At 43.0% G+C, this 72,089-nt stretch overlaps 1 pseudogene; it reads right to left on the reverse strand.

Annotated features, from left to right (window-relative positions):
* Positions 1-5,907: 5,907 nt before the first annotated feature.
* On the reverse strand, positions 5,908-53,771 carry LOC100343490 (tubulin alpha-1B chain pseudogene; annotated as a pseudogene).
* Positions 53,772-72,089: the final 18,318 nt, after the last annotated feature.

Genomic DNA, 72,089 nt, shown 5'->3' on the forward strand with positions numbered 1-72,089 from the left:
TCATTTTTAATTAACTTAATATGCAGAAGACCAACTCTATACTAAAGATTTCAACAGTTTGCACCTACACACACATACAATGTAAAAAGTACTGTCTGAGAGGGGCCAGCGCTGTGGCGCAATGGGTTAACTCCCTGGCCTGGGGTGCTGGCATCCCATGTGGGTGCAGGTTCGAGACCCAGTTGCTCCAGTTCTGATCCACCTTTCTGCTATGGCCTGGGAAGGCAGTAGAAGATGGTCTGAGTCCTTGGGCCCCTGTACCCATGTGGGAGACCTGGAAGAGGCTCCTGGCTCCTGGTTTCAGATCGACACAGCTCTAGCCATTGCGGCCATCTGGGGAGCGAACCAGAGGATGGAAGACCTCTCTTTCTCTCTCTCTGCCTCACCTTCTCTCTCTGTGTGGCTCTTTTTTTTTTTTTTAAAGATTTTATTTATTTATTTGAGAGGTAGAGTTACAGACAGGGAGAGGGAGAGACAGAGAGAAAGGTCTTCCGTCTGTTGGTTCACGCCCCAGGTGGCCACAATGGCCAGAGCTGCACGGATCCGAAGCCAGGAGCCAGGCACCTCCCTCCCGATCTCCCATGTGGGTGCAGGGGTCCAAGGACGTGAGCCATCTTGTACTGCCTTCCCAGGCTACAGCAGAGAGCCTGACCAGAAAAGGAGCAGCTGGCACTAGAACTGATGGGACGCTGGCACCACAGGTGGAAGATTAACCTACTGTACCATGATGCTAGCCCCAGCTCTGACTTTCAAGTAAAATAAATAAAATCTTAAAAAAAATACTGTTTTAGAATAAGTTTTGCAGTTAATTCTCATAGTACAACTCATTAAGGATGGAGGTCCTACATGGTGAGTAAGTGCACAGTGATTTCTGTTGTTCATTTAACAATTAACACTCTTATATATGACATCAGTGATGACCTGAGGCTCTTGTCATGAGTTGCCAAGGTTATGGAAGCCTTTTGTGACTACAAACTCCATCAATATTTAGACAAGGCCATAAGCAAATTGTAAGTTCTCTCCTCACTTCAGGGAATAGTACACCCTTCTTTGAAGGCTTCTTCTTTCCACTGGGGTCTCACTCACAGAGATCCTTCATGTAGGATATTTTTTTGTCTTTGTTGGTAAAGTGTGTTTCTTGTAGGCAGCAGAGGGATTTTTTTTTAATCCATTCAGCCAGTCTGTGTCTTTTAACTGGGCAGTTGAGATCATTTACATTTAGTATGACCATTGTTAAATGCTGTCGGCTGGGGCCGCAGCTCAATAGGCTAATCCTATGCCTGTGGCGCCGGCACCATGGGTTCTAACCCTGGTCGGGGTGCTGGATTTTGTCCCAGTTGCCCCTCTTCCAGTCCAGCTCTCTGCTGTGGCCCGGGAGTGCAGTGGAGGATGGCCCAGGTCCTTGGGCCCTGCACCCGCATGGGAGACCAGGAGAAGCACCTGGCTCCTGCTTTCGGATCGGCGCAGCGTGCTGGCCACAGCAGCCATTGGGGGGGTGAACCAATGGAAAAGGAAGACCTTTCTCTCTGTTTCTCTCTCTTACTGTCCACTCTGCCTGTCAAAAAAAAAAAAATACTATCTTTTCGCTGCCATGTTTCCTTAAATAGTCCTGTTTATGTATTTTGGATTTCATTTGTACTTTTGCTGGGTCATTTTCTACGTTCATTTTTTTTTTGTAGTGATTTTCCTGTTTCTGTTTCTGTATGTAGCACATCCTTGAACATCTGTTGTAGGGCTGGGTAAGAAGTTACAAATTCTTTCAATTTCTGTTTGTTGTGGAAGATCCTTATTTCTCTGTCATTCATAAATGAGAGTTTTGCAGGGTATGTCTACAGCCATACCACCCTGAACGTACCCTATCTCGTCTGATCTCGGAAGCTAAGCAGGGTTGGGCCTGGTTAGTACTTGGATGGGAGAGTTTTGCAGGGTACAGTATTCTGCGACGACAGCTTTTTTTTCTTAGTACTTGGAACATGTCTTGCCATTATCTCTTTGCCTGTAGGGTTTGCAATGAGAAGTCTGGGGTGAGTCTAACTGGGTCTCCTCTGAATGTGATTTGTCGTTCCTCTCATGCACATTTGAAGATCTGTTCTTTGTGTTTCACAGAGCTGAGTTTTGCCCACAATGTGTTGTGGTGAAGTTCTTTTCTGGTTGTGTCTGTTGTGTATTTCTTGTTCTTGGATGTCTCTTTCTATCTCCAGATTGTGGAAGTTCTCTTTTAATTTCATTAAAAAGGTCTTCTAATCCCTTCTTCTAATCCCTCCAGAATTCCTAGGATCCATAAGTTGGATCATTTGAAAGAATCTTGTAACTCTCTTACCATGATTTTTAATTTTCTAATTTCTTCTTGTATTTGGTCTGACTATATTATTACCAGAAGTTTGTCTTCTCATTCTGATATTCTTTCATCTCATCTATTCTATTTCTGAGAGATTCTATTGCATTTGTTCTATTGAATTCTTCATTTCTAGTATTTCATTCTGGCTTCTTTTTAAAATCTCAATTTCTTGGGAGCATTTTTCGTTTAGATCTTGAATTTGTTTTTGATTGCTTCTAAGTAATCTAATTATTAATTTTCTGAATTCCTTTTCTGGCATATCCTTGATTTCTTTTTTAGCTTCCATTATTGAAGAATTTGGATTGCTCCATTGGCAAGTTTATAAATTCATCCTTATTCTTATTCAGAATTTTTCCTTTGTTCTTCAGCATTTCTGGTTGGTTTCTGGTTGATTTCATTTTTAAATTGAGTTCCCTCTGCTATGAGCTGCTATGTGGTTGTGCATTGAAAGAGGAAGCACACAGCCCTGCCTTCTGGAGCCATTTTTAATTCTAGATTGTGATGGAGGTGGGTACCAGGGTTTTGGTGCACTAGGGCCTGCCTGCTGGGGCTGGGTGCGCTTCTCATTGGCACATGAAATGAACTCAGGTTTTTGCTGTTTAGGACTACTCCTTGTTGTATAGCTTGCGTGGTGGGGAAGAAATCACTCTGAAATGTTGTGATCCTTGTTCCCAGGCTGGACTTGTTGTGAGGTGGCCCCTGCAAGTGATGGGTATGTGCGCGGGAGGCAGATGTGGCGGCCCCCTGTTTACACTCAAATGTCAACAATCAATATGGCTTCTCTCTGTTGGCTGTAGGTCTGGTTGGGGGTGGGGAGAGACACAGAAGGACCATGGTGTGCCCAACCTCACCGTGCATTCCCCTACAGTTTCTCCTTCTTCCTGCTTGGAGCTTCAGATGCAGTTTGCCCACCACTGTCTGTAGCTCTGTGGACTCATGACCTCTCACCTGGTTTGTTGGGGGCAGCGGTGCCAATCTCCTCACTTGGTCCCTGTGCTGCTCCTTCTCTGCACATCTGTCACCTCTCCCTCCTCTATGCTCCCCCACTGTGGACCTGAGCAGTCTCTGGTGGACTCCTGGGCCACTCTCTGTGGACTTCTCACAATTCTGCTGTAGGCTTGTATCCCCTCTGTTCTCATAGTACCCGTTTTTTCCCACACAACTCAGAATGTGTCGCTGTTGTACTGCCATCTTGGTCCCACCTCCAGGGTTCTCCACTTCTGATCCAGCTTCCTGCTAATGTGCCTGGGAAAGTACTTGGGCCCATGCTACTGGTATGCGATACTTGAATAGATTTTCAGACTCCTGCCTGGTCTGGTTCAGACATGACTGTTGTGGCCATTTGGGGAGTGAACCAATGAATGGAAGATCTCTCTATGTAACTCAGTCTTTCAAATAAATAAAGATTAAAAAAAAAAAAGTAAAGTTTAAGAGATGTTTTTCGTGATGATAGAATCTTAATCCACCTATCATTTATTTTTTCTGGAAACAATTTTTTTCCTATCATGCAAATATTGAAAATAGGGGGCCGGCGCTATGGCACAGTGGGTTAACGCCCTGGCCTGAAGCACTAGCATCCCATTTGGGCGCAGGTTCTAGTCCCGGCTGCTCCTCTTCCAATCCAGCTCTCTGCTATGGCCTGGGAAAGCAGTGGAAGATGGCTCAAGTCCTTGGGCCCCTGCACCCACATGGGAGACCTGGAGGAAGCTCCTGGCTCCTGGCTTTAGATCGGCATAGCTCTGGCCATTGCGGCCATCTGGGGAGTGAACCATTGGACGGAAGACCTCTCTCTCTCTCTGCCTCTCCTCTCTCTGTGTAACTCTGACTTTCAAATAAAATAAATAAATCCTTTAAAAAATATTGAAAATATATCTGAGGTTTGGGTATGTGAGCAAATCATGTAACAGTCCTTATTTTTTTTTAAACATTTATTTATTTGGAGGGGGGAGAGAGAGAGAGAAAGAGAGAGAGAGAGAATGAATGAATATTCCATTCACTGGCTCACTTCCCAAATGCCTGTACAATCTGGGGTTGGTTCAGGCCTAAACCAATATCCAGCAACTCTACCCAGATCTTCCATGTGCGTGGAAGAAACTCAAGTACTGGAGCCATCATCTGCTGCTTCCCAGGTGCATTATCAATAAGCTGAATCTGCAGCTGTACTGTAGGTTCCAGCAGCTATACTATACAATTGGAGTAGCTGGACTCAGATTGGCACTCTGACCTGAGTTGCACGTGTCTCACGTGGTGGCTTAGTCTGTGGTGCCACAATGCCTGACCCAGTCAACAGTCCTGTTTGGGCCATTTCTTGGCTTGGGCCTTCATTGGGTATGTGATTTTGGAAAGATTTCTTACTTTGCTGAACCTTCTAAGCCTACTCCCTGCCTTAGCTTGTTTCTGATATCTTGTTTACTTCCTGTTATTTTCCAACATTCACCTTTTCACACCCATCAAGTTGACATCTAACTTGCTCCATGAACTTCTACCTTCATAGCTTTAGCCAAGTGTATATATGTGTGTGTATATATGATATAGATATATATGTATGAATATGCATGTAATATGTATACTAATGGAAAACAGGGATTACTGTAAAGAATTTGTTTATTTGGGTTCATTGAAGTCCCAATTACGAATCTTGGGCAAGCAAGTCTGTTTTTCAGCCTTAGTATGGGAAGACGTCCCTCTGAGAAGAATCTTTTAGGCTTACTGCATGTAGGAAATGGCAGGCCAAATGATCCTTTCCGTAGTGATAACTCCTCAAATGATTTCAACTTGAAATAGTCAATATGCCAATTCACCATGTTTTGAGATCGCATATCTTTAATTCCTTCATTATTAACTCAAAAGGTTAACATAGTTGATTTTTTTTTTTTGGTTACTTAGTTTGACATACCTAAGGTTTGTTTTTAGCAGTAAGGAAGTGAAATGAAATTATTACATCTGTCGGACTTCTTGTTTCCATTTTTTGGGAGCTTTTTCATTTAAATACTGAAGGAGAAAATCATAGAATGAAATCTTGGAAGTAAGTTTGGAAAGCATATAATACTAAAGCTGATTTATAGAATGTTTCCTATTAAACCTTCCAATATGATTATTTCATAATTATGAAACAATATAACTGTTTCATAAATAGCCACATAGCTGTGATTTTTGTCCTTAAGAAATTTTATATTTTCATTAGTAGATCCCCTGAACATTGTCTTAATTATTCTCCATATAATGATCTTTGAGTATTATCACACTGAAAATAACACAAATTCTAAAATTACATTATCCCTATAGATTATTTTTCATAGGCATTTTATATTAAAAAATAAAATATTACCAATAAAATGATCTTTATTATATAGATAATTATAATAAACTCAGAAAATCATTCATATATGAGTTGCAAAATCAGGTTTGGAAAAAAATTTTTTTCTTAAAGCCTTTACTTTCAGACATGATGGAAATCTCTTACAGGTACACGTGGAAAAGGCAGACATGATCACAGTTGAATGAAGACCATGTAACCAGAAAAGTCTAAAGGCTGTCAGCTGACGTTGAAGCTGAAGTTCAGTGAGTATGACATGCTGCAGGGTTATAGGAATGGAAAATTTGTATTCTTCTCCGTCCTCCTCACTATTCTCAACAGAATCCACACCGGCCTTCTCATAATCCCTCCCTAGGGCAGCTATGTCCTATGAGCTTCAGAAGACTCTCCCTCCTCATCCCCTCACCCACACACCAGTGAACAAAGGCACACTTGGCATACATTAGGTCAGATTTGTGATCCAGGCAAGCCCAGGTCTCAGCAATGGCTGTGATGTTGCTCAGCATGTGCATAGCTCACTGTACCTTGGCCAAGTCTCCACCAGGTACCACAGAAGGAGGCTGGTAATTAATGTCCACCTTGAAGCCAGTAGGGTACCAGTCCATGAACTGGATGCTGTGCTTGGTCTTGCTGGTGGTGATGGCAACATTGACATCTTTGTGAACCACAACGCCACAGTATAGCAGGCAGCAAGCCATGTATTTACCATGGTGAGGGTCACATTTCACTAGCCGGTTGGCCAACTCAAAGCAAGCCTTGATGATCTCTGCTACAGAAAGCTGTTCATGGTAGGTTTTCTCAGTAGAGATGAAGGGAGTGTATGTGGCCAGAGGGTAGTGGATGTGGGGATAGGCTACCAAGCTGGTCTGGAATTCTGTCAGATCAACATTCAGAGCTCTGTCAAAGTGGAGGGAAGCTGTGATGGAGGACGTAGTTAGGCTAAAAGGGTGGTTCAGCTTAGTGTAGATTGGGTGCTCGATATTGAGATTTCTACAACAGATGTCATAGATGGCCTCACTGTTTACACTGAAGACACAGCCATAGTGCTCCAGGGTGGTAAAGGAGGTGTGGGTAGTGAGGATGGAGTTGTAAGGCTCCACCATACTTGTGGAAACCTGAGAGGCTGGGTAGATGACGATCTCCAGCTTGGGCTTCTTGACATAATTGACAGAGATGTTCTATCAATAGGGAGGTGAAGCCAGAACCAAGCTGTGGAAAACCAAGAAGCGCTGCAGGCCTGTGTGCTGGTCAGTCAGCTTCTGGGTTCAGTCCAATATGAGGTCAGTGAGCTTGCCAATGGTGCATGCTTGTGGGCAGAGTATTGGCAGCATCTTGCTTGGTGTGGAAGAGCTGGCAGTAAGTGCCAGTGTGAACTTCATCAATGACTGTGGGCTCCAGGTCTGCAAACGTTGCCATGGGCACCTGCTTGGCAGCACATGTATCACTGGAGAAAGTGTTGAGGGAGGCATCTCCTTCCTCAGTGGTCTTGTCACTTGATATCTGGCCATTGGGCTGGATTCCATGTTCCAAGCAGTAGAACTCCCAACAGGCATTGCTGATTTGGACACCAGCCTGGCTGATGTGGGTGGAGACGCACTCATACCTGGTGGCTACAGGTTAGGAGTTGAAGGCGAAAGTGACAGGAACAGGCAGTGGGTCCTTGTTATTGTCCCAGGTAAACTTAGAATTGAGGTAAGTAATTCACTCAATAATTTTAATTTAGTATTATAGTTGCACCACACTCCAGCAAATGTGGAGCATTTTGATTGGAAGTTAGGTGAAATAACATACATTTCTGTGTGTATTTTTGAGTGATTTAAAAGTTATAAAAAGCTGTTAAAATAACTTTTCTATTTTATGTAATTTGTTGAATAAATTCTTCTTAAGAAACTTATTAGAATGAGTCGTGCAAAATTATAGTCAAATCAAATTACTAATGTGACTTTAACAATAGAGTAAATGAATATATTTTCCCTCCTGTAGCATTTCACTCTTTAAATCCTGTTTATATTCGTATGCTATTTCAAAATCTCCAGATGGCAAAGAGAATTTCTTTTTTGATTTTAAAAGGATATAATCTTTCTCTTTTGGAAAGAAATAATCCCACAAACTTTTCATGTGGTTCTTGAAATTGTTCACATTATCAGTTTGTAACATTGCCAGTAAACCAGTCATAAATGTATTTTTTAATTAGTTTTGAGAAGGTGGTCATTGTGTGTAACATTTTAAAAACTATTTTTTTAAAAAAATTTATTTGACAGATAGAGTTAGACAGTGAGAGAGAGAGAGAGACAGACAGAGAGAAAGAGAGAAAGGTCTTCCTTTTCCATTGGTTCACCCCCCAAATGGCCGCTATGGCGGGAACTGTGCCGATCTGAAGCCAGTAGCCAGGTGCTTCCTCCTGGTCTCCCATGCAGGTGCAGGAGCCCAAGCACTTGGGCCATCCTCCACTGCCTTCCCGGGCCACAGCAGAAAGCTGGACTGGAAAAGGAGCAACCATGACTAGAACCTGGTGCCCATATGGGATGCTGGCGCCACAGGCAGAGGATTAATCAAGTGAGCCACAGCGCTGGCCCCTAATTTTTGTTCTTGAATAACTATACACAATAGAAAGGATATGTGAAGAGATACAAGGAGAAACCAATGTCCTCCAGCTGGCAGAAAATCGTCTACTAGCAAACCCGATTCTCTGTCTCATCAGTTGTGATCAGTTTCTCATGTGTCCCTCCTGAGACAGTCTATGCTTAAAGTTCTATAAATAAATACATATATTTATTTTTTCACTTTTTTTTATTGAGGTGGAATTTGCTTGCCATAACATTAGGAAAGTGATTACTTGGCCACACACCTACTTCTTTTTGATAGGCTAAGGGGTGGTATCAGTGGAAATGGATCCTCTTGAACGCACTACTGTAGGGGGCTAAGCTCCCTCAGTGCACTGCTCCAAAGTTTTATCTGGAATTGTGACTAATCACAAACTCCTAAATCAATTTTACAGCTAAATATTTTCCAGGACTCTTCTTCAGAGATAATCTGAGAGCAAATGACCCTAACCCCCCTGCCTTCCTCCATTCACATTGTTGAACAGCTATTACCTTTAACTAGTTTCAAAACATCATCCCAGATGAAAATTCTGTGCCCATTAAGTCTTCAATTCCTATTCTCTCACCTTCCCCTAGCTCCTGGGGGATTGATCTGCTTTTTGTCTCCTCATATGGATTTACCTATTCTGGATATTTCATATAAACAAAATCACACAGTATGTAACCTTTTGTGTCTTACAGGGAGAATAATGTTTATGAGGTTCACTATGCTAAAGCATGTATCAGGACTTTATTCTTTTTATGGCTGAGTATTATTCCATTGTGTGTATACTGCAGTTTATTTATCCATTCATCCATTGATGGACAGTTGTGGTGTTCATATTTTTTAGCCGTTTTAATAATGCTGCTATGGACATTTTGGTACAAATGTTTGAATAACTATTTTCAAAACTTTGGGGTATTTACCTTTGCTGGATTTTTTTTAGCTCTGTTTATTTTTTGGGGGGAACCATCACACTTTTGTCCTCAGTGGCTAGACTGTTTTACTTTCCTACCAGAAATGAATAAGGTGCAATTTCTCTGCATTCTTGACAACATTTCTTATTTTCTGATATAGCCATCCTTGCAGGTATCAGTCCTATATCACTGTGCTCATGATGTACATTTTTTTTTTTTGACAGGCAGAGTGGATAGTGAGAGAGAGAGACAGAGAGAAAGGTCTTCCTTTTGCCATTGGTTCACCCTCCAATGGTCACCACTGCTGGCGCATTGCAGCCGGCACACCGCGCGGATCCGAAGGCAGGAGTCAGGTGCTTCTCCTGGTCTCCCATGGGGTGCAGGGCCCAAGCACCTGGGCCATCCTCCACTGCACTCCCTGGCCACAGCAGAGAGCTGGCCTGGAAGAGGGGCAACCGGGAATGATGTACATTTTCATAATGGCTAAGGACACGAGTTTTTCATGTGGTTTTTGGCCATTTGTGTGTCTTCTTACCAGGAGGAAGCACCTGGCATTTGGCTTCGGATTGGCGTAGCATGCCGGCTGCAGCGCGCCAGCCGTAGCTCAAGTCTTTTGTCTGTTTTGAAGTGGGGTTGTTTGTCTTGTTGAGTTATAAGAGTCCTTTAAATATTTTGGGTACTGGGTCCTTATCAAATATATTATTTGCAAATATATTCTTTCATTCTGTAGGTAGTCTTCTTATTTTCTACATATTGTGCTTTGATAGTCAAATATTTCTAATTTTGATGAAGTCCAATTATCTGTTGTTTTTTTTTTTTCTTTCATTGCTGATGCTTTGATGTCATAGCTAACGATCTCTAGCAAAAGCCCAGGTTATGAATGTTTTTCCTTATGCTTTCTTTCTTTCTTTCTTTCTTTCTTTCTTTCTTTCTTTCTTTCTTTCTTTCTTTCTTTCTTTCTTTCTTTCTTTCTTTCTTTCTTTATTTTTGACAGGCAGAGACAGAGAGAGAGAAAGAAAGGTCTTCCTTCCGTTGGTTCACTCCCCAAATGGCCGCTATGACCAGCACTCTGTGCTGATCTGAAGCCAGGAGCCAGGTGCTTCCTCCTGGTCTCCCATGTGGTTGCAGGGCTCAAGCACTTGGGCCATCCTCCACTGCCTTTCTGGGCCACAGCAGAGAGCTGGGCTGGAAGAAGAGCAACCAGGACAGAATCCGGCACCCTGACCGGGACTAGAACCCGGGGTACCGGCGCTGCAGGTGGAGGATTAGCCTAGCGAGCCTTGGCGCCAGCCCCTTATGCTCTATTTTAAGATTTCAGGTTTTAAGATTTATAGTTTCCAATAACCTTTTACCATGGGTCTCTGCCCAACCCAAGTCTCCATATTGATTAAATTACACAGCCCCTGGAATCCATGAGTTACAGTGCTTGGGGACTGGTATTCAGAATGGAATCAAAGCAGATCATTTCTTGCTACTAATGGCCATAGTACTCTTTTCAGTTTTCATTTTAGAAGCTTAGTTATTAAGGAAAAATTAAGGAAAATTAAGAAGAGCCAGAAGAAAGGCCCATATAAAATTAAGAAGAGCAGGAAGAAAAGGAAATCAGTGAATCATTCTGCAGTGCTGTATAGTTTCTTTGAGTGTGGTACAGAAATTAAATCATAAAGCGAAAGGCAGAATGTTCTTTTTGCCTTAATTGTTCCAACTTGACAGAATGGCATACGTTCAATTCAGCTAAAAGCTTCCACCAGTTGTCCTGGTAGGCTGATCAGAGCCTTGTCTGGAACAAACGAGCAGCACAGTAGCCAGGGTCTTAACTGGGTCTTTCAGTGACTCACTCTCTGTTTCACACTTTTCAAATGACCAGTTTATTTCTTATGGGCAAATCTTTGCTTCGATTTCTTTTTTTTAAAATTTCTTTCTCTTTTTTTTTTTAAAGATTTATTTATTTTACCTGAAAGAGTCACACACAGATAGAAGGAGAGGCAGAGAGAGAGAGAGAGAGAGAGAGAGAGAGAGAGAATCCTCCATCCGCTGGCCCACCGCCCTACTGGCCGCAATGGCTGGAGCTGTGCCGATCTGAAGGTAGGAGTCAGGAGCCTCTTCTGGGTCACCCACACGGGTACAGGGGCCCAAGGACTCAGGCCATCCTCCACTGCTTTCCCAGGCCCCAGCAGAGAGCTGGATAGGAAGTGGAGCAGCCAGGACATGAACCAGCGCCCATATGGGATGCTGGCACCGCAGGCGGAGGCTTCACCCACTACACCCAGTGCTGGCCCCTAAAAATTTCTTTTTCATAGGATGACAAATCTAACAGCAACACAGCTCACAGCAGCCTTGTGTGGCTAATGAGCTGACCTAAATTACAGTCAAGGCTTTGAGATGGACAATTCCTCTAGGAACTGGGAGCCTGCTGAATGAAGGAAGAGAAAGGAGCTAGGGTCTTTGGCTCTCAGAACATTATCTTTGCACCAGGTGTATTTTGAGAAAATATTTAGCTGGAAAAGTGATTTAGGAGTTTGCGATTAGCCACAATTCCAGATAAAACCTTGGTGCAGTAAACTGAGAGAGCTTAGCTCTTACCGTAGTGTGTTCAAGCTGATCCATTTCTACTGATACTAATCCCTTAGCCCATCACAAAGAAGTAGGAATATGGCTGGATGATTGCTGCCTTTTCTTTTTTTCCTTATTGCCTCTGATTTTAGAAGTTGTGCACACTCATTGTATTATATTCTGAAATTGCAGAAATGTATGAAGAGTAAAACACACTTAGCAATAATGCCTCCCTCGGGGTGGGCCTTGTGGCTCAGTAAGTTAAGCCAGGGCTTGGGATGCCTGTATCTCATATCAGAGTTCCTGGGGTCTAGCTTCCTGCCTGTGCACACCTTGGGAGGGAGCAGATGATGGCTTCAGTTCTTGGGTTCCTGCCACCCATATGGGAGAGTTGGATGAAATTCCTGGCTCCTGGCTTTGGTTTGGTCCAGCCTTGGCTATTGCAGGCATTTGGAGAGTAGACTACAAGATTTCTCTCTCCCTCTTGCTTTCACTCTTATCTTTGTTCTCATTGTCTCTCACACCCTCTGTGTCACTGTGCCTTTCAAATAAATAAAATTAAATATTTAAAAATCCCACCCCACTCATTCATTTTCATGTATAATTTTCTTCAAAAATGTTTAGTGTTTTAGGAATAATCTATTTTTCATATATATTAATGCACTGCTCTTTTTCACATATACAAAAGTGTGATTGTTTCAAGATTCAAATGCTGACATCCTTTGCCAAGAGGAGAATTTAGGTTGTCTCAGCAGAAAGGCAAAGACACATTGGACTTCCAGTCTAGGATCTCGAGGAAGTCTGTGAAGAGACAGTGTTGAAAGCCAGCTATTGCCGGCGCCATGGCTCACTAGGCTAATCCTCCACCTTGCGGCGCTGGCACACCGGGTTCTAGTCCCGGTCGGAGCACTGGATTCTGTCCCAGTTGCCCCTCTTCCAGGCCAGCTCTCTGCTGTGGCCAGGGAGTGCAGTGGAGGATGGCCCAAGTACTTGGGCCCTGCACCTGCATGGGAGACCAGGAGAAGCACCTGGCTCCTGGCTTCGGATCAGCGCGATGCGCCGGCCGCAGCGGCCATTGGAGGTGAACCAACGGCAAAGGAAGACCTTTCTCTCTGTCTCTCTGTCTCTCTCACTGTCCACTCTGCCTATCAAAAAAAAAAAAAAAAAAAAAAAGCCAGCTTTTGTGGAGGGAGAGAAGAACTGTCAAAACTGAACCACTTTCCTTTTCCATGTCAAAAGTAAAGTCAGCATCCCATCACAGCATTTTGCTATAAGTCATACAGAGGGAGAGAAATCAGAATGTAAAATATGGAAAGCTCCTGCTCAGATGGGGATCTCGAGGAAAGCTGGAGGGAGGAGCCAGGAGGCAGGGGAAAAAGGATGGGGAGAGGGTGGCTCTGCTGGACTTCTGAGTTTTCTCTGTCTCCTCTTCCCTGTTTCCTCTCAATCCCAGTCTTCAGTCCAAGTGTCGTGATCCACTGAGATCTGAGAAGGAGAAAGAAGTTCTGAGAGAAGCCGCAGAGAGCTTGAGGGGATCTCTCTTCCCCGCTGTGCTGAGCATGGTGCAGGCTCAGGAGGGGAAGGAGGGCTGACGTTTCCATGGCAGGTGGTTTAGGATGCTGGTGGACACACCTATTATGGGGTCACTGTAGTGAGGGGCTGACTACTGCCCAAGCTGGGGTGGAGGGCAATTTCCTGCCAGAGTTCAAAGATCCAAGTCCTCATTTATTTCTTTAGACTTCTAAAAGTGGAATTTTTAGGTCAAAATATGAATATTTTAAGAGCATTTGACGCATATTGTTAAGTTGTTTCTCAGAAAACCTAAGAGTGTTTGAGATAATAGTGCACTTCATCTTTGCTAGTGCTGAGCATAGTCTTTTGAAATCTTTACTGATTTGGTAAGTATTGTTTTTTAAATTTATATAAGGTGAACAAATTTTGTGTATTTTCTATAGACAGATTTGGAGCACAGTGATTCTTCCCACCCTGCCTCCCTCTTGCCTGTGCTCCCCTCCTCCCTCCTTTTTGTTTCTTTTAATTTTTACAAAGACATACTTTCAGTTTATTTTATAACCATAAGCTTAACCCTGCCCCCACTCAGTAAAGAAGTCAACTAATACTTAAGATGAAAAAAACCCACTGCTTCTCAATAGAATAGACAAGAGCACTAAACAATAAGCAAATCTCAAAATGTCAATTTTGCTCATATACATTATATTTTTGGTACTCTGCTGGTTACCATAGATCAGGCCTGGCTTATATCATCAAGCATAATGGGTTTTTGAAAGGGAGAGAGGGAGAGAGGGGAGAGGGAGAGAGGGAGAGAGGGAGAGAGGGGGAGAGGGAGAGAGAAACACACACACACATACACACACACACATGCACAGAGCTCCTCTTTGCTGCTTAGCTCCCCAAGTGCTGCAATAGGTCCTGGGTGAGACTGAACTTGGGAGCCAGAAACTTAATCCAGGTCTCCATGTGGGTGGTAGAAACCCACTCACTTGTGCCATAACCATTGTGCCCTGGAGCCTGCTTGGTGGAAGCTGGAGCCAGGAGTTAGAGCTGAGAATTGAATTTAGGCACCCTGATGTGGGACACAGGCATCTTAATGCTAGGCTAAATGCCTACCCTAATAGGTATTATTTTAATTTGCAATTTTATATAATTAACAAAGTTGAATAGGTATTGTTTCCCTAAATATTGTCTTTCCTCTTTCATGAAGTTCTTCTTAGTCACTGCTCAGTCATTTTTCATGGAAGAATTTATGTTTTTCCCATTAAGCTATACAATTTTTAGTCTGTATATAAATTAATGCTTTGCCTACAATACTCACCACAAATCATTTTGTACTCTTTTTCTTTATTCTTTACATTTTTATGGGCCTTTGGATGCATAGAATTTGTATATTTTCATGTTTTTTTTGAGAAATTTCTGATTTCTTTTACTTAATCAGAAATTGTTTCCTCTTCTGAGATTATCCAAATGTCTCAACATTTTTCTAGTTATTAAATTAAAAAATTTTGTAATAGTCTTTTAAAAATATTTATTTATGTATTTAAAAAGCAGAATTACAGAGAGATAGAGACAGAGAGAGTGATTTTCCATTCACTGGTTTACTGCCCAAATGGCTGTGACAGTGGAGAGAGGTCAGACCACTTCCCACTGGGTGCAGGTGCTCAAGTACTTGGGTCATCGTCTTCTGCTTTCCCAGACACATTGGTAAGGATCTGGATTGGAAGTGGAACATTCAGGACTCAAACTGGTGACTAAATTTAATGCTGGCATTGTAGGTGGCGGCTTTACCGCTATAGCACAACACGGAAAAAAATCAGTCTTACTGAAAGGTAGCAAGAGTAGTACAAGGAATTCTCTATACATTTATCAAATCCCTAAATGTTAATATTTCACACATTTGTTTTTTTTCCTATTATCACTCTCTAATAAACACATACATATATACATACATACCATTTGCCCAAACACACATGTATATAAATTTGTACATTTCCAGACTAGTGGAAAGTACATTGAAAGTATTTCCTAAAAGAAGCCAATGTTGTCTAGGCTGATTGTCATTGATCACCCACAACTGAACATGATTCAGAGGGTCAGTGTTTGTCTTGAATATCTGATCTGGAAATATACATATAATTATAGATATAACAATAGTATAATTATAAAAATTAGCATACTAATCTTCATAGAGTAATATTATTAATACATGGATGTATTAAAAGTCAACTAGTATGGGGCTAGCGCTATGGCACAGCACTTAAAGCTACCGCCTGCAATGCTGGCATCCTATATGGGCACCATTTCCAAATCCTGGCTGCTCCACTTCTGATCCAGCTCTCTGCTACGGTCTGGGAAAGCAGTAGAGGATGGCCTACGTCCTTGGGCCCCTGAATCTGAGTGGGAGACCTGGAAGCTGCCTCTGGCTCCTGGCTTTGGATTGGCACAGCTCCGGCCTTTGCGGCCATCTGGGAGTAAACTAGCGGATGGAAGACTGACCTCTCTCTCTTCCTCTGCTTCTCTGCAAATCTGTCTTTCAAATAAATAAATAAATCTTTTTTTTTTTTTTTAAAGTCAACCAGTTGTCTTAAATAGCAGCATAGGTTTTCCTTAGTGTAGGACCCAGTCAAGGATCCTGTGCTGCATTTAGTTGTCCTCTAACTTACTAGGGGACTTGGAGGAGTTTGTGGGAAATCATATTAAAAGATAAGGTTAAGGGTGGGTATTTAGCCTGGTGGTTAAGACTCTAAGACACTCATGTCCCACATTTTAGTACCTGGGTTCTATGCCCGGCTCTGTCTCCTGACTGCAGCTTCCTACCAGTGCAGATCCCAGGAGGCAGTGGTGATGACTCAGTGGATTCCTGCCATACCAGTATTGTGTTCCCAGCTGCCAGCTTTGGACCCAGCCCAGTCCTTGATGTTGTGGGCATGTGGGGAGTGATATAGCTGATGGGAGCTTTCCACCTCTGTTCATTTTTATGTCTTTCTGCTTCTCAAAAAAGAAAAAAAGCTAATTCTGGCACAAAAGAATTTTCAAAATCCACATAGAGGAGTCTTCAAAAAGTTCATGAAAAATGCGTGTTATGGAAAAACTATACATGGATTTTGAAATTTTTTTGCACCACAATAAACTTATCTTTTAATTCCACTTTCCATGGACTTTTTGAAGTACCCTTGTATTTTGTATTTGTAGGCAGTGTTCAAACTTCGTTATGTTCTAAATCTTCAGTCCACTGAGTTACCTGCTGAGTAGTCTGTTATTGGAAGGCAGTTTTACAGGAGTCTCACATTTCTCTACATTCTTGCAAGAAGACACTGTTCCAGACTAGCTTTTCAAGGATGCTTGCATCAAGAACCAACTTGGATGATACAGGGAGTGTTTTCCTCTGGAGCAAAGGGCTGGTGGCCTATATGTCCAGGACAAAACAATCTGAGTGTTCTAAAGTCAGAGTTTGTCTCCTGCAAGTCAACCCACTTCCCTCGCAGACTCACCTGTCCCTCTTTGTCTTGTCCTGTGGGAATTGGTGTTGCTGTGAGTAATGAAGTCCTGGCTCTTGGACCCAGAAACTTTGTGTCTTCTGCATGCAACTGTGGCAGGCTAACACGTTAGCTCAGAAGCAGGGTGAAATCTCAGACCTTTCATGGTGTTCATCATTTGTCTCCTGCCCAGGTTTATGTTGTATCACTTCCTGGCCAACCTAGGAGCTGGTGAACACGAACGTTCCTATCACAATTCTGAGTGGAGCTGTTGCTGCGGGTCCCTCATTGGTTTCTGAGCCCTTGCAGGGCCATTTTTCCTGCATGGATATCTTTTTTTTTTTTTTTTTTTTTGTAGTGGGAGTAAGACAGGTGTCTCCTACTCTCTCATCATTATGACTGGGAGAATTATTACTGATAAACTGAAATAAGTTCAAATTTTTAAATTTGCAGGTGATTAGAATTGTACAGAGCTTGGATAAATATGGTACAAAGAATAAACTAAAAAATAGAAGTGATCAACCAGAAAAAGAGACATTTAGGGGAAATATACAGTAAGTATCTTCAGATAAAAGGATGACCAAATGAATTTTTCAGTGACAAATAATTTCAGCTAATTGGAATGAAAATCTATCAAACAATGAGAATTCTCATAAGTACCGGGTGGACCTTCACACTAACTTCTGCAGCAAGTAGCATGGGGCAATGGCTGGGGAGTCTCATCTGGCTCTGACACAGACCAGTGCTTCACCCCACCCCCCACCTCCCACCCTCAGCTCTGGGTCTCTTCCTAAATGGCCTTTGGATGGTGTTTTAATAAATAACTCTTTTTTACTGAGTATGCCTGCCTTGCATTGGGTCTGAATTGAAGTAGGACTAATTATCCATAAAATCCGTCTGCATACTGTTACTCATCTTGTGGGACTCCTGGGAAACATTTCTGGAGTTAAGTGGGGATGCAGAGTAAAGCTAATGTGTTTCTCTGGTAAGCCTATAAATGCTTAGATCAATTTTTATGTCCTTTGTTGTTTTATTCATTAAATATGGAAACCTTCAGACACAGTTGGTGTATACTAGTGCCTGAATGATTTCAAAAGTTACCCTTTCATTGTTTCATAGGTCAAAGGTGATTCTCGAGTCATTCTGAACCAAGGGATGGGTTGGGCCAGTGTTCAAGGTGGAGTAGACATTGAGAAATCATAGCTTGTGAAGTGATTGATGAGGGTACATGGCCCATGTGGATGGGATGGGAGAGAAAAGAAGCTGAGAACCTCTCTGAAGACAGTCTGTGTCATCTAGGTTGGGGTAACATGGCACAGAGGTATGAGGTATTTGTAAGCTTCATTCTATTTTTTTAAAAAGATTTTTTTTTTTACTTATTTGAAAGAGTTACAGAGAGAGAGGGAGGGAGGGAGGGAAAGAGGGATGGAGAGAGAGAGATCGAGCTTCCATCTGGTGGTTCAGTCCCCAGATGGCTGCAGTAGCCAGGACTAAGCTGGGAGCTAGGGGTTTCTTCCAGGTCTCCCATGTGGCTGGCAGGTGTCCTAACACTAGGGCCATTTTCTGCTTCTTTTCCCAGGCCATTAGCAGGGTGCTGGATCTGAAATGGAGCAGCTGGAACTTGTCTTAATACACTGTGCCACAAAGATGGCCCATAACCTTCATGTGGAATTTTAATATACTAATAGTTGGGGCCGGCGTTGTGGTATAGTGGGTAAAGCCACTGCCTGCAGTGCTGGCATCCCATATGGGCGCTGGTTCGTGTTCCAGCTGCTCCACTTCCAATCCAGCTCTCTGCTATGGCCTGGGAAAGCAGTGGAAGATGGCCCAAGTCCTTGGGGCTGTGCAGTCATATGGAGACCTGGAAGAAGCTCCTGGCTCCAGGCTTTGGATCAGCATAGCTCCGGCTGTTGTGGAGGAGTGACCCAGTGGATGGAAGACCTCTCTCTCTCTCTCTCTCTCTCTCTCTCTCTGCCTCTCCTTCTCTCTCTGTGTAACTCTTTCAAGCAAATAAATAATTTTTTAAAAAAGATATTAATATTTATTGTGTGTCCACTATTTTACATATAGTGCTAAGCCATAGATAGTTTCTAGAACAGGAACAATTAAATATACCACTCCCAGTTATAAATAGTAAAAGTGAGATTCAGAGTGGTTAGTTATTTGATGATTTTTCTGTGGCTTAGAGGTGATGTTAAAGTATTTAACAATTTGGAATTCAATCAACACTGATATCTGATCACTCAGCATCAATCATGACCAGTCCATTGGAGAAGAATAATATTGCCCTTGACCCACATATTGATCTTGTTTTTCACCTGATACATGTTTAACCTCTAGTTTTTATTTAAGCTTATATATTCATTTGAAAGAGAGAGCGAGAGTAAGAGTGAGAGAGAGAGAGTGCTTCCAAATGTTGGGTCGTCCCTCAAACGCCTGCAACAGCCATTGACAGGTCAGGTTGAAGCCAAGAACCAGGAACTCCAATTGTATCTCTCATGTTGGTGGCAGGAATCTAAGTATCGGGCAATCATCTGTTGCCTTCCAGGCACATTAACGGAATCTGAATTGTTAACAGAGGCAGGCCTTGATCCCAGGTGCTCTGCTGTGTTACGCAGGCATCCCGAATGGTGGCAAAACCCACTGTATCACAATGAAGCCTCTAACCTTCAGTTTTGAAGGTCATGACCCCCGCCCTCACTTACTTCCTTTTCACCTCACACTCAGATGATCTTCAATCTGATGGGACTGAACACCTGACTCCCCAATGCAGCACTCCAATTCATCCTCACTTACTGCATGTTAATCTCAGGTCGGTCACTGATCCTGCACTCTGTTCTTGGAAAAGTCCATAACTTTTCATTTCTGTTGACTTCAAATCACTGTTTACTGCCTATGTGCTACACTCCAATCACCATGTCAGCTATTTCCATACAATCTCAGGTCTAAATTCATAGCACTTCCAATGAGGTAGACACTACTACTGCTTCAATTCATAGATGAGGAAAGTGAAACTTAGAGGATCCTTTGACCACTTTTATCCAGCTTCTAAATGGTGGAACCAGGTATGAGGATGTGTCTCATTACCCAAACTCTTTGGCTTGGTTTAAAAAAGTTCTCTACAGTCTACTCCAAATGCAGTATAGTACCTGATATGAAGTGGTTGCTCAATAAGTATTTGTTGATGAATAAATGAATGTCTTTATGTCCTTATGGTTTCTACAAATATCTAATTGCTTTTATACATATAGTCAATTTTTTTCCTGAGAATCATATACCTCCTCTTGATATTAATTATATTTTAAATTTATATTTTAACTTGCTCCTGTGTGCCATTATTTGATGTATCATTTAAAGAACTCATCCACCTACATGGTTGATCTTTGAGGAAACATGTGGTCTCTAATTCCCCAAATCACTAATACAATGCCTTGTTATAATGATGATTATGTAACTAATTTTGGTTTTATTCTTTGGCTTCCATGCTACATGATGGTAAGAATATTGCCTATTTTTTTCTGAATATTAAGTCCTTACAGCTGGACACATGGAGTAAGCCTCATGATAGGTGCTCAAGTATTAGTATTAACTTTGCATTCTGAGGTGTTAGAAAGTGCATTGGCTTTTGAGACAGACCTTTTTCTGCTCCTCAATTATGACAAGACCTTGTCCAAGTTAATTAACTTCTTTGAACTCATTTGTCAAATGAAATAATATCACTCACAGAAATTTTTGTAAAGCCTTAATGCTTAAGATGACCTTGATAAATATTTTGGTTGAAATGTATGCAGAATATGAATTTACTGTTAACTAAGGATTATTTCACAATCTCGAAAGTTCATTACAGAAAAACATAAAAGTGTGCTCCTTTTTGACATGTCCTAGAACACCATCACTCAAATGTCCACATCCCAGGAGGACCCTGAAATAACCATACAGCTTTAACACACCCTAAGCCAGTATTTCCACGGATCAGGCCAAAAGCACTTGATGTTGAGGATGTTTATAGATGTTCCATGTGAAAAGGATTTTGTGGTAAAGAAAACATGTACAAGAGCTCAGTGACAATCAATTAAGTGTTGTTTAAGCAGTACTTCTCATATCTTTTAATATGCTTTGAGTGTGGTATATATTGTAGCATTTTGCATTCTCATTTGAAAAATCAACCCCCTCCCTTTTCCCCCCTCCTGTGATTTGCAAGTTTCTTAGAATATCCCCGGGAAAATCTCGGATGATCATTTTCTAGTCTTGTGCCAAAGTGCTGTAAAAGTAAACTATCACAGTGAACAAAATGTTCTTTAGAATACTGAAGAGGGGATTGGAATAGATATATGAGTAAGCAGGATAGAAAGTCCTAAAATCAGTACTTTGTGAAAGTGATAGTTACTGAAATAATGAGTGTCTAGATAATAAAGCAAGTAAAGCTACAACCCTCAAGAATCAAACTGCTTCCCACTAAATGTGGAAGTTTTAATTGGTACACTGGAGAGAAACTGAAAGCTTAGTTTCATTCTGAATGCATGCCTGTTACAGGAGAAATTCTAGAATTTAGGTGTAGCAGGAGAAGGATATTCAAGAGGAACTAGGTATATAAAAAATCACATATTAATTTTCATTTCATAGCAAGAAATTTAATTTTTGATGCTCTGGAGGTTGGGAAATGCCAAAATTCCTATTCATTAAAGGTCATATTATGGTGCAAGTTGTAGGCTGGTTAACAATTTCAAAGTTTTGGAATTCTTTTATGGATCTGACAGTTTCTATTTTTATATTGTGTTGTAGCTGTGACTATCTATTGGAAGTGTTAGGTAAGAATTGATTGATATTGTCCTAAGTTATTTTATTGCTGCATTTCACTTTATAATAATTTCCAAGAACTGAAAAATTGAGCTATCCTTGAGAAGTCTTGGATGGGTCATCCCTCTGATAATATGAGATAGTTGGGATCATGATCCCTGTAGCATTATCCTCTTTCCCTTTCTATTTTTTCTTTCATCTTATTTCAAGCAAAAAAAAAAATCCATTCATTGATTTCTGATTGGATTTTTGTCTCTGTGGCAGAACAAACAATGTTCTCTTTTATGAAACAGGCCTTGGGAAGCAGGAACTGAGGATTTCTGTGACACTATCCACATACATTTTCTCATTAGAAAGGGAATATTCTCTATCATAGAAGGTTTTACAAGACAGTTTTTCTTTTTTAAAGATTTATTTTATTTATTTGAAAGAGTTACAGAGAGAGGTAGAGACAAAGAGAGAGGTCTTCCATCCACGGGTTCACTCCTCAGATGGCTGCAATGGCCAGAGCTGCACCGATCCGAAGCCAGGAGCCAGGAGCTTCTTCCAGGTCTCCCACGCGGATGCAGGGGCCCAGGGACTTGGGCCATCTTCCACTGCTATCCCAGGCCACAGCAGAGAGCTGGTTCAGAAGAGGAGCAGCCGGAACTAGAACCTTTGCCCATTTGGGATGCCGGCGCTTCAGGCCAGGGCTTTAACCTGCTGTGCCACAGCACCAGCCCCAGTTTTTCAATTTTCACATTTACTTATAGACAAGACAAAGGGACTTTTTCTCCCCTCAAAATCTAGTTTTTCTGTCATTAAAAACATTTATTGTGGGCTTGCTAAGGTCAGAACTTAAAATAATGATCTAATCATCATAGCAATTCCCTTTCACAGGTAACAAAGCAGAAAAGCCAGGATGTCATGGTGGCACCAGCTCCTGAAAGCCTGGGCTCCTAATTTTCTCCTCTAAATGCCTGTGCCAGGTGCTCTAACGGAGCATGGAAGAACTATTGGGAACAGATGCTATACCATTTACTATATTCTCACCTTTTCTTACCCCCCCCCCCCCAACCACACCCTCCAAAGTGAAAATACTCCAATTAACAGTTGCAAATACGTACTGGGATAGGGTAGGTTTCAGAATTGAGAGTGGTTGCAGAAGTAATGTCTGGCTGTATATGGCATGTTTGGACCCTGGTTCAGCCAGCTCAGAATGCCTGGTTAAAGGTGGAACATGGAATAATATATAGCCCTGCCTCCCATTGGCCTGGGGTTGTTTCTATCCCAAAACTCCTACACAACAAACCACAACTTAAAATTGTCTTGTAACTAATTAACTTGAATGGTGCTTCAACCAATAACAGCCAATTAATAGACTGGGTATATACCTAGGGATCTCCCATTAAACCATATGCAAAGAAGGGAAATGCCCAGTGATAATCAAGCACAGTTTGTCAGTAGTATCCACAGTGATTTCTTCCAAGCCCCCTACTCTGTCTTCCTCCATCCAGATTGATAGATGCTCAAGTACCTTCTGTGAAGTGGTGTAGTATTTGCATGTGACCTACACATATCCTCTTGTATGCCTTAAGTGCTCTCTAGATTACTTATAATACCTAATGCATTGTAAATGCTATGTAGATATCTTTTATACTGTATTATTTAGGGAATTATAATCAGGAAAATCTGTGTACATGCAGGACAGATGCAGTTTTTCCTCTCAAATGTCTGTCTGTCTGTCTATCTATCTATCTATTACACAGAGAGAGGGACAGGGAGTGGGGAAAGAGAGAGAGAGAGAGATTCCGTTCATTCCCTGGTGGCTGCTACAGTCACGGCTGGGCCAAGCCAGAGCCAGGAGCCAGGAACTTCTCCCAGGTCTCTCACATGGGTGGCAGGGACCCAAACATTAGGGCCACCTTCCCCTGCTTTCTCAGGCCGTACACAGGGAGTGAGATTGGAAGTGGAGCAGGCCAGGACTTGAAATGGCACCCATATGGGATTCTGGCATTGCAGGTGGCAGCTTTACCTGCTATGCCAGCCCCTTGTTGCGAATATTTTTGACTTATGATTGAATGAATCCATGTACATGGGATCCAAGGATGTCCAGGTCTGAGTGTGATTCTGTGCTTTCCTTCTCCATCCAACTTGTAAAAGCCTACTGCTCACTCTGCTAGAGAAGAGCTCTCTGAGCCTCTTCTGGTTTTTGAGTGCTACCTGATTTATTGGTCTTGGCTCAAATAAACTCTGTGAAATGTATGTTGTCTACAGTTTTTCTTTTAGCAGAAGTTAAAAAGAAAAGAAATAAAGCAAGCTGTGCCCCTTGAGTGTTTCTTTAAGAAACTGAGTAAATCTGTAAAGTTGGTAAAAGCACACAACACAGGCAAACCCTCTACTTAGCCCAGCTGATGGGGAGAATGGGAAGGATTGTGTCAGGGTCATTATAATGGCATGCTGGCAATCTTTTGAGAATGTGAGCCACAAGGGGGCGGGTGGTGGGTAATGGCCATTTGAATGCCTGTTAGAGTTGCGCCAAGAAGGAGGTAGGTCAGGTGTTAGGTTTCCAGTGAACCTGCAAGTGAGTCTTATTCTTGGGACTTCTTGTACCCTCTAGGCCAAGATGTCTGGGGGAAATTTGGGTCACATAATGTGATGATTATACACCTGTTTGTGATCAGTTTAAGAGAGGAGATTCTGAAGTCTCAGTGTGGCAATGCTGTGCTTAATGAGCTGGTCGACTTAGGCAGGCACAAAAGAATCGAAGGGGATGCTGTTAATTTTTGTACTCTTCTATTTGTCAACGTGTGTCTCAGGTTCATTTTTTCATACGATATACTTCTTCTGGTGTGATTGAAAAACCCTATCAAATATCCACTTATTTGATGTTAAAAAATGGTTGCATGAATTAATATCTACATCTGCATATGTGAACCTGAATAATGACTCGAAACAATAAAAAAACCCTTATGGTTTCTGAACTAGATACCCCTTCTTTGTGAACAGCTCTAGAATTATTACATTCTTTCCTGAAATTCTCAACCAGAAGAACAAATGTTCCCTCTTTGCCAGGAAATGTCATAATTTCTAGAAACCTATTTACTATAGACTGTGATGGGCAATGAAAAATAATTTCCTTTCACTGTTGAGGAAAACTCAACCTGGTTAGAGCATGCCATGTAACTGTTATATGGATCGTTATAAATTTGATTTCTTAATCTATTTTTGTCTACACCAAGAACACAAATTATTCTGGTTCAGTTATTGGTTTGCTAAAAAATAAAAAGAGAAACATATGTCTGTGTTTTTATATTTGAGTTAGAAAGAAAGAACCACAGCTATACAAATCACTGTTGGTTGCCTAAACTGGACTTGAGCAAATAAGTATGAAAAATTTGTACAGCATTTTCTAGTTAAGTATATGCCCCAATTAAAACTTGTGTCACTGAATTTCTCAATTTTGAGTTCTATTGTAAAGATGAATTTTTGGTTTTCTTTTTTAAAAATATTTATTTGTGGGTGGGCAGAGAAAGAGAAAGAGAAAGAGGGGGGAGGGAGAAGGAGAGGGAGGAGGAGAGAGAGGGGGAGAGGGAGGGGGAAAGAGAGGAGGAGAGGGACAGAGACAGAGAGAGCAAGAGATCCCATACACTGGTTTACTCCCCAAATGTCTGCAATGGCTGAGGCTGTGCAGAGCCCACGCTTGGATCCAGCTCTCCAGGTGGGTGGTGGAACTCATCACTGCTGCCTCCCGGGGTCTGAATTAGCAGCAATTGAGAATCAGCAGTGTGGGCTGAGTATTGAACTCCTGTACTCCCAAGTGGGACAGAGGCATTTTCAAACATCACTGTGTAGTCATCACTACAAAAAAAAGGCAACATGAATCTTCTTCCCCAAGAAGTACCATTTGCTCTCCTCCCCGTTTCTTAGCCAGACTGCTCAGTGCATCTTTAGGCTCCCAAAAGCATATTTACATAACCTAGGAGGCCTTCCCATCCTACTGTGCCCACATCCGTCGAGGCTCTCTTCAGGACACCTGTGCCCTTTGAGAATTGCCTTCTTAAAGAGGTTCTAAGTTTGTCTCTACTGTCTTATTTTCTAAATGGCTCTGTTGTGTGCTTTTACACAATTTGTAATGGCTATTAATTTATTCCTGACATTTCACCATGTATATCTTCTTTTTTTCCATTATGTTACAGTCCTCTAGAGAACATAATCAGTATCTCCAATTAATTATTGAATATTCCTTTGTACCTAGAGGAGGACTAAGACCTGTGAGAGGTGGATAATAATTTCCTGGCATCAGTTGCAAGGCAATGTTTCTTTGAGTAGCTTTTTATTATTTCTTTGGCAGGTTAATTCATTGGCTAATGTAGTAAAAAAAAAAAAAAAGCTTAAACATGTCATGAGCAAGACATCTCTCAGTTAAATATAAAAGGCCATATTTTAAAAGAGATTGATTTCAGAGGCTGGTGTGGCACAGTGAGTTAAGCTGCTTCTTGGAACAACTGCATCCCTTCTGGGAGTGCTGATTTGAGCCCTGGCTTCTTAACTCCCAGCTCCTCCACTTCAGATCCAGCTCCCTGCTAATGTGCCTGGGAAGGCAGTGAATGACAGCTCAGGGATTTGGGCCCCTGCCCCCATGTGGGAGACCTGGATGGAATTCCTGGCTCCTGGCTTTGGCCTTTCCCAGTCCTGACTGTTGTGCCATCTGGGGAGTGAACCAGTGGATGGAATCCCTCCCTCCCTGCCTCCCTCCTTCTCTTTCACTCTGCCTTTCAAATGAATACATAAATATTAAAAAAAAGCAGTTTTCTTTTAGATTTCTTTTTACTCAGTCACTGAGTGCTTACTATAAGTAAGGCATTCTTACTGAGAGAGAATATATTAATAGACAATATATTAAAAGATTTATTTATTTGAAGGTCAGAGTTACACACAGAAGGAGAAGCAGAGAGAGAGAGAGAGAGGTCTTCTATCTGCTGGTTCACTCCCCAATTGTCTGCAATGGCTGGAGCTGCACTGATCTGAAGCCAGGAGCCAGGAGCTTCTTAAGGGTCTCCCATGCTGGTGCAGGGAACCAAGCACTTGGACCATCCTCTACTGCTTTCCCAGGCCATAACAGAGAGCTGGATTGGAAGTGGAGCAGCCAGAACTCGAACCGGTGCCCATATGGGATGCTGTCACTGCAGACTGGGGCTTTACCTGCAATGCCATAGCGCCAGCCCCAGTGGTAATTTTTTTAAAAAAAAGTTTTTTGTTTTATTTTACAGAAGACTCTCCTACATATTTGAAAGGGCCTGTTGGGTGTGGAGGTTGGTCTGACAGTCTTCAGGCCCCCTGAATACCCAGAGAATACCAAGTCAGAAAGAGTTACCTCAGTCTGGAGTGCTTAGAAGCTGATGTTGCTCCTTCCTGCTTGAAGGGCATGGCCCATCTAGGCAGGGCTAGTGCGAGAGAGGCACCTGGAGCTGAACTGAGGCAGGGTTGTAGCTAGTCCATCCTTGTTCTTAATATACATTTCAACAAAGTAGGAAGTGGTCAGATTTTTTTCCCATTTAGCAATATATTGACTTTTTTTTTTTTACCTTGCTAATATTTTTCTATAGTATAATGTTTAATAGATGCTCAGTGCCCATGATTTAAAAATACACCATAATTTTGTTAGCCTTTTCTTGATGGACATTTGAGTTTTTTTTTCCTTTCCTTTTCTTTTCTTTTTCTTTTTCTTTTTTTTTTTTTTTTTTTTTTTTTTTTTTTTTTTTTGGACAGGCAGAGTGGACAGTGAGAGAGAGACAGAGAGAAAGGTCTTCCTTTTGCCGTTGGTTCACCCTCCAATGGCCGCCACGGCCGGCGCACCACGCTGATCCGATGGCAGGAGCCAGGTGCTTCTCCTGGTCTCCCATGGGATGCAGGGCCCAAGCACTTGGGCCATCCTCCATTGCACTCCCTGGCCACAGCAGAGAGCTGGCCTGGAGGAGGGGCAACCGGGACAGAATCCGGTGTGCCGGCGCCGCAAGGCGGAGGATTAGCCTAGTGAGCCGCGGCGCCGGCCCTGGACATTTGAGTTTTAAAAAATTGTAAGCATTGTGAACAATGCTGCATCTAATAATCTCATGCCTGGGTTTGATGACGTCTTTCAGGGTAATTTTTTCCTTATAACTTTTAGAGGTGGCAGTGTTTGGTGAAAACCTATGCAGTTTTTTTTCAAGGTTTGATTTATACATCAATGCTTGATACATGATGACACTATCCTACAGAAATATAACTCTATCCTCCCAATGGCAGTGCAGGAGAGTAAATGATTTTGCATTTCTTGAACTGAAAGCATTATAAATTAAGAGTCTTACTCAGTACCTCAGAGAGAGCCATTAAGGAACTGCAGATTGTCTTAAGAGAGACTTACATGAGGGTGTCCGTCTGACACATTTGCCAGAATAAGGTCATGGTCAACAACTTTCCGCAAGCTTTTTACTGACATCAAAAGCCTCTGATGTGTCATTTGATTTTGCTACTTGGGCAAATGTGATGTATGGCTTGTTCTAAAAACCCATCATCCTGAAGGTTCTGGAGCCTTTTGGGATGCTGATAGAATGCAGTGCAGTAGGAGTTCAAGTTGGTTTCAAATTCAGTGTCTGCAAAGCAATATTACTGCTCTTTTGTTCTGAAAGATGGTAGCTGCTTGTGTTTTTGAGTCAGGCGTGAATGTGTTATTTTTCTTGCCAGTTTATTTGATGGCATGATTATTTTTCGTTCTGTTGTATGCTTTAATGCAGGCTCACCCCATGAGTAGAGCATGAGACTCTTAATCTCAGGGTCGTGGGTTCGTGCCCCATGTTGGGTGCCAGTTGTGGGCTTATCCCATGAGGCCAGCACGCTGTTGGCATGGGTGGGGTGATGGCGCTGTTTGACAAGAAGCATCAGAAACAAGTTTCAGTGAATGTGTCTGCTTTATTAATGACCAAGAACACCTTTTAAAGGGCAGGCACAGGGGCAAAGGGCATCAGAAGGGGTGTAGCTAATTCAGGGCAACACTAATTCTATAGGATAAAGCCGATATTGGCATCGCTATTCTCCAATCAGCTTGAAGGTCATATAGGCTATGGTAGCTTTCCTGATGGGCCTGAGCCACACTGGGGAGCATTTTACCTGATTGGCAGAAAGTAGTGGTGGGGAAATATGCCTGGGTCCCCAGCTACCTGCCAGCAGTCAGGCTAACCTTCTGCATGGGCTAGGCAGGCATACTCCCTGCCAGGTACAGGAGCACACACTTTAAGATATATTACAAAGCATAATAATAATAAAAGCTATAGAATTCCATTAATGAAAGTACAAGAAAGATAAACAACTAAAATGCTGGCACATATTGCCAAGATATGAATGACTCAATCTTTGGTTACAATGGACTGGCTATATGTTGCACTTAAAGGATTTATCAACATTTAATTGTTTTGAATATTGAAAATATTTTATGAAGACCACCATTTAAAATTCATTAAAATCTTACTGTCTAGGGAAGATAGTACCACAGGACATGTTATAAATAAGCCAAAGAAATTTAATCAAAATTTTCATTTCCGATTCCATGAAAACAAGTAATGATTTCTGATAATAACTGGCTTGTATCTTTTCTAGGAAATGTAAAGTGAAAAACTACAAATGCAATGTACCCTGTAGCCTGAGGCAGATGTCACAAAATTGAACTGTAAGAGAGAAAAGAACCATCAGACAGCACAGAACATGAGCTGTATTTTATATATACATATATTTATTGTTTTGTAATATAGCATTTTTACACATTCACTTTAAATGTAGACATTATTATGTACACATGCATACTATTTTTTCTTGAAAACAGAGCTATTAATATTAGAGTGGGGGTTCATGATGATGATCATAATGTGTGGAAAGAAGGGAAATTGTTATTTACATGATAAGATTCAGTGAAGCAGTAATTATAACTAAAAACCAAATGATATTGCATTGAGACAGTTTTTGTGCTCTCTCCCTATTAGCTTCCACAAATAAGAGAAAGCGTGATATGTCTTGTCTTTCTGGGTCTGGTTTATTTCACTGTAGCATAAGGATTTACAGTTTTGTTGCACTTTATGGCAAATGTCGGGATTTCATTCTTTTTCATGGCTGAGTAGTTTTCCATCGTGTATAAATACCACATTTTCTTTATCTGATCATCAGTTGATGGATATCTAGGTTGGTTCCATATGTTTGCTATTGTGAATTGAGCTGCTACAAACATGCGAGTGCAGGTGTCCCCTTCACAGGCTATTTCTTTTGGATGTATTCACAGGATAGGAAAGCTGGGTTACAGGGCATGTCTACTTTTAGTTTTCTGAGGGCTCTCAGACAGTTTTCCATCATGGATGAATATAGACAGTGCGTTGTTACACCAGGCCAACGTGTCTTTTTCTGCTTTCCCTGGTGAGGCCACCGTCTCCACTGCTGTCTACTTCCAAGTGTCGTGTGGCTGTGCATGCTTTGTTGGTGCCCAGGTCAAGGAAGAAGTGCTGGCTGAAATGGAATCTGGGAAGTACAGAAACTTGGGCTGAGTTTTTATCCCAGTTGGAGTTTTCTAACCTCTCTAACTGGAAGCACCTTTGTCTGATTGGACGTTGTGATTAAACTTGTTTTTCTTATACAGAACATATATCATCTCATGAGTTAGAGGTTGATTCATGTGTGCTAAATTCATCTCACAGGCCGATTCAATAATATCCTGGGGGTACCAATGAGCTTGTTCAGATGTACAAAGAAAAATATTCCAACTACTTCTATTCTAAAATGAGAAAGTAAATCCATAAATAACTATAATGAAAGATACTATGACTAATATAAGAGAAGATGTGGCCGGCGCCTTGGCTCAATAGGCTAATCCTCCACCTGCGGCGCCGGCACACCGGGTTCTAGTCCTGGTCAGGGCACCGGATTCTGTCCCAGTCGCTCCTCTTCCTGTCCAGCTCTCTGCTGTGGCCAGGGAGTGCAGTGGAGGATGGCCCAAGTGCTTGGGCCCTGCACCCCATGGGAGACCAGGAGAAGCACCTGGCTCGTGGCTTCGGATCAGCGCAGTGCGCCAGCCACAACGGCCATTGCGGGGTAAACCAACGGAGAAGGAAGACCTTTCTCTCTGTCTCCCTCTCTCACTGTCCACTCTGCCTGTTAAAAAAATGTGTGAAATTCCTTGAAATGTTCAAAGAAAGACGAGATTATATTTATTTCAGATCCACAAGACATCATGGAGGAGGTAGCACTTGAGATGTGCCTTTACAAATAGATTTTGACAGGTGAAGATGTGTCCTTATAGGTGGAGACAACAGGATTAGTAAAGGTACGCATGGTATCATCAGAACATGGCATGTGTTTGGATAACAGGAATTCATAACATTCTATATAAATGCAGAGAGAGAGAGAGAGAATAGCACTAAATTCATTTGTGATGAGAGGATATCACTCAGTAGCAAATGGGTGGCAGTAGAGGTGAGGAGTGATGAGTTTAGACTTGTTAGGATACTCTTGTTTGAATGTGTAGGATTCTTTAGACTAGAGAGAGACTGAAGAAGGGAGACAGAAAGAGAGGCTATAGCCACTATCCAGTCCACTGATCATAAGGACAAGGGCAAAGGGGTTGTCAGTGTGTATCCATTCAAGATCGGGCTGTGAGTAGTAGAAACACCTCTGGCTGACCTTGGCTGAAAGGGGGTATATTGGAAGGATTGATAGGATGTCTATCAATAGGATGGCTATCAAATAGAGAGCAAGAGAGGGAGTGCAGGTGGAATTGCAGCCAAGATGAACTCATGTGAATGGTCTGGTGAGAATCCTGCTTCTGGGTCTTGATGCTGGACACACCATTGGCCTATTGATTTTGCTCTGTGTCACTTCCTTGAATTTCAAAGGTCTGGGTGGGAGAACAGGACTGGCTGAGTTTTTGTCTCCAGGTTCCAGAGGCTGGAGGAGAGAAGCTCCACTACTCTTGCTCCAGGATGGAAGCAGGGGCACCAGTTCTCCCTTGCAACACACAATGGAGAGGGGCTTTGGCTGCTGGGAGTTTGAAAAGAAAAAAAAAGGTCAATATTCACTGGACCCTAACTCTGGCTGTTTAAGAGACGCATCCGTTCCCTATACTTACCCTTCAAGAAGGGAGAAAAAAAGAAAAAAGAAATATAGTTCAAACAGCCAAGAAGGTGCATAGTCCTTCTGCAGTGGAAAGTAATCTAAAGCCAAGTCAGGTTTTGCATCCAGTTCAGTGTCCCTCAGACATGGCCATTTTGATTTAAATTCTGTCTTTATCCCTCTGATATTCTGCCATCATTGAACAGATATTTACAGCTGATCGTCACCAATGAAAGTTACACAGGAGAAGAGGAGAGCAAGAGAGGAAAGTTTATGCGGTGGTTGAGAAGCTGAATTTAGAATTATGACCTCCTCTACAACCGTCTAGATAATCTCTTGCATCAGGTGTTTGCAGTCAGAATGATCCTAATCTTATTTATTTAAAAAAAATTAAAATTTATTTTAGATCCAAACAGAGACAGATCTTCCATCTGCAGGTTCAATTTCCAAATGCCCTTGATGGTTGGGTCTGGACCAGGCCAAAGCTAGGAGCTGGGAACTCAATCTGAGTCTCACATGGGTGTCAATGACTCAAATACTTGAGACATCACCTGTTGCCTTCAGGGTGTACATTAGCAGGAAGCTGAAATTGGGTGGAGAACCAGGTCTCAAACCAGGCATTCTGATATGGGATGCTGGCATCCCGAGTGGCATCCTAACTGATAAGCCTGACATCTATCCATCATTCCCTTTTAGATGTATTTTTTTTCTCTTTCATTTTATTTGACAGGTAGAGTTATAGACAGTGAGAGAGAGAGAGACAAAGAGAAAGCTCTTCCTTCCGTTGGTTCACTCCCCAAATAGCCACCCTGGCCGGCACTGCGCTGATCCGAAGCCAGGAGCCAGGTGCTTCTTCCTGGTCTCCCATGTGGGCGCAAGGGCCCAAGCACTTGGGCCATCCTCCAGTGCATTCCTGAGCCACAGCAGAGAGCTGGACTGGAAAAGGGGCAACCGGGATTAGAACCCAGCACCCATATGGGATGCCGGTGCCACAGGCGGAGGATTAACCAAGTGAGCCACGGTGCCGGCCCCTCTCCCCCATCATTCCCTTTTAACCTGGGCTCAAGTATAACCTGCACTTTCAGGGGTAGGTGTTTGGTGCAGTGGTTAAGATGCAGTTTGGGATGTCTGTATCCCATATCACAATGTTTTGAGTCCTATCTCCTCTGCTTCCTCTCTGGCTTCCTACTAATGCACACCCTGGGAAGCAGCAGATGATGGCTAAAGTACTTGTGTCACTGCCACCCATATAGGAGGCCCAAATAAAGATCTGGAGTCCTGGCTTTGGCCTGATCCAGCTTGGGCTTCCTCTATGATTCTCCTAGAGGGGTTAGAGTCTCCATACCACATTCTGGTTTACTTGAGACCCTTTTACTTGCCAAGATCTCAGGATCATAAGATTGATGGCAGAATTTCTGCTTCCCTTGTCTACCCACCCAGAGAACATTACCTTGCTATTGGTTTCACTCAAGATCAGTGATTGTTAAGTCACTTAGCAAATATGTCCGAGCATCACCCCAAATCTGACTTACTTTGCCTCTTACATTCAAAGAGACCCAGAGTGTATTATGTTTTGTTCTCATTGGTGGAACAAGGAACATGTTCTTCAATTTAGAAGGGATATACTATGCAGCTGAAGCCACTGAACTCTGACTTTCCTCCTTTGAGTTATCAGGCCTCTTTAGTAGTATAGGATTTATTCCTAGCTCTTTAGCATGTCTATCTCTTTCTAAGGCATCTGCTGCTTCTTGCTCTCCAGGTCCTGCCCCCATGAGATGATATCATGGGAGTAGTGAACCAGAATGATGGATGATCAAGGGTCCATGTCCTGAACACTCCATCATGACACAGAGCAGGGATGTCAGAGAGCATTGCTGCCTTGCCAAGAGACAGAAACTAACTTCTGGCACCATCTGTCTATTTGGATACAATAAATAGAAGCACTGGCCTGGTTGAGTTTCCAGGTACCAGACATAATTTGCTTTGGTCCTGTGAGGAGACAAGTTAAAAACAGTTGCTCTTGTTTGTTGAGATGTGATCCAGTTTCTCAAAATCCACTTTCTGTTTCCCAGTCCTGTCTATATTTTGCACTGGCCAAAGCAAAACACTTAAATGGGCATGTTAGGGTTACCACCCTTGCATCTTTGGATGTTTGATGCTGGCACTAATCTCTGTATTTCTGTCCTCCCCCAAGTGTTTAGCTTTTGAATTTTAAGTTTTGGATGTACTGTATGCTAATGAGGAAGAACAGGCTTCTACTTGTCCCTGTCTTCCATCTTATCCCTTACTGCCATAGGCCAGTGAGTCGGTTGGGAGTGACCAGTCCCTTAGGATATTCATTTCTTCTGTTGGCACAGAATCTGGAGAAATCACTCCAGAATGTGTTGAGGGAATTTACTGGGATCACCATGTCTGAACATCATTCCTGGCTTGTCACATCATACCTCTTGTTTACTAGGTTTGGTGTATTTCCTCTTAAAAATCAAACTGGATCTCAGTGAGCTGCCCATATATTCTACTCTAAAGACCCCCAGTCACTGCTAGAGAACTGGGCCATTTTGACTGCTTATCTGGATAATTATTATTATAAAAAACACCCTGCTTTGCAGCTGGAGATGAAGGCCTTGCCCAGGATCCTCTGAATCCAATGGAAAACAGAAAGTCTACTGCAAATAACACCTGGCAATGAAATCCCAAGCTTATGCAGATCAACAACTAAGGAGCTTCTCATAGATGTGGGCACCACCCTCAGAGGGCTTAGTGCAGGCAGTGTCTTCTGGATCACTTGAGGGTACGTGGTCTGGGAGTGAGTGGCATGGTCATGTGATAAAAACACTTTGGCATTCCTATCTCCCAGAGTCTTCCGAATCCGTTCACTGCATTGCACTGAGGAATTTCTGGCATTTCATCTTTGCTTAGTGTGGTCCAACACTGAGTCAAGATTTCTGAGGGCCAGCTGAACACACTACTAGAACCACTCCCAGTAATTTGAGAAGGACATCAAATCCAGAATTTCTGCTCAGAGTGCCTGTGATGATAAATTTAGGTTCAATCTAAAGCTACATTCTTTTCTTCCTTGGCTGAATATCTTAAAACACATTCTCACACATTCTTTACAGTTGTGCCAACAGAAGCAAGCAAAATTCCTACAGCGTTTTGTTGTATAAGCCTTTATTCTTAGGGTTGACTTTTTTGTTGGGCCCTTGGGCATTTTGAATCAGGCTCTAGTCATAAAACTGGTGACAGTGATGGCGTGTGTGTGTGTGCAGGCGCACATATACATGCATTTACATAAGTATGCACTTGCCTGTACCCACATGTGTGTTGGTGGAGGAACGTGAGGGGAATTTACTTAATCTTTACCAGTAACTTTCTGGAGTAAGGAAGATATTTCTGGAATGTACCCCTCATATAAATATCCAAATCAGGATTGCAGATTAATATAATGAATATTTGTAAAATGATGAATGTAGAGAGACACAAAATAATGAATGTTTAGAAAACATGGCCAAGTCATTGAGAACTTATTGATTATTGATTTCCCAAGGGATTACCTCTTTTCTAGGCTAGGGAAGATTTCACTGGATCAAACGGGTTTTTGACTGGATTGGAATTGATCTTTTAGAATTTCTAAATAAAAATTAAGTCCCAAATAACTAAGACCTTGTCTTGAATCTGATAGTCCTTGAGGTTCAAGGATTCTCTTCTGCTTTCTACAAGCTCAAATTTTCCTCTTCCCCTCCCTCTCCCTCTCTCTGTTCCTGCTTCCCCCTCTCCCTCCCCCTCTCCCTCCTTCTTCCTCTCTCCTCTCTCCCATTTAAGCATCTGATCTTCCCTGGGAAGATAACTTATCAGACTTAAACAAGAACTTGATTTTCAAAATTGTCTTGGGCTTACAACCATATAATGCGAATCTGAGTCAATAAGTAACTTAACGAGCTTGTTTAAAAGTAGAAACAGAAGTTCTTGTACATCATTTCCTACTGTGCATATTTTTATACAAAATCATTCTGAACTATAAAAGAATATAATCAATCTGAAATTTTCCTTCAGTAAAAAATATAATAATTTAAAAATTCAAACATGAATGCACCCTATCAAAATTTCACCAAAGAAACCTTCTTTCATCCAGCAAGTGTTTGTGCCCACTGCCTAGAGCTCCATGGAAATTTGAAGCAGGGCCAGCTTCTTTTGATTCCTGCTGAGATTCTCAAAATCCACGTCACTTCTTGCTTCTTTGACCTTGAGCTGATTCTGCTCAGGAGAATGTTATTTACTCAAGAAAGAACAACATTGGCCACCAGAGTTTGAATTTTTATACCTTTTTTTTGTTTGTTTCTGTGAAGACATTATTAAAATAATTATAAAACGTCGTGAAACAAAATAGGGACCTAATTTCACCCCCACGTTTGACTCCTTGCCGGGGCAGCTAGTTTTACTTTCTCTTGTGTTGTCTTCATCTCTGAGTCAGGATGGGTTTGGGGCTTGGGGGGAAGCTTACATTTCTCAGGCACTTCACCTGCTTTCTGTCTGTCTGATTCCAGTCAGCTTCCTGTATCAAAAATAATACCCATTATTCCTTCCAGACTCCTATACTATCGTACTTTATGTATTCCTCACTGTCTGCTCTGCTTGCCTCTCTCTCTCTCGACTAAATTGCCAATTTGCAAAAATCAATTTCCTTTTATGCTACATGTCCAAAGGGAGTCCCCAGAGGGCTCTGCCTAACCTGTCCTCCCTCTCTTTCTCTCTTGGGGTTCCTTTGCCCAAAAAACTGAAAGCCCATGGGGAGTAGAGCCATCTTGGCAGACCACTACTCCCAGGTACTGTAATGTGTTCAGAGACTTTAACAAAGGATGTGATTCTTTGACTTGATCGTGGTTTCAGCTGCATTTCAATCAGATTTCTTACTCAAAACACTTCCAAATTGTGTATTTTACTTTTTGGGGTTGAGAGCAGTGACCGCTTTCCATCCTACAACATTATTAATAATGCAAATATGATCAACTCTGCTAGCTTTCCCTCTTGCTTTCAAACTGGCCCTATTCTGAGCCTATCTCCTTATAAAGTTTGCCAAACATAATAACAGCAGCCATTCTGCAGTATTGAAATTTGTTTCCCCATAGCTAGCCTGAGAGGTACAAGTTTATTATGTTTACAATTCGCCTTCTAAGTTATTGTAGGTAACTTCTTTTTTTTTTAGATTTATTCATTTTTTGAAAGTCAAAATTAGGGAGAGAGGGTAGAGAAGGAGAGAGGGAGAAAGGGAGAGATAGAAAGAGAATGATATCTTACATCTGCTGGCTTACTCCCCAGATGGCCACAACAGCCAGGGCTGGCCAGGCTGAAGCCAGGAACCAAGAGCTTCTCCCAGGTCTCCCACATGGGTGCAGGGGCCCAAGCACTTGGGCTATCTTCCTCTGCTTTTCCCAGGCACATTAGCAGTGAGCTGGATTGAGAGTGGAACAGCTGGGACTCCAGCTAGCACCCAAGTGGGATGCCTGCAGTGCAGGTTGCAGCTTAACCTTCTACACCACAACACTGGCCCCAATAGGTGTGAGTTTGTTTCAAGTGTTTTACCACTGTACAGCATGATTGTCACCTTTTGACCTCTGTCAACAGTTTTCTTGTGCCAGTTGGCTGATAAACCAATGCCACATAGTTTGGGTTTTTACTGTAGTAACGTTCCACTTTGAGGTGCTGATTTTTGTGTTTGTGTAACAGGCTCAGTAAGGTGCTGCAAGTAACAACCCTACCAATGCCAGAACATTTTAGTGCTTGTTTATGATGTGCCGAGAGCCGAGAGGGTCAGCTCAGCATAATGACTCAGGGACTCTGGCTGATGAAGGCTCCATCCGAGCACGTGCCTCTGTGGCTGTCCCCACAGGACCTAGGAGATATGCAGGATGGGGCACCTGCAGCAATACCCTTTCATTCTGCTCATGTTTCATTGGGCATGGCAAGGCACATGGTCGATTCTAATTTCAAAGGGGCAGGAAAGTGCTATCCTGTTGTGGGATGAATTGTGTACTCTGATGCTGAAGTCCTAACCCGCAGTACCTGTGAATGGCACCTTGCTTAGAAACAGGGTCTTTACAGAAGCAATCAACTTCAAATGAGCTCGTAAGGGTGGGCCCTCATCTGCTAGAATCCTTCTGAAAGGAGGCAGTTAAGGCCCAGAGACAGACGTGCACACAGGACAGCTTTGTGAGGACATGGGGGCGATCCTATTCCCGAGTCAGGGAATACCTGATGCTGCTAGAAGGCAGGAGGAAAGCCTGGAACACAGCCTGACTCACAGTTCTGGGGAGCCCTGCCAACACCTGGATGTTACACTTGTTGCCTCCAGAAATGTGAGATGATTCATGTCTGTTGCTTCAAGCCTTCCAGTTTGTTGCACTTTGTTATGACAGGTCCAAGAAGTTAATATATCTGCTCAGCATTGGGAATGAGGAGAGTTGGAATATTTTGAACATTAATGGCAAAAACAATCTCTTTATTTGTATAACATTATATATAATTTTTACTAGTTTTAATATGTTTATAGAAAAATGGTGTATTTTTGTCACTTTGACATAATTTAACTAATATGTCTTTTTTTTCTTTATTGCCACATTTATATCAATAAATTGCAATATTACATTATCATACACTCTAAAATTTTTAACTTAAAATTTCCATGCTGTCAATGTTTTATGAGCTGTAGAATCTAAATCTTATACTTCTCAGATAACATGAATTTCAATAAGGCATGAATATGAAAACATACATGATGTTGCACTAACTATGCCTAATGCCAACTCTTAGACAGTCAGAGATATTGCCAGAATATGATTTTTATTTTATACAGAAAACACATGCCAATCTGTTCTGTTGCTAGACTTTCCCAAACAGCAAAATGCATATCCCATTATTAAAAATTTATATCCGAATAGAATATTCCAAAGACATTTCAGTTTTATGCCTTCATTTAGAGATTAATAAAGCAAGTCCTGGCTTCCTAGGGGAAAATGGAAAACTCCAAATTAAGTGTTTTTCTTATTTTCAGTATCTGGTGTTGCTTAAGAAGGAAATCCTTTGATCTTCAGCTCCTCCTTAGCTATCTACCCATGTAAGGGATGTTGTACTACACACTAGATACATTTTCTTTCTTCTTTCCTGCTCCAGCTTTAAATTATGTATGACTCCCTGGTGTATATAAATATTTCCTTCTAGTTGGAACCTCACTTGCAGATGGCAGAATGTCGTAAATATAACTCAAAAGGCCAGTAAAAAGTATATTAATGCCACACATGTATGAAAAATGCATGAGATTCTTTCCTGAAGAGATGATGCCATTTTTATATCTTATCTATATTTAAAACTGAGAAAAGTGAGCAAAATGACAGGACACAGTGAAATATTTTCTTTAGGCCACATTTCATGGTTTCTGAGAGCGAATCAAAGAAATCCTTATTTAGTGCCTTTTAATTTGTGTGGCGTGCTGGGACCTTTTAAGTACCAAGCTCAATTCAATAGACTTCAGAGAATTCTCCTCACAGTGTGTAGGAAGTGAGCTTCTCAACTCTCAATTGTGTAATGTGTGAGCCCTTCTTCCTATCTTCCCTGAAGCCCCAGCTATGGAGAAGGCGTACAGTTTTGGCTTTCTGAAGAGGTATGGAGAACTGATCTGTGGAAGGGGTTTCATCAGCATCAACGTCTCCATTACTGCCACCCTCCTGACACCACTGGTATTCACTGAGTGCTCACTACATGCTGGGCACTGTACCACCTGCTCTTACGGATCCCTTCATGTGGCTCTCGTGTGTAATTTCAAATATTTCAGTTGAGGTCACCTGGCTAGTCAGTAGCAGACTGTGGATCGGAATTGGTTTGCTGTCTCTCTCTCTTAACCATGCAGCAATATTTTTGAATAGTTTTTCATGTAGTAAAATACAGAGTGATGATTTCTGTGTCCAGGTTAGGGAAACTGGAGGGGATTTGGGAATGTCAATACTGGTACTTAGTGAAAAACAAATTATTATGTTTTCTCTAAGTTAGATGATTATTAGGAGAACAAGAAAAAGTGATCTGGGAAAATATTAGTTTTACTTTTTCTTAAATGTAAATAAAATGTCACTTTTTATTGTTAAAATTCATTTTTAATTTTTAAAAATTTAATGAAAAGGTAAAGAGGAAGGGGCAAATAGAAGGAAGTCTCTCACCTGCTGGTTTACTTGTCAAATGCTCACAATAGCCAGGCCTGGTTCAGGCAGAGGCCAGGAGCCAGGAACTCAATCCTGATCTCCCACATGGGTGGAAGAGACCCAGGTACTTAGGCCATCACCTGCTGCCTCCCAGAGTGTGCATTAGCAGGAAGCTAGAATGGAGAACAAAACAGGGACTTGAACTAGGCACTCTGAAGTGGGTTGTAGGCATCCCAAGCAGCAAGTGAACCATTGTACCAAATGCCTGCTCCTCTTGTCACATTTTGAATAAGAAACATGAACTCACTTTTATGATTGTGATTTGTATTTTTGGTATCAGATTTTAGGCTTGAAAAAGCTAACCACAATTTCTGACTGCATCTTAAAATGAGAATGGCTTCACATTCATGATCGTTTCATCAGGTAGAAACTTTTTACAAATCAGTAGTTGAAAAAAATTTGAGTTCAATTTAATAATCATTTGTAACAGCTGAATTTTAGTTAAGAAATCTAAGGAGTCCTTTGTGTGTGTGTGTGTTGAAATAGCCAATGGTGCAGTTTCATGCAAAAATAGATGGATTTTGAATCCATTTCACATGTGATATTTCAGAATAATGCTAAAGCTCTGCCTTCACTTGGTCTTGTGTCTCCAGGAGTCCCTACTTAGCCTTCGCATGCCTTTACCTCTGTTCCCATTAATGGTACAATTGGAGCTCTGAGTGGAAGTTCTCATTTACATTTTTTTTTTTTTTTTGACAGGCAGAGTGGACAGTGAGAGAGAGAGACAGAGAGAGAAAGGTCTTCCTTTTTTGCCGTTGGTTCACCCTCCAATGGCCGCCGCTGCAGCCGGCGCACCGCGCTGATCCTGGCAGGAGCCAGGAGCCAGGTGCTTTTCCTGGTCTCCCATGGGGTGCAGGGCCCAAGCACCTGGGCCATCCTCCACTGCACTCCCTGGCCATAGCAGAGAGCTGGCCTGGAAGAGGGGCAACCGGGACAGAATCCGGCACCCCAACCGGGACTAGAACCCGGTGTGCCGGCGCCGCAAGGTGGAGGATTAGCCTATTGAGCCACGGCGCCGGCTCATTTACATTTTAAACAGATCTCCGGGTACTATTTTGAGGTTACATTGTATAGAGCAAAAGGTGGAGGCAGACTGGATACAGTTTGCTAATGAGATGCAAAAAAGAAAGTGAGGAGGCAAGATGATGAGCTTTTGCTTTTTAGTGATAAAGTCGCTTCTGTGAGTTCAGAGAAAATAAATGCAGATTTGAATCCAAGACTGAATCCACAGCCTGAGCCCTTCTGTTCCGCGCTCCTCAGCTGTATGACAGTAAATGCCCCAGAGCTTCTGTGACTGACATTTCACATTCAAAACGGGCGATTTCTCAATGCTGTGCAAAACCTCGGCCAATTATCAAACTCCTGAGATTTGTTTCCGTGTACTTTCCTAGCTATAACTAGGTAGAAGAGGGCATTCTGTCTTTCTTTCTTTTATTTATTTATTTATTTAGGCAGAGTTAGACAGTGAGAGAGAGAAGAGAGACAGAGAAAGGTCTTCCTTCATTGGTTCACCCCCCAAATGGCCGCTATGGGCAGCGCTGCACTGATCTGAAGCCAGGAGCCAGGTGCTTCCTGCTGGTCTCCCATGCGGGTGCAGGGCCCAAGCACTTGGGCCATCCTCCACTGCACTCCTGGGCCACAGCAGAGAGTGGGACTGGAAGAGGGGCAACCGGGACAGAATCCAGCGCCCCAACCGGGACTAGAACCCGGGGTGCCGGCGCTGCAGGCGAAGGATTAGCCTAGTGAGCTGTGGTGCTGGCCTGGCATTCTGTCTTAAGACATCAACAGCGAGTGCCTGGAAGGCAGCCGCTGCTCAGGACAGCACTGGGCGAGTGTGCATTTATGAGTGTAGATCATCTGAGACATGCTGAGTAGCGTGGGAGTGTACTGATGATTTAGTGGGACAAAGAAAGCTTTGAAAACAGAAAAATGGGGTTGCTGCATTTCGTGTGATTGCGGAGGATGATGCCATCAGCTCTTAGCTGAGGTCACCATGAAAGGCTCCCCCAGAGCTGACACTTGAGTTGGTTTCTAAGGGTGAATACGGGTCTGTGTGAGCACGTGTTTCGCAGTAGTGTGAGCTCGGACCACGGGGCAGATGATACTGTGCTATCATGGACATTTGCACCGGAGCAGGAAACCTGTGCTCACATGCTAACTTTCACGCTGCTAACTTCTGCGTCAGTCATTTGGCACCTCTACATTGCAGGGTCGCTGTGGTTCGAGCATGGCACATCCCATGTGAAACCCACGTTGAAATCGGATTGTGCTGTGGTGGGACTGGGGTGGGACCTTTCAGAGATGATAGGGCCTTAAGTGGCTTCAGAGCTCTCTCACATGGGCGAGCCCTCCCCATCCAGGGACTGGAGAGTTCCTTGGGGAGCGTGCTCTTATGACGCAAGGTTGCCCCTCGTGGCCTCTCTGCTGCAAGCGCGTGCTTGCCCTTCTGCTGACGCAGCACGAAGTCCTCATTAGAAGCTGAGCAGATACCTGGAGTTCCCAGGCTCCAGAAATGTGAGTTAAAAACACACCTCTTTTTTTTTTTTTTTTTAAATAAATCACCCACACTGTCTTAAGCAATTTTTGTAGGAGCAGAAAATGGACTAAGAAGCTGCTCTTGAAAACAATTGCACCTGGCTGGCGCTGCGGCTCACTAGGCTAACCCTCCGCCTAGCGGCGCCGGCACACCGGGTTCTAGTCCCGGTCGGGGCACCGGGTTCTGTCCCGGTTGCCCCTCTTCCAGGCCAGCTCTCTGCTGTGGCCCGGGAGTGCAGGGGAGGATGGCCCAAGTGCTTGAGCCCTGCACCCCATGGGAGACCAGGAGGAAGCACCTGGCTCCTGGCTTCGGATCAGCGGGGTGCACCGGCCGCGGCGGCCATTGGAGGGTGAACCAACGGCAAAAAGGAAGACCTTTCTCTCTGTCTCTCTCTCTCACTGTCCACTCTGTCTGTCAAAAACAAAAAAACCATTGCAACAAATGATGTATTTGAAAAGCGGGGTGGGTGGGGGAGAGATTGAGATTGACCTTCCATCTGCTGGTTTGTTCCCCAATGGCTGCAGCTAGGCCAAGCTGAAGCCAGGAACTCAGGGTTTCATGGGTGGCAGGGGCTCAAGCACTCATTACATCTTCTGCTACCTTCCTTGGCACATTAGGAGGGAGCTGGATCAGAAGCAGAGACGCTGTGTCTCCAACTAGTACTCCCATATGGGATGCCTGTGTCTCCAGCCCTGGCTTAACCCTCTGTGCCACCACACTAGCCCCTGTAAGGGGATTATTTGCTCCCAGGATGCAGCACATTTACCTGTTATTTCTCACACAAGAGTTTATGACTGTCTGAACTTCACATTTCCTCCCTTGCCCTCTGGATGTCCAAGCAGCCAGGAGCTTCATTCAAGTCTCCCACATGGGTGGCAGGGGCCCAAACACTTAAACCATCTTCCACTGCTTTTCCCAGGCCATTAGCAGGAAGCTGGATTGGAGGTGGAGCAGCTGGGACATGAACCAGCTTCTATATGAGATGTTGGCATCACAGATAGTGGTGTTATCTGCTCTGCCACAATGCTGTCCCCTCAAACTTTATTTTTAAAAATAATTTATTTTTATTATTTATTTATTTATTTATTGAGAGAGAGAGAGAGAGAGAGTGAGTGAGTTACAGACAGTGAGAGAGAGGGTGAGACAGAGAGAAAGGTCTTCCTTCTGTTGGTTCGCTCCCCAGATGTGAAGATCCGAAGCCAGGAGCCAGGTGCTTCTTTCCTGTCTCCCACATGGTGCAGGGGCCCAAGGACTTGGGCCATCCTCCAACTGCTTTCTCAGCCCATAGCAGAGCTGGGTCAGAAGTGGAGCAGCCAGGTCTCGAACCTTCCCTTATGGGATGCTGGCGTTTCAGGCCAGGGTGTTAACCCACTGTGCCACAGCGCCAGCCCCCAAACTTTATTTTTAATTAAAAATTTTATTTCACTTTATTGAGATAGGAGAGGGGGGAGAGGGAGAGGGAGAGGGAGATGCTGGTTCTCTCCCCAGATGCCTGCAATAGCTGGGGCTGGGCCAGCTCTAAGCCAGGAGCCTGAAACTCAAACTCAGTCTCCCATGTGGGTGGTAGAGAGCCAAGCATATGAGCTGTCACCTGCTGTCTCTCAGCATTCACATTAGCAGGAAGCTGTAATGGATCTCGAACCAGGAACTCTGATATGGAATGCAGGTGTTCCAAGTGGTATCTTAACTATTGTGCTAAATACCTGCCATATATAAGTCAAACTTTAAACAAAAAGCAATGATAGGCTACCAATAAAGTGTAGCAATTATGCTCAGTCAATAGTCTTATTCTTGTGCTGGTGTTGTGGTGCAGCTTATTACGTTATCACTTGTGACACCAGCATCCCACATCAGAGTGTCAGTTCAAGTCCTGGCTGCTCAACTTCACCTCGAGCTCTCTGCTGATGTACCTGGCAAGACAGCATGGTATGACCAAAGTGCTTGGGTCCCTACCATTTACATGGGAAACCCAGATGGACTTCCTGGCTCTTGGCTGAGTGAACCAGGAATGGAAGATCTCTCTCATTCTGTCTCCCCTTTTCCTTCTGTCACTTTGCCCTTCAAATAGGTAAGAAAATCTGCACTTTGCTGTATATTTTCTCCTATGATCATCACAACAAGCTTGGCATATAGGAGGGGATTGTTTTATTTTATGGTTGAGAGGCAAATCTTCAGGGAAACTAACTCATCTCCCCAGAGTTTATAGTAGTAAAAGGGAGAACTGGGAGTGATTTCTAAATTCAGTAATTTTTACATAACACCTGCTGATTGGACACAGAATTTGGAGGCTGTAAGTGGGAAGAGTGGTGTTGAAAGAAAGGCTCTAGACAGGGCTTTTATTAAAACAAAACTCTTGCATAACATCTTTATTGATTGACATTCCGGGTGAAAAGTAGGGGGTAAAAGTAACTGTTAGGCCAGTGTCATGGGTTAGCCAACAGGTGGCACCAGGTCCTAATGCAAACTTTTCCCTTTGAAGCTGTCCTGTGGGCTACTGATCTCTCTGAGCACTTGCTAAGTTAGGCTAAGTTAGGCAGATGAGACTAGGAATCACAATCCTGTCTCCTGAGATGTCCATGGCCTGCTTAATTGCAAACTTCAATAACCAAAGATTATGAGGGAACTTCGAGAAGCTCATGGAACAAGGATTTAAAAGTAAAGTTTTCTTGTTGCAAAATAGTTGGTAATCCATGCATGCAGGGGGCCTCCAAAAAGTTCATGAAAAATGGATATTATGAAAAAACTTCATGAATTTCAGTTTTTTGCACTAAAAAAAACTTTTACTCTCATGCTTCCACAAATGTTTGAAGTTCCCTCATAGAAGACAGGCATGTGGAAGTGGTATATGTGAGGACCTTGGAACACACTGACTTCAAAACAGCCACTGGGAGCTGAACGCTTTTGGTCCAGCCATCTAGTCTAACTGGATGTTAGCTCCTCACTACTAGAGTGACCAGTGCCTGTCTTTCATGGTGGTACTTGTGAAGATTAGGAATAATGGTACCACGTCAGGCACACATGGCTGTTCATCAAATGGTTGGTGTGTTTATCCGTATCTAAAAAGGACATAAGAAAGCCATGAACATACCTTCTGTAAATTTCCATTCATTTGTGGATTGCCATGGTATTTGGTTATGCTATGAGGACTTTGATCATATTTTCAGAACTACTGTGATTTTGTCAAATGTTCCAAAAAGCAATGGATCAAAGCATAATTAACAGATATCTAAGTGAGCGTTCTACTTCATTGAAATACGAGATGGAGGTCCTCCCTCCTGAAAACAGGAAAAGGACTAATAATCACAGAACAGTTGAAAACAATCCTAGAATATGATTTTTGCATAGCTAAATTCTAAGCAATATGTTTGTGCAGATTAAGTGTATTTTTTTTATTTCCTGATCCTAAAGTCTGATTCTGCTCATTTTGTGATATTTGGAATGCTTCATTAGTAAAGTAATTTCTGGGAAATCATAGCCAAATTCTCATTAAGTAACCTAACAGACAACAAGAAATGAAAGAGAGATAGAGGTCAGAAGTCAAGAGGACCCCTTGCAAGAGTGATCTTTTCCTTCAGCAGGTCACGTCACCCTTAGCAAGTAGAGTCCTCTGAACCTGTGTAATATTTCAGCTTTTTGAGGTTGCAAAATGGGAGAGATGTCAGCTGACAAAGGCTTAGGATAGGGACTTGCAGAATAGGAAATAATGCAAAACTTCTCAGAAGGCTGCATGGGTCCTAGAAGTTTGTTAAGGAACCACGTGGTTCATAGGATCTGATTTTTTTTATACCCCCTCAGCTGCAGGAATTGTTTGCTTCCTACTGCTGCACATTGCAGGCACTGCTTCAACTACACCTGCTGTCACCCAATAACTGCTTGTGTTCCTCTTTTCCCCTTTCTTCTTTTAATATCAAGGTTTCTGCTAACTTTAGGATTGAACTCACACCTTCTGTTAGCTTCTGGATGGCTTTGTTTTTCTTTTGCTTTGTGTCTCTCTTCTGCCTGACAACTATCTATCTATATGACTATGCTTTTAGTGGTGAACAGAGGATTGGGTTGTGTTAGCCGTTGCCATGGAGAACAGCATGTTCCCAGTCACTAGGTAGCTTTCTTGGAAGTGTTAAGGTTGTGTTAGGTCAATTGTCTTCCGTGGGTTATTGATTTTGTGTAAAATATTAGACCTACATGTTTCAGCACATGGAGACCCAGACAAGGGGTCTTCAAAAAGTCCATGGAAAAACCATGCATGAAATTTGAAAGTTCTTTGAACCAAAATGTGAGTATGACGGGAAACCTGCAGAAGTGTGCTGTGGTCATGGCACCTGTTCTGAGGATTCTCAGCAAGTGGCAGTCTAATTGCAACCATGTTTCGTGGTTTTCCCTATGGGCTGCGTAGATAAGTTCCATACAAGAAATAATACATTCACGTTTTGACCTAGCTTCACTATGCAAGCTGTGAGAATTGTGCTCACGTGTATGGTTGTCTATTTCTGCTGTAACAAACTGACACAAACCTAGTGGCCTGAAACAAGAGAAATGGACTGTTCTACAGTTCTGTAGGTTGGAAGTCTTATGTGGGTAGCACTGATTGAAAAGGTGCCAGGAGAGTCATGTTCTTTTCCAGAGCCTCCAGAGGGCATTCTGCTTCCAGGATTTTCTAGGTTTTAGGTAGAATTCAGTTGCTTGCAATGGCAGGCATGAGAACCTGTTTCCTTGCTGACTATTGGCTGAGGGCATTCCGGCTACTAGAGGCTGCCCGCATTTCCTGGCATGTGGCCTCTTTCTCCATCTTCAAAGTTAGTAATAGTCAAGTTCACTTCACAGGCCAAATCTCTTCTGCTGCCTCTTTCATCTCATTTTCCTGAACGATCCTTCTATTCTTTTTAATTTTAAAGATTTGTGGGCTTAGAATGGGCCCACCAGGATGGTCTAGGACAATTCCTCCTTCTCAAAGTAAGGATCTTAATCACACTTGAGAAGTCCCTTTGGCCATATAAGCCAACATATTCACAGGTTCTGGGGATTGGAGAGTAGACGTTAGGGGGCTGGTGCTGTGGCGTAGTAGGCTAAGCCTCTGCCTGCAGCCCTGGTGTCCCATATGGGCACTGGTTTGAATCTCGGCTGCTCCTCTTCTGATCCAGCTCCCTGTTGACAGCAGCAGAGGATGGCCCAAGTGCCTGGGCCTCTGTACCTGGCTCCTGGCTTCGGATCAGCCCAGCTCTGGCCATTGCGGCTGTTTGGGGAGTGAACCAGCAGATGGAAAGCCTCTCTCTCTCTCTCTCTCTCTCTCTCTCTCTCTCTGTCGCTCCCTCTCTCTATCTGTAACTCTGCCTCTCAAATACATAAATAAATCTTAAAAAAAGAAAGTAGGCATCTTTGGTGGGGCAACATGATTCTGCCTATCAAACGATTTTTTGACTTGTGCTTATCTTGACCATAACAAATAAAAATTCTTCAAAATCCGTTTTCCAGTTCTCAAAAATTCTTCCTCTAATATTCTTAAAAATCCTGATCTTTTCTTCATTTGACTTCCTACAGCACTTATTGGTACTAGCACATTTTGTCATATGACCTTATCACACACTTTAAAAAAAATGTTCTGTTTCTATTTTTGAAGAACATGTAATACTTGTACTTTTAAAAAGAACTTGATAATTTTTGCCATTCGGTGTATATATTCCATCATTTCCTCAGTGAGATTGTTTTTGGAGGAAATTCATGCATCTTTTGAATTCTTCACAGCATGCCCTGACTTCTGGGCACATGTGAGCTGTTCAATAAATATTTAAAATATTATATAAGCAGATTTTGGGGGAAGGGAGCCTAATGGAGATTTGATACCAGAGATGACAATCATGTCATTGATGTTTTTACCCCCAACACAGCTGCCAAAGTACTCTTAATAGTATTCCCAATTCCCCTTTCTTACTGTGGCAGCCAGAACTGGTTAGAATTTAAATCACTCCAATAAGCTCTTTCAGAGGCAGTAGGATCTCTCCTTTTAGATTTTATTCTTTCTGTGAAAGAATTCTCCAACTGACCACGCAGGAATGGTTAGAATTCAGGAAACCTCTTGGATAAAGATCATATGATATGATTTCATTAGATTCTAGTCTCCGAGATGAGAGAGCAGCAAGTTCAGAGTCAGGTTTGGTGGTGAGAATCTGTCGCTCTTCTTTTCTTCCAAAGTCCAAAGCATATGTCCATAAAGACAAGACGAGATAAACTTATCTGTGTTCTCAAAGGACCCAACAACGGTCCAGGGATCTGCTGCTACAAACAGTGCTTTCAAGCAAGGACCAAGCTGAAGTTGCCCATTGAGCAATGGACCCATCATGTGCTGGCTTAGCCCTTCTCTTGCACACAGAAAGCTGCAGGAGGGCAGGTGCTGAAACAGGTCTTTCTGGGCTTTTTGCATGGAGAAGGAAGCCAGGATCCCTGACAGACATGGAGGCAGGAGCCTCCTGATTTGGGCAGCTTATTGGTCATGCGACCCACAGTCACACTGTGACTTCTGCTCTCAGAGAGGAGAGTCCTCTTCCTAAGGAAGAAGGGGTAAATGGGGCGAGGAGAGAGGCTGGGTGTTTCATTCCCATTCCCACTGTACTTCCTGGGAAGTGGAACTAAAGCCCCGCCCCCCCACTCTCTTGTGGATATGTGAAGGTGATTATTTTGTCAACTCTCTCCCAGTCTAGGTTTGTCTGATGTTTCTCAAGATAAGATTCAGGTTTTGTACTTCTCGCACAAATGATGTGTCCTTTTCAACACATCCTATCAGGGAGTAGATCTGTTACCACTGATGATGTTAATCTGATCATTTGTTTAGGTGTTGCCTGTTGGGTGTCTGCTGTAAAGTTATTTTTATATTTGAATTTGGTAGAGTAAGGGAAATACTTTGAAGGGAAGCTAAAATCCCATTCTCCCTCAAAGTTTTGCCCACTACTTTTCAATTCCATTGATCATTCTTGTCTGTGACAGATATTATTGTGATGTTTGCATGGTGAATTTTATTCCCCGCTCTTCTTTCACAATCATTAATTGGAATTCTATAAAAGAGAGATACCTCATATCCAATTTATTTACTTATTCAAGAATTTGTTTCCATAGGTACTCATGGATGTTTATTTATCCTACAATTTATCTATGGAAATGCTATCATTTTTAGGTACTCTTGGATGTTTGTTTATCCTACAATTTATCTGTGGAAATACTATCATTTTTTTTTGATTCAAATTGTTCCAGACTTGACAATAGACATTTTCTTCTGGTTGGCTTCTCTATCCCTTTGACTTGCCACATTCTTTTTCTTTTTCTTTTTAAATCTTTTGTTTAATGAATGTAAATTTCATAGGTACAACTTCAGGAATATAGGAATATTCCCCCATACACGCCTTCCAACCCCCACTCCCGTCCCACCACCTACTTCCTCTCCCATCCCAGTCTTCATTAAGATTCACTTTAGTTTATATACAGAAGACCAACTTTATACTAAGTAAATATTTCAACAGTTTGCACCCCCCCAACACAATGTATAAAGTACTGTTTGAGAACAAGTTTTGCAGTTAATTCTCATAGTACAACTCATTAAGGACAGAGGTCCTACATAGGGAGTAAGTGTACAGTGATTTCTGTTGTTAATTAAACAATTGACACTCTTATTTATGACATCAGTGATCATGCCACATTCTTTTTCACACACTTCCTTATTTTCCATTTATTTATTTATTCTTATTTTTATTTTTTAAACTTTTATTTTTTATTTTTTTTAACTTTTATTTAATGAGTATAAATTTCCAAAGTACAGCTTATGGATTACAATGGCTTCCCCCCATAACGTCCCTCCCACCCGCAACCATCACATCTTCCGCTCCCTCTCCCATCCCATTCACATCAAGATTCATTTTCAATTATCTTTATATATAGAAGATCAATTTAGTATACACTAATTAAAGATTTCAACAGTTTGCACCCACACAGAAACACGAAGTATAAAGTACTGTTTGAGTACTAGTTATACCGTTAATTCACATAGTACCACACATTAAGGTCAGAGATCCTACATGGGGAGTAAGTGCACAATTCAATCCCATCAAGGTGGCATGTACCAATGCCATCTCACTTGTCAAAGTGATTAGTTCCAGTTCATAATTGATCATAATGATAGGATTAAGAGTCAAATGGATCACATTTCCTTTTATTTATTTGAAAGCCAGAGTTACAGAGAGAGAAGGAGAGGCAGAGAGAGAGAGAGAGAGAGAGAGAGAAGGAGATCTTCTATCCTCTGGCTTACTCTGCAAATGTCCAAATGTCCAAAGCAGCCAGGGTTGGGTCAGACCAAAGCCAGGAGCCAGAAACTTAATCTGGGTCTCTCACGTGGGTGCAGCGGCCCAAGCACTTGGGCGATTTTCCACTGTTTTCCCAGGTGCATTAGCAGAGAGCTGGATCAGAAGTGGAACAGCTGGAACCTGAACCAGAACCCATATGGAAGGCTAACATTGCATGCGGTGGCATAACCTGCTACCCCACAGTGCTGACTTCCACTTCTTTATTTTCTAGCATCACAAGATGTTCCAGATTTATGCTTTATTTTCTCTGTTCTAGCCCTGTATCAGCCTCTCTTTTAAGGAAACTTTTGCCTTTCCTTGCCTTGCCTTGCTGTGCCTTTCTTTTCCTTTATATTTTTAGAGGATGGTATTTAAAAGACAAAGATCTTGACAATGAGTACACTCATTGTTACTTGGGTACCTTGGATTCCAGGCCCTCTTGGTGGTTATTGTATAAATACTAACTCACACATCTACTTTATTTACTCCTATATTTTCTATCCACATCAGTATTAAAAACTACAAGTTTGTTCTAATATTTTGGATCCCAAACTCCACAAAGTTCCTTCTAACTTCCTTATTTGTAACTTCTTTCCCCTATAATGAGAAACTTGGTTCTCACTATGCATAATGCATTTGCTTACTCTTTTCCCCCCAGAGATTTAAGATGCTACCTTTATCATTGCTAAATGACCACATATATTTGTATCTACTCTTGAACTTTTAGCCTATTCTACACTGTTTTTTTCTATTCATGTGCCAGTACCACACTGTTATAATTTCTGAGGTTTTAATGTCTGGGAGGGTGAGTTCTTTTCTGTAGTTTTATTTTTCAGTGTTTTCCTTGCTATTTTTTAAATTTTTCCCTCAGAAACCTTTTATTTAAGATATACAAACTTCATGCATTTCATGAACACAACTTTAGGAACATAGTGATTCTTCCTACTGTGCCCGCCATCCCACCCACACTCCCACCCTTCTTTCTCCTTCCTTGCTTATTCCCATTCTTATTTTTTACTAAGGTCTATTTTCAATTAACTTTATATACATAATATTGACTCTATAGTAAGTAAAGAGTTCAACAATTAGTATGAAAAAAAATAACGTTCCTCAACAGTTGAGACAAGGGCTGTTCAAAGTCATCTTCCCCTAGACTAGAGCAGTAAGCTCCTTCTGTATGCTGCCATCTTGTAATCGTCTCTCTCTCTCTCTCTCTCTCTCTCTCTGATTTATTTATTTGTTTGAAAGGTAGAGTTTAGTGAAAGAGAGAGAGTGCGAGCGATCATCTTCTATCTGCTGGTTCATTCTCTATTTGGCCACGATGGTCGGAGTTGGACCCGTCTGAAGCCAGGAGTTTTTTCCAGGTCTCCCATGTGGTCACTGAGGCCCAAGGGCTGGGGCTATCTTCCACTGTTTTCCCAGGCACATTAGCAGGGAGCTGGATCAGAACAGACTAGATTCGCACTTGAGCCCACATGGGATGCTGGTATCGCAGGCTGTGGGCTTTACCCACCATGCCACAACACTGGCCCCAGCTATTCTTGCATGTTTATTTTTCTAGTTATCAACTTGATATTAAATAGCTTTATTGGTATTGTGTTGACTTGATTAATTTATGGAAAAGGACATTTTTAATGTTGAGTCACCTATCTAAGAACAGGGCATGTTGTTCCATTTGTTAAAGTCTTCTTTTGTTCCCGGCAGGAGGTCTGGTATGTCTGTGATGATCTGAGCCAACTCTTGGTTATTTACTTTCCTCGTCCCCTCCCCACACATGTCCTGTGTCCTGAGCAATGCCCTTGCTGGCTCTTCCTTCTCTCTGGCTGGCCTCACAGCACCTCACACACTTTGGGGGTTGGAAGAGGAGGTAGCTGGTTGTTACAGGCTGAATGGAACCCCATCCCCTAAAGAAACTCCTATATGTTGAAATCCTCACCCCTAATCTTTGACTGTGATTGTATTTGTAGGGTCTTTACAGAGGAGATTAAGCTACAGTGAGGTTGTTAGAGTGGGCCCCATTGTAACGTGACTGATTTCCTTATAAGCAAAAAAATTTAGAAGCTGATACAAGAGGAAGATAACTTAATGACACAGGAGGGATAGTGACCATCTGGAAGCCAAGGAGAAAGCCCTGGAACAAATCCTTCCCTCCTGGCCTTCAGAAGGGTCCAATCCCATGGATACCTTGACTTTCCATCTCCAGAACTATGAGAAAATAAATTCCTATTGGTACTTTGTTAGCACAGTCTTAGTGAAGTAATGTAATTGTCCAGAGAATATTTACTTTCATTAAGAAAACAGCTCTATTGATTAATTAATGATCAGTGCTTCTTTGCAAACTGCTCTCCTGAGACAGATATTTTAGACTGATTAAACGTACTCTGAGTCTCAATATTGCTGTCACCAAATCAGCCAATATACATGACCAATAGCTTCAAGCAGTGTCCTCCGGGATTTTAGCAATGGGGCTTTATTAGTCTATAACTCAGCTTAATCTCTATCTTGGGCCTCATGACTGCTTTGTGTCAGGAAACTTGTTGATTGTAGTTTTGATTAATTTTTTCAGATTAAGTTCATTGGAGGGCTTTTTCTCCTCCTTTTGCCCAGGGAAGAAGTTCTATGGGTGGCAGCAGCATAACTAGGGTGGCTTGGAGCTAGGCTCCTGCTGAGGTGGCATGTCATCACTGGTCTCTAGTTCCACGGCCCACCCCTTCCACTGAGTTGTCCACCAGTCATGACTACAGGACCCTCTCATGTCTTTGCTGGATATCGCTTTCTCTCAGCTACTTCCTGTGGTCTGTTCCAGATACTTCTCCAAATTACTTCTCTCATGATGGGCTGTTGCTGAGGGAGAACCAGGAAGGCTGCCTGAGAACTTTGCTGTCCCAGATAGCAGATAAGGGCTGTTTCTATTTCAACCCACAGGTACTGGCACCATCGCTGAACTCTCTCTTACATTGCATCAGCTTCTGACAACTCACCTGTCTTTTGCTCCAGCCTCTGCTCTGATGATGAGCTTTGCAGGGCACTGACTAAATCCCCAAAGGAGCTCCACCTATGCCCCATGCCTGCCCTGGACTTGTTCCTTGTTGACATGAAGCGTGGAGCACTGTGAAATTCTGCTTGACTCTCTATATTTCCAACTTGGAAGCAATAGAACATTAGTGCCGCTGGGGTGAACCTTTGATAATATGATGTAAGAACTAATGAATGGTGTGTTTTTATTTTTTTTTTCTATCCTCTTCCTCACACTCACCCCAGCAGAAGGTCTGAGATCCATTTTATCTGACTTCCCAGAGATCAGTTTGGAAACATGTGGAAACCAGTCATGTCTTGCTGTGGCTGGCTTGAGAGTGTGGCCACTCATCTGTGGGGAGCAACTTGGACTAGACTAAGTTACTGGAATTAAGACTTATTCTATGCATCTGCTCTCCCACAATATGGCGCTGGGAGAGAAGAAAACAGCTTCTACACAGCTGCCTCCAGTTCAGTCAATAAACTGTAGGACTTGCTCCTGATTGGAGGAGAGCAGCATACTCGGCGTGTGGGTAGCAGAGTTGGGATTGGCAGAGGAGGACTATAAAGGAGGAGAGAGACGGCATGCACCAGGAACATCTAAGGGGAACATCTAAGGGGAACACCTGTGCAGCCCCCGAGAGAGCCGGCTGGCGGTGTGCCGCTCCCCTGCGGAAGTGGGGAAAGTGGCTAGGGGGAACCGCCCTTCCACGGAGGTGGAAGGGACAGTAGCCAACCCGGGAAGAACCAGCAGCAAACCCGGGGAGGGCCGAGCAGACGAAAGAACAGCGCAGGGCTTAGTGTCGTTCCTCCACAAAGAGGGGGAGCGACATAATGGTGCCGTGACTCGGATAGGAAGCCTAGGACGGATAGGAAATTTAGGAGGGAAGAAACGGGAAGAAATGGGAAAATACCGGAGAGAGAGACTAGCAAACAGCCTAGGAAAAGCCGGACGAAAAAGGTGCCGGAAGAAGCTATTGAAAGCCTAGGCATAGACTCAGATACGGACTACGGGGGGAAGCTGGGAGAAATCTCTAAGGGCGAAAGCGAAAGTGAAAGCTAGAACAAACAGACTTGGATACGGACTGTGGGGAGAAGCCAGGAGAAATGAGGGAGGAGTATTGTTGGAGGAAAGCTTGGGGAAATATACCGGGTAGAGAAAAATTTTAGGGAAATTGAAGTCGCGGGGGGGCAGGCCGAGGCGGAGACGAAAGCCACTTTGGGATTCTCAAGTTAGCCCGGGAGCGGAAACGTGAGCTGGGTTGAATTCGCCAGGTTAGCCCGGGGAACTTAGATTGAATACTAGTGGCGGAGACGTGAGCTGGGGCTGTGTGACTCGCGGAGGCTGCCGTGCGCAGAGAGAGCGTGCGGGGCACAAGTAGATAGGGAACGCTGGGCTAGTGCGAGACCGCGGAGTGTGCGCGCGAAGCCGAGCCGCGCAGAGCCGCGAAGCCGCGCAGATAAGAGAAGCGGGCTGAAGCGGCTCAGCCGGGAAGCCGCCGAGAAGCAGCCTCGGGGCGGGCACCGGGAAGCTGCAGGGATAAGAGAAACAGAAGTTTAGAAGTAAAATGAGAGAAATAGGAATGTTGGTAGACAGACGTAAAATGGGAGAGATAGGAATGCCCGGAGATATAGAGAAAAATAAAGCCTCCCCTCAACATGGCAATGAGAGAGCTTGGATTCGGTCTGCCTGATTAGTGAGGCGATGAGCACCTGCGGGCGGCTAGCAGCTTATGCACCGCAGGTCACCGAAGACAGGCACGTTATTAACATCAATAGTCTCCCCACAATACGGCAATGAGAGGGCTTGGATTCGGTCTGCCTGATTAGTAAGGCGGTAAGCACCAGTAGGCAGCTCGACCAGAGTATGAGCTGCAGGTCACCGAAGATAGGCACGAATCAACACCAATAGGCCTCCCCACAATATGGCAATGAGAAGGCTTGGATTCGGTCTGCCTGATTAGTAAGGCGGTAAGCACCAGCAGGCGGCTCGACCAGAGCATGCGCTGCAGGGCACCGAACACAGGCACACATCAGCGCCTAAAAACCTCCTCACAACATGGCGAAGAGAGGACCCGGATTCGGTTTGCCTGATTGATAGGACTTGTAAGAACCTGTGGGCAACTCTAGCAAGTAGAGCAGAGTGTGTGCCGCGGGGCACCGAAGACAGGCGCGTATCAACGCCAAAAAATAAAAAGAAAGGGGGATCTGTGGGGAGCAACTCAGACTAGACTAAGTTACTGGAATTAAGACTTATTCTATGCATCTGCTCTCCCACAATATGGCGCTGGGAGAGAAGAAAACAGCTTCTACACAGCTGCCTCCAGTTCAGCCAATAAACTGTAGGACTTGCTCCTGATTAGAGGAGAGCAGCATACTCGGCGTGTGGGCAGCCGAGTTAGGATTGGTGGAGGAGGACTATAAAGGAGGAGAGAGAGACGGCATGCACCAGGAACATCTAAGGGGAACATCTAAGGGGAACACCTGTGCAGCCCCCGAGAGAGCCGGCCGGCGGTGTGCCGCTCCCCTGCGAAAGTGGGGAATGTAGCAGGGGGAACCGCCCTTCCACGGAGGTGGAAGGGACAGTAGCCAACCCGGGAAGAACCAGCAGCAAACCCGGGGAGGGCCGAGCAGACGAAAGAACAGCGCAGGGCTTAGTGTCGTTCCTCCACGAAGAGGGGGAGCGACATAATGGTGCCGTGACTCGGATAGGAAGCCTAGGCAGGGCTTAGTGTCGTTCCTCCACGAAGAGGGGGAGCGACACTCATCCTCTTTTTTTGCTTGACTTCCAAGTCCCTCATTCAGATCTTAGTACTTCCTAAAAAGTAGGGGCAAATAGACTATCTAAGCCTCTGCCTTTTTCCTAGGGCTTGGCTTGCCTCTATGGGTGGTGCTAGGGTCATGACTTGACTCAAATTCTTGTTGTAAGCAGGAGCCATAGATGACATGTCAGACCTCAGAGTATTCTCTGATAAAGAATGAGGAAGCCACAGTTAGTCACGATTTCTTGGGGGGTTCAATCTTCATTGCATTAACTCCCTGACCCTTTCTCTTGCTCCAAGATGAGTCCTGTCAGCCGGCGCTGTGGTTCAATAGGCTAATCCTCCACCTTGCGGCGCACCGGGTTCCAGTCCCGGTTGGGGTGCTGGATTCTGTCCCAGTTGCCCCTCTTCCAGGCCAACTCTCTGCTATGGCCCAGGAGTGCAGTGGAGGATGACCAAAGTGCTTGGGCCCTTTATCCTCATGGGAGACCAGGAGAAGCACCTGGCTCCTGGCTTTGGATCAGTGCAGGGCGCCGGCCGCGGCGGCCATTGGAGGGTGAACCAACAGCAAAAGGAAGACCTTTCTCTCTGTCTCTCTCTGTCTCTCTCTCTCACTGTTCACTCTACCTGTCAAAAAAAAAAAAAAAAAAAAAAAGATGAGTCCTGTCACCATTGCGGACGCCCCTGAGTGTATCACCGGCCACCCCCCTCAGTGATCCTACATCAGAAGGGAGGCTTTCTTGTAATTGGGGTATTTCCATTTGGGTCACTGGCTAAGGATGCATGTAAAGGAGTCACAGCTTAGTTATTAAAACTTCTTAGGAGGCCGGGGCCGCGGCTCAATAGGCTAATCCTCCACCTGCGGCACCGGCACACCGGGTTCTAGTCCCGGTCAGGGTGGCGGATTCTGTCCCAGTTACTCCTCTTCCAGTCCAGCTCTCTGCTGTGGCCCGGAAGTGCAGTGGAGGCCAAGTGCTTGGGCCCTGCACCCTCATGGGAGACCAGGAGAAGCACCTGACTCCTGGCTCCAGATCAGCGCAGTGCAGCAGCCGCAGTGGCCATTGGGGAATGAACCAACGGCAAAGGAAGACCTTTCTCTCTGTCTCTCTCTCTCACTGCCCACTCTGCCTGTCAAAACAAAAACAAAAAGCAAAAACAAAAAAACCCAAAAACCTCTTAGGAGACAATGGTTACTTAATATTAGGAATCAAAACAATTTTTTGTTTGAATCCAATGGTCAGCACAAGCTTCTCATTCATTAATTCTAAGTAATATATTCCAGATATTTCCAAAAGTGAGATAATAATAAAAACATTATTTAATGATTTCCTGTGGAGATGGATAGCTGCTGTCTTTGTATGATGATCATAAAAAGAATTTAAAGAACTCTCTTACAGCACTTGGTTTTCTTACATAACGTCTCTTCTTAATTGTCATTTTACTTTTTGAAATTGTAAGTTTCCTACTTTGTGTTTGAACATTGTGAACTGCCTAACACATTTTTTAAAAATAGAAGGATTTTAAATAATAAATACATAATAATCTGAAACACTGCACAGGTTAGGGTAAGCCATTTCTACAATTCTTTCTATAATAAGGGTGCCAGATTGTCCTGAGTCACAGGCAGGGTGAGCCTTCCTGCATTGTGGAAATACATGTAGGGAAACAAAAAGCATCATGGAAAGGCATAATGGTTGCCATCTCTGTTCCCACCATGTCTGAAATAGAATCTCCTGCCAAGACTTCTCACGAACTCTATCTCGTTTACCAAAGTGCCTGGGCAATGTTCTCGTTTATACACAATCTCTGGTCTCTTCTACCCCTCATCCCCTCACAGTCTATCCCTCTCAGAAAAGTAGTACATCCATTCTTCTGATTACCCTGGGAAGGCCCCTGGAGCCTTATTTGATTCTTCTCTTTTACTCATCTTCCACATATGATCCATAGTAAGTCTCTTCAGACGCAGATGCAAACCTTATCCTGAAACTGTCCCTGCTCTATGAGCTTCACCACCACCACCCTGGTAAGAGGCACTGCCATTTCCTACTTGGATTATTATTTTCTAACTGGTTTACTTAATTGTGTCTTGTTTTTTTTCAGAAAATTCTTAACAGATTAAGCAACCTATTAAGATATAAGGTCAGATCTTGTCACTCCTTGGCTCCAGTCCTCTGTTCCAAGCTCTCCAAGAGCTGCTTCTTTGTCTGACCAAGAGTAACAATGAGACTTTACAGTAGTCCATTGAGTTTCCATGATCTAGCTGCCCACCGACTTTGTCAATCTATTGCTCCATTGTAGCCACACTGGTTCTTGCCATTCTCTGAACATGAAGTTCACAACTCAGGGCTTTTGCACATGTTCTTCCTCCCACCTGAAACACTTTCTCCAAGTATTGTCATGTGGCACTCCCTTATTTTTTTTTAGTCTTTTACCCATGGAGGAATTTTCTGGTCAACCTAACTTTGCAATGTTCACCAAGACTGTATCCCATTGCCCTACTTAAATTTTTCTCCAGAGCACTTAGTCATCACTCACAAATTATGTTCATTTCCTCAGGATACCTTAAGAATGTGCCATAAACTCAATGGCTTCCAATCACTGGAATTTATTCTTTCACACCTCAGGGGGTCAGAAGTTTAAAATCAAAGAGTCAATAAGATTGGCTTCTTCTGGAGGTTCTATAATTCTCTCCTGGCTTCTGGTGACTGGCAATCCTTGGCATTCTTTGGCTTAGAGCTGCATCAGTCCGATTTCTGCCCGTACTTTCATATGATGATCTTGCTATTTTTCTGTGTCTTTGTGTCCAAATTCCCCTCTCTTTATAAGGGCAGTAGTTGTGTTGGATTGAAGACACATTCTTACCCAGCATGACTCCATCTTAACTTGACTACATCTGCAGAAGATGCTATTTCCAAGCAACATTACACTCACAGGTTGTAGATAGATGTGAGGTGCTGGGGGGAATATCCAACCCAGCATACTAATCCATTAATCTGATCTATTGTCTCTTTCCTTATCCAGATGGTAAATTCATGGGAACTTAATTCATACTACATCCCCCATGCATACACTAGTCCGAGACCCATAGTAAGACTTAGTAATAATTGTTAAATAAATAAGCCTTTTGGTTGGTGCTATGACTTGGCTATGGTTTGAGTGTCTCCACAAAGCATCATGTGTTGAGATTTAATCCCTTCTGTACGTTATTAAGGTGGGAGCAATCCAACCATGTGTTTAATGACAGAACCTTTTGGCACAATTAGGATTAGATAAAATCAACAAGATGGAGACTCCATGAGTGAACCCACATGGCTTTATTATAAGGGGAAGAGAGACCAGAACATGCACACGCACGTATGTATGTGTGCCTGTGCTCCTTGCCTTCCCATGCAATGCTCTGTGATTCCCTGGGACTCCGTCACAAGAAGACCAGATACAGCATCTTCATCTTGGACCTCCAGAACTGTGAGCCAAATAAGCCTATTTATAAAGTTACCTAATCTATGCCATTTAGTTCTGAGCAATAGAAAACTGACTAAGACAGTGGTCAGGCTAGATTTCATTTTGATGTTAGATTTTTAGATAATATTGCTGCAGGAAGTGCCCATTGTATTATAAAGGTGTCCGTTTGTCTGGGAAGTCTACTGTTTATTCTATGATTCCACCCTTCAGCCCCACTCAGATCTACTCACAGCCTTTGGACTAGCCTCTAAGCACCTCTGAGACTCTCTAAAATAGAAAATTATCTCTGTTGTAGAAGAGTCTGATCCCTATGAATAAATGCACCACATCTGCGGAGGACCACTCTTTTAAGACCATTCTAATGTCACTTGATGATAGAGGGCACTAAAGAAACTTCTGTGTGCTTCTGCCTTTTCTGATTCCCTGGATACTAGAAAATCAGGCAGTCCAAGAAAAATATTTAAAAACAAAGCAAATAAAAGTCCCTGACATACTTTTGACGTCAAAGCAAAGCTCTACTCACATTTAATACCAGTGTGTAACTCTTTGGTGCAGATGAGTCAACAGCCACTAAGTTAGCAGATAAAATACACTCCTCATGTCTCAGCATGAGCCTCCCAATCCCATTAAAACGATGCAACTCCAAAACATGTGTTTTCTTCTCAGCTAATGGAAAATACATCATTTTACTAGCAAAGGTTGGTTTCACTGATTGTTTTTTAAAGAAGATTTTATTTATTTATTTGAGAGGTAGAGAGTTACAGATAGAGAGAGGGAGAGACAGAGAGAAAGGTGTTCCATCCACTGGTTCACTCCCTAAATTGAAGCAACAATTGGAGCTGGGCTGAATCAAAGCCAAGAGCCGGGATGTTTTCTGGGTCTCCCACATTGGGTGAAGGCCCCAAGGACTTGGGCCATCTTCTACTGCTTTCTCAGGCCATAACAGAGAGCTGGATCAGAAGTGGAGCAGTCAGGACTTGAACCGGTGCCCACATGGAACTTGGCATCACATGTGGAGGCTTAGTTTACCATGCTACAGCACCAGCCCCGGTTTCACTGATTTTTGAAAATTCAACAGAGCCTTTTAGTTTTCTGAGACAAATCTCTCAATTTTATTATTTGGTATTATGAGATCTTCATTTGATTGGGATTGGAAGAGCATTTTTGTCACTGATGTCAATCTCACTCGATAGGCAGTTGTTTAGTGAATTGCTAAAGTCGTGGAAATCTCAGGACCTAATATCTTCCTTCAGCGTTCTCTAGTTTGGCCAGAAACAAGCAGAGAAGCTCTCCTTTTTCAAAACTCCCAGTTGTGTGATTGATTATCTTGGAATTCTCCTCCCCTAGCTGGGAAGTGCAGGCAAAAGAATGGAGAGAAAGAGAAGAGGAAGCACCATGGCACATTTTGCCTATGAGTTCTCTGCAAAGGACCTCCTCTTTTGTTCAGTTGACTGCCATACCTTATTCTAGATACAATGGAGGACAAACCAAAGTTCCTGCTCTCTCTATGCTATAGGAAGTACATAAAATAATAAGAAAAAGTGAAAATATATGATATATTAGATGATGTTAGCCTCCAAGAACAATAAAACAGTATGGGAGGGTTTACAGTTATATGTTATGTAAGATGGCTTTCCTAGGAGGGAAGGTCTCTCTGACAATAGGAACATTGGTGTGCAAGCCTATGGAAACTGAAATTGAAGCATTGATGCTGGAACTTCCCAAGCAGAGAGATAGTAAGTACAAGGGCTTAGAAGTCAAAGTATGCTTGGTTTGTTTGTGGAAGAAGAAAAACAGTGGCATGGCTGCAGCATCATGACCCAAGGGAAGATTAGGAGAGATGAGTTTCACAAGGTGAGTGTGGGTGCAGATCAGGAGAGACCTCCTGAATAAGCATAAGGTCTTTGTTTTACTCCAAAGGTCCTGGGAAGCACTGAATTATTTTGAGGACAGGAATGGCATGATGCGATGAACTGCATAAAGCTCACTCTGGTGCAGGGGAAAAATAGACTCTCTGGGGCTATAGGGGGCAGCTGGAATACCAGTGTGATAAGAAAGGTTGTGATGTGTTAACTGAATGTCTATTTTTTCCTTTCTTATTTAGAGATTACTTGATTACTCATTTCTTAGATAGAAAAATGCCTCTACTTCTCCATCTTCCTTGCATGTGGGAGGCCTTGTGACTAATCCTGGCCTATGATGTGCAACCAGAAGTTGTTGTGAGAGGCTACAGCAGTGCCGTTTAGAGGCTGCCATCTCTGCTGGCACAGGCGTTTGCCCACTGTTTCCCTTCTTCTTGTCTTAGATCCCATGCATATAAAGGCTGGAGCTGAAAGAGGCATCAGTAGGGAAATACAACTTAAAAGCACAATGATAAACCTCCTCACACCTGTAAGAATGGCTGAAATTTGAGAAAAACGATTATATTAAGTGCTGATGAAGAGGTGGAGCAACTGGAATTCTCTTGCATTGCAGGTGGAAATATAAAATACTGCAACTCTACTAGAAACTTTGAAAGTTTTCTTATAAATTTGAACCTACTCTTACTGTATGATCTATCTATCTCGCTTTCTAAATGTAAGCAACCACTTTTAGATGCTTTATATATAATCCCTCCAAAATGAGAACAACTCAAAAGTCTTTCAGGGAGTGAAGGATAAACTGTGGTGTGTCCATGCAATGCAGTATGATGCAGCAATAAGAAGAAAGAACCACTGATCATGCAACAACTAGTGTGAATCCCAAATGCATCTTGCTAGTGAAGATCCAGACACAAAAGACAATATGCTGGAAGATTTTATTTACGCAACCTTTGAGAAGAGGTGAAACAGTAGAGATGGAAATGAGGGGAGTAGAGGCAACAGTGAGGGAGGGGTTGAGTGCTAAGAGGCTGCCAGAGAGTGTTTTGGAGGGCAGTGTCACTGTTCTGGATCATGGTTGTGATGGATGTACCCCTTTATGCATTTGCCAAAACACATAGAGCTGTCCATCACAGTAGTACATATTACAGTTTTTAAATCAAGAATTAAAATTTTAAATCATGAAGAAACAAAGACTGGGAACATCTGTCTAAATCGGCCCCTTGCTTCAGAAGAATAATCCATAATAGGAAAATAAGGTCATCTTGATTCCTGAGGCTCAGGGCTGTGATTCCGATAACTTCATGCGTCCTCATGGATCCAGAGCCTGGTTCCCACTTTTTTTTTTTTTGACAGGCAGAGTGGACAGTGAGAGAGAGAGACAGAGAGAAAGGTCTTCCTTTTTTCCATTGGTTCATCCCTCAATGGCTGCTGCAGCTGGTGCGCTGCAGCCGGTGCACCGCGCTGATCTGAAGCCAGGAGCCAGGTGCTTCTCCTGGTCTCCCATGTGGGTGCAGAGCCCAAGCACTTGGGCTATCCTCCACTGCACTCCTGGGCCACAGCAGAGAGCTGGACTGGAAGAGGGGCAATTGGGACAGAATCGGCTCCCCGACCAGGACTAGAACCCAGTGTGCTGGCGCCGCAGGTGGAGGATTAACCTATTGAGCCGTGGCGCCGGCCAGTTCCCACTTTTAAAGTGCTTGCGTGAGGAAAACAATTCAGGGAACAGGATTGTCTGAGAAATGTTTAGGTGTACTTTTCCCTGTCTTAGTATCTGCTGCTGAAGACATCTGGAGAGGCTTAGCACTGACCAAGATAAGCCATGTGTTCAGCTCCTTCTTTTTCTAGTATGTAAATGGTAATATGCCACATGAATTTCCCTGTAACAGTTGTTATGGGGATAGCACAGGGATAAAATATCAGAACTGTTTTGTTTGATTCTAGAAATGTCTTTAAAGAAACATTTTTTAGTTTTTATGTAGTAATAGCTTTGAAATCCTAGGTTAGTTTTTTTTTTTTTTATTTTATTTATTTGAAAGCGTTACAGAGAGAGGTAGAGACAGAGAGAGAGGTTTTCCATCCACTGGTTCACTCCCCAAATGGCTGCAATGGCTGGGGCTGTAGCTGATCTTAAGTTGGGAGCCAGGAGCTTCTTCTGGGTCTCCCACAAAGGTGCAGGAGCCCAAGGACTTAGGCCATCCTCTGCTGCCTTCCCAGGCATCTCAGCAGGAAGCTGGTTCAGAATGGAGCAGCTGGGACTCGAACCGGCACCCATATGTGATGCTGGGGCTTTAACCTCCTGTGCCACTGAACTGACCCTTCTAGGTTAGTTTTGTTGTTAGATATGTAAATGATTTGGGAGGAATACAAAGTATGTCAAAAAGTTTGCAGAAAATGGAATCGAAAATGAGTTTATTTTGGTGCGAAAATATTGAAATCCTTGCATAGTTTTTCTGTGAGATGCATTTTCCATGAACGTTTTGAAGATCCCTGCTGTTTAGCACTGGGGAGCAGATCTACTGAGATGCTGAAATCCTACCGAGGGACAGAGAGCTGCTGCATCTGAACCAAATAAAGCCACGGCCTGCTTTGAGCACCAAATGTCCTGCACTGTGAATCTCTTTCCTTACACCGATTCCTCCCATAATTTCTCTTTCCAGGGACATGCTAAGAAAGTTTCACACTGAAAAGGACACAGATAATCATCCTGTAATTCTCTGTCTTACCCTGAGCTACACAGGCTCATTCTCCAGGACATCAGTGAGGCCAGGGCTGGTTGAAAGAACAGGGAACACCAAAAATGTCAGCGATACACAACAGACTTTATGTTTTCATGGGGTGCAAATTTTACAGGGAAAAAAAATGCCTCCTGGCCGGCGCCGCGGCTCACTAGGCTAATCCTCCACCTAGCGGCGCCGGCACACCGGGTTCTAGTCCCGGTCGGGGCGCCGGATTCTGTCCCGGTTGCCCCTCTTCCAGGCCAGCCCTCTGCTGTGGCCAGGGAGTGCAGTGGAGGATGGCCCAGGTGCTTGGGCCCTGCACCCCATGGGAGACCAGGAAAAGCACCTGGCTCCTGGCTCCTGCCATCGGATCAGCGCGGTGCGCCGGCCGCAGCGCGCCGGCCGCGGCGGCCATTGGAGGGTGAACCAACGGCAAAGGAAGACCTTTCTCTCTGTCTCTCTCTCTCACTGTCCACTCTGCCTGTCAAAAAAAAAAAAAAAAAAAAAAAAAAAAAAAAAAAATTAAAAAAAAAAAATGCCTCCTGGGGAGGGAAATGCTGTAAGTGTCAATCAAAGTGCTTTTTACTACATGGGCTGTCAATCCACGTGCGTTTCCTACCAGGACTTTCTCTGTCAGAGGCTAAATGGCTGCTGTGTTACTTGCTGAGATGGGTCTGTAAGTTTTGTGAGGGTGCCCTCTGTGGCTGTGACATCATGGTAGTCAAAGCCAGCCTCCAGCGGACCGTGCTCTCCTAGTGGTCTTTATTAGTGTAAGCCAAGGTAGAGATTAAGGAGGGACAGGAGACATAAATATTCAGAAGGGCCCAAAGCCCCTCTTGATTATTCTTGAGCCAGCCAGAGGCCCTACATAACGGTGGCATCTGGAGTTTTTATTAGGCTGCTAAGTGGTTCAATATTCTATTTTTGAAGCGATTCCTTGGCCTGTTGGGCAGTAGTGGCGTTCCGGCCCCCAGTCGTCATCTTTTCCAGCTGTGCAAGTACAAAGCTTTCCAGAAGGGTGGGGTTGAGGGAAAAAGAAGGTAAGAGGGGCCGGGCTGTGAAAACCCTACCACCAGTGTTGATGGCTGCTTCAGATTCCTTCCTCTGTGACCTGAAATACACCTGACACACAGAGGGCCTGAAAATAGACTTAGGGAGAATGAAATCCAATGATATTTGCTAAGTTGTGATTCCATACAGGAATAGTTTCCACATGCCATCACTTGAGATGAAGTAAGAAGTGTTTACAGAAAAGAGGAAGTGTGTGTTTTGTAGAGTATAAATTCTCCTGTGTCCCCAACTTTCCCTGCCCTACCGACTTTCCTCATTCATCTTCGCTGAGACACAACCCCTTCCCCGTTTCTGCAGCAGCCGTTCCACTGCAGTCTCTTGCTTCCACTCTCGTCCATTTTGCACGGTGCAGCCCTGTTCATCTGTTGACAGGCATTGAGGGTGATTCCATGCCATAGCTATTGGGAATGATGCTGCAGTCAACATGGGCTTGCAGATACCTCTCTGACACACTGATGTCATTTCCTTTCGATATATACTCAGAAGTGGAATTGTTGGATTAAATGGCAAATCTATTTTTAATTATTTGAGAAAATTTTGGGCTGTTTTCCATAGTGGCTGCACCAATTTACACTCCCACCAATAGTGTGTAAGAGTTCCCTTTTCTCTACATCCTCTCCAACACTTTTCATCTTTTGTTCTTATGGGAATAGCCATTCTAACAGGTGATATCTCATTGTGGCTTTGATGTGCAAAAAACCCAAGACTTTATCATGGCTTATGAGGCCTTGACTTAAAGGATTTCCTTCATATCTCTACCTTCAATCTGAAGCATCTATGTACTTGTTCACAACATCCCTAGCAAACTGTGCCTTAATAGGCCAAGCCCTTCCCTACTTCCAGCCTTTGTCCTTGCTGTGCTTTCTGCTTGGACCAGCTCTTTGTATGGCTGATCGAATTCCCTGATAGATGGTCTGGTCTTCCCTGACCTCTGCATCTTAAAGAGCCATCCTCAGGTAGTCCCTACTCATCACCCTATTTGTTTTCTTTGGAGCACTTACTGCGATTGATACCAGCTTATTTACTGTCTTCCCTGAAAGAATGCACCTACCCGGAGGGCAGAACACCTGTCTTCTTCACAGCTGTGTCTAACACAGCCTAAAATAACCAAAGCGGCTTTAAAAATATTTGTTGAATGACTCAATAAATATCATGAAATGAGTAATTTCCAGGACTCAACATAAAATTGCAAGCGCTGAATTGTTTCCGATCAGTTGAAGGTAACAGCTTCAACTAGTGGAGAGTTTCTCCACTAAAAAGTAAAAGTTTTTCCCCAATGCTTACTTATTTTTTGAGAAGGCTTTTATTTAATGAATATGAGTTTTCATATGTACATCTTTTAGGGATATAGTGTTTCTTCCCCCCATTCCTGCTCTCCCACCCCCACTCCTATCCTACCTCCCACACCCGCTCCCATTACATTTTCCGTTAGGATTCATTTTTAATTGACTTTATATACAGAAGACCAACTCTATAATAAATAGAGATTTCAACTATTTGTACCCACACAGACACACAAAGTATAAGGAACAGTTTGAAGACATGTTTTAACGTTAATTCTCATAGTACAACTCATTAAGGACAGAGATCCAACATGGGGAGCAAGTGCACAGTGACTCCTGTTGTTGATTTAGCAACTGACATTCTTATTTATGACATCAATGATCACCCTAGGCTCTTGACATGAGCTGCCAAGGCTATGGAAGCCTCTTGAGTTCACAAACTCTGTCAGTTTTTAGACAGGGCCATATGCAAAGTGGAAGTTCTCTCCTCCCTTCAGAGAAAAGTACATCCTTGTTTGATGGCTCCTTCTTTCCTCTTGGGTCTCACTCACAGAGATCCTTCATCCAGAACCCATTTTTGTTACTATGTCTTGGCTTTCCATGCCTGAAATAATGCTTACTTATTAACCTCCTGCTTTACTGAGGTATAACTGACAAATACAATGGTAGACATTTGCAGTGCACAATTTGATGTGATGTAGGCATGCATTGTGAACTTATCATCATAGCCAAGCAAGTTAACCTATCCATTATCTCATACTAGAATTGGTATCTATTATTTTTTTGTCCTTTCCACAAGAACAAACCTACCAAGAGGGCAGAAGCTTGTCTTACTCAGAACTGTGTCTAACACAGTCTTAAACATTCAAGCGAACTTCAAAGTTATTCATTGAGAGACTCAAAGTCAGTGTTTTGAACAAATGAATGAGGAGATGTTGGTTTCCTAATCTTATTTGTAATCCTAGGAAGTTTTTGATGGTGGTATAGTTGCGATTGTGTGTGTGTGTGTATTGGGATAGGGGAATAAGAACATTTAAATGACACTTGTTAAGCCAAATGACAAATGTTGTCCAGGATATGGAGAAAAGAGACTCTTTGTACACTTTTGTTGAGATTGTAAATTTGTATAGCCATTATGGATAGTAGCAGGTTCCACAAAAAACTAAAAATAGAACTACCATGTGATTGAACAGTGTCACTTCTGGGTACATATCCAAAGGAGTGGAAGTCAAGATCTATGTGTACTTCCATGTTCATTGCAATAACTGTGGTATGGAAACAACCTACATGTCTGTCAATGGATAAATGGATAAAGATATTATTCAGACTTAACTGATTAACTTTCAACAGCCCAAGGTTTCAGGTTAAAAGAAAGAATTAGTGGTCTTGGAAAAGACAGGAATCCACTCACAGCTGTCACAGGCCATCATTTGCATCTGTTGAAGGAGCTTGGGTGGGGTGGAGGTGTGGAGCTGGAGAGCCAACACAAAGCTGATAACCCAAGGCAAAGGATGGAGTGGGCCACAGGGTTCATCTCCCTTCTGCCATCCCACTTCCAGCTCTGAAGTTTTTTCCAGATCTCCTGGGCCCCTCAACCTGCAGAGAGGGTGAACTCACGATGAGGACTCTCAGGGGAAAAGACTTTCCAGTTGGGTTCACTGTTCCTAACACTGGCGCTGAACCTGGCACCTAACTGATGCTCAATAAAAGAGTGTTGATAAATAGTCAGGGATTCTCCTCTAATAGACTTGGGGGTGGTTACTCTTCTGTGCTGTTCCCTCCTAACACTCACACTTTGCCTTTGCCCTGTTTGACTATACCTGACCTGTGATTGGCTCCTGGGCGGCTTCCCCACTCCACCCCAACACACCCAGACTCTGGCATCACCTGAATAGCCAGGTGCAACATGGAACAGCATGCCCCGGTCCACTCATTCTCGCCCAGTTCTTCATTAGATGTGGCAATGATCAGGGAGGAAGTAGACATTCTTAGTACTGCTTGTTGAATATAAGGAAACTGAAGCCCAAAGATGCAGTATTTATCTTGAACCCCCATTTGTTATAGGATGATACCTGAGGCCTGGGTAGGCCTATATGTCAGGAACTTTTCCAAACTTGTAATTTCCAAATACTGTAACTCCATAGCAAATGAAATGTCAGATAATTAAAATATCTGGGATGAAGTGTGATGTGCAAGGACTTGGCAGATTGCCACTGTGTCCTGCCCACGCTTGAGAAATATGTCTCAAAAGATAATCAAAGTGTTCTACCACCCCTCCCACTCATTTTCTCTCTGGGGCCTTGATTTTCAGCACAAGGTTTACCTTACTTTAGGGATGTCAGCGAAGCTCCAAGCTTGTCTGTCACCCTCGATCTCGGCAGTCTGATTCCATCACTAAAATTTTTCTTCCCACTCCCTTTCTCTCAGATGTTCTTCGGTTTGAAGCTTATCCATGAAAATTCAGAACAGTCACTCTGATGAGATTCTTTTTTCAGTCCAATTGTCAGAAATAACAAGATTCAGCGAGAAAGGGAATTGTAACAATCTTGACCCCTTTCCTGCCCTCCTTGGCCTAACTTTGGTATTCTTTTCTCAACATTGTCATGGAAACCATTGACTCTTTCTTGTCAGGGTGATTCTAGCTTTTCAGATTCTGACAACTGGAAGACACAAATGAGGGAAACCCAGAGTCTTGCATTCCAGTTTTCCCTTCCACCTTGATGATACTTATACAAATTGGAGAAAATGGCCTTAGTGATGTTTTATTTTGTGTCCCACTAACAAATCCAGTGCATCTGTTTGGTGCATGTGTGACAGAAAGAAGACTGGTTCCTCAGACACATGGGGAAGCATCAGGCTTTCTTGGTTTTATTATCTGACTTTAACTTTTTGCTTGACAGATACAGTAATCATTACAGATTGGAAATACCTCTGTCAAACAGACACTTCCTGTGATGGGCAGTGCGCAGTCCCGCATGATACACTGGGTTGACAGTTTGCAGGGAGACTCAGAAAAAAAAGGAAAAAAAAACTGTGAAAGGGAGAAGCTTATTTTAGTCAACAGACTTGGAAATCTCCCAGACGTAACAGGATTCTTTTCAAGCTACGCATGGGTTCTCCTCATCAGCTGCTAATTAAGGATATTAATTTATCTATTTGTTTGATACTGGAAACATATGGCTTAGTTCAGCATGAGTTCTAATTTATCATAGTTTTAGTATCTTTTAAGTAATTCAAAATTATCCTTTGCAATAAATGATTTATGAGGAGTTTATAAGTACACTTATTAAAGCAGCATTTTTTATGTATTATTCTCTGGCATTACATACCTCTGGAGACTATTAAAGTTTATTACTCAGTGTCTATTTTAATAAGAACCTTCTGACTTCCCAAGGGCCTGAGAAGAACTACCCAGGAGTTCCTGCCCACTATTGAATGTGGCTCTGCTTGTAAGGGAGTCCTCTTCATCAATACTTTTAAAGGAGAGATCAGTGGCTGCTCCAATTTCCAGCTTTTATGTAATGGCTTGTGCTGAAGCTCTGTAGTCATTTTTACTTCGTGACGCACTTGTAAACTTCCAAATTTGCAGCAGCATCACTGGCACGCAGTGAATGGTGAACATCTGGAAAACAGCAGCTGATGGCTGCAGGGAAGGCTTACACTGGATGCCACACGTCCTGTGCACCTGAAGTTGGCTGGGGCCTGAGGTCTGACACTGCACTGCAAGGAGAGGGGAGGTACATGAGCTTATAGAGTACTGAAGAAGGATGCTACGTGGTTGGAACTCCATAGTGCTAGAAGCATTTTAATTGAAGAATTAACTATCTGAGCTTCAGACACAATGACAAGCTTGCTTGCCAGCCAGCCAGCCAGCCAGATCACATCCCCACCCACGTATGCTCCCCCATCACGAATGCATGAAGCCACTGTTTGAACAGGTTGAGATGCCGGGGACTTAATATTGGAGAACAGAGCTGAAGGTGTTCCTTCTCTTCTGTTTTAGAATTTAGCTCTTTTTTTAAAAAAAGATTTATTTGATTTATTTGAAAGATTGATAGAGGGAGACACAGAGAGAGAAAAAGAGAACGAGATGTTCCATCTACTGGTTCATGCCTCCAAATGGCCACAACCATCTGGGCTGGGCCAGGCTGAAGCCAGGAGCCAAGAACTCTGTCCAGGTCTCCCATGTGGGTAACAGAGGTCCAAGTACTGGGGTCATCTTCTGCTTTCCTAGGCACATTAGCAGGGAGCTGGATTGGGATTGGAGCAGCTGGGAGTTGAACTTGTGCTTGTGTGGGATGCTGGTGTCACAGGTGGTGGCTTAACCTGCACCACCCCTTGTAATATGTAAGGCTATTGTTCAACTTTTCTATGTTTGATTTTAGTGTGTTGTAGGAATTCATTATGTGTAAAAATCAAAGATTGTCTCTTTACCCCTTCATCTTTCTGCCTTTCATCAAATGGGTGCTGTTAGTGAATGAAGACATGTTCACAGTCTAACATAGTAACACAGCTACTTATTCTCATATGTGTTAATAACCATGTATAAATCTTGCCAACTTTAAATAACACAGAAACTCATTTTTCATACTTTGTTCAACACAAACATTAATAATTTTAATTTTTTGTGTATCTAGCTTTGATAAAATATTTCTCAAGGGGATAATCTATTAAATTATTTAAATGCCACTACAGGCTCTCTTGAAACTCCAAAAGGAAAAGGAAATAATAAACCATTAGAGATTGCTAACATCATTTTAGGTTTTCATTTTCTAAACTCTTTGCTTTGATGACCTTGAAGGGCATAGGCAGGAAATGAAATAGCTGGGTAAGGGTTTATTATTTCTATAGCGATATGTGCTTAGAAGTAAATGGAAATCCTTATTAGCTCTCTTAAAAAATGCAACATTGTGTATTTCCTTTGGAATTCAGAGAAATGGAGTTGGGGTATGTATTTCTCATTGAAGTTGAAGCTGAAGAAATCACTTAATTTGGAATTCAGAGCACTTCACTGGTGGTTGCCAGTGGACTTCTCCAAGCGGGAAGGAGCATGGTAGAGCGTTGCTGAGGGGTGCAGCTGCTGGGTTTGTGCTGAGGCTGATTCCTGACTCCTGAAAACACGTATTCCAGGAATCATGCTGCTCATCTGTAAAATGGGACATACCTCTTGTGTAGACAGCGTTTTGTCACCATGGTGCGATCCCAGAGACAA

Source organism: Oryctolagus cuniculus, chromosome 13 (assembly GCF_051225735.1).
Source record: "Oryctolagus cuniculus isolate XC-2025 breed Fujian yellow rabbit chromosome 13, ASM5122573v1, whole genome shotgun sequence".
NCBI lineage: Eukaryota > Metazoa > Chordata > Mammalia > Lagomorpha > Leporidae > Oryctolagus > Oryctolagus cuniculus.